At 35.0% G+C, this 71,714-nt stretch overlaps 5 protein-coding genes across 7 annotated transcripts; 4 read left to right on the top strand and 1 right to left on the bottom strand.

Moving 5' to 3' along the window:
* Nucleotides 1–11,301: 11,301 nt before the first annotated feature.
* LOC120078731 (ribulose-1,5 bisphosphate carboxylase/oxygenase large subunit N-methyltransferase, chloroplastic) lies at nt 11,302–17,263 on the top strand. Its single transcript, XM_039033039.1, has 12 exons — nt 11,302–11,757; nt 13,000–13,163; nt 13,258–13,341; nt 13,493–13,550; nt 14,057–14,110; nt 14,436–14,507; nt 14,596–14,676; nt 14,974–15,146; nt 15,393–15,495; nt 15,584–15,715; nt 15,880–16,002; nt 16,820–17,263. Exons 1-12 carry the CDS (start codon nt 11,392–11,394, stop codon nt 16,904–16,906), a joined length of 1,497 nt encoding a protein of 498 aa, XP_038888967.1. The 5' UTR covers nt 11,302–11,391; the 3' UTR covers nt 16,907–17,263.
* Nucleotides 17,264–19,640: 2,377 nt separating this feature from the next.
* Nucleotides 19,641–23,768, top strand: LOC120077094 (indole-3-glycerol phosphate synthase, chloroplastic-like). Its single transcript, XM_039030961.1, has 10 exons — nt 19,641–19,838; nt 20,040–20,300; nt 20,472–20,648; nt 22,145–22,219; nt 22,355–22,399; nt 22,473–22,637; nt 22,760–22,838; nt 23,133–23,215; nt 23,351–23,419; nt 23,504–23,768. Exons 1-10 carry the CDS (start codon nt 19,641–19,643, stop codon nt 23,585–23,587), a joined length of 1,236 nt encoding a protein of 411 aa, XP_038886889.1. The 3' UTR covers nt 23,588–23,768.
* A 13,818-nt stretch (nt 23,769–37,586) lies between these two features.
* LOC120078315 lies at nt 37,587–41,734 on the top strand. 3 transcript variants are annotated; one of them, XR_005481983.1, is made up of 6 exons: nt 37,587–37,993; nt 39,601–39,927; nt 40,068–40,116; nt 40,308–40,605; nt 40,804–40,914; nt 41,513–41,578. XR_005481983.1 is itself a non-coding variant. In XM_039032550.1 (6 exons), exons 1-6 carry the CDS (start codon nt 37,673–37,675, stop codon nt 41,699–41,701), a joined length of 1,194 nt encoding a protein of 397 aa, XP_038888478.1. In that variant the 5' UTR covers nt 37,587–37,672; the 3' UTR covers nt 41,702–41,734. The 3 variants fall into 3 exon arrangements, 2 of the variants coding, with proteins under 2 accessions (XP_038888478.1, XP_038888477.1); XM_039032550.1 differs by having other exon boundaries at nt 39,673–39,927; nt 40,833–40,914; nt 41,513–41,734; XM_039032549.1 differs by having other exon boundaries at nt 40,833–40,914; nt 41,513–41,734.
* A 3,930-nt stretch (nt 41,735–45,664) lies between these two features.
* LOC120077480 (transmembrane emp24 domain-containing protein p24beta2) lies at nt 45,665–49,415 on the top strand. Its single transcript, XM_039031362.1, has 5 exons — nt 45,665–45,835; nt 45,951–46,168; nt 48,146–48,332; nt 48,419–48,526; nt 49,128–49,415. The coding sequence occupies exons 2-5, from the start codon at nt 45,953–45,955 to the stop codon at nt 49,259–49,261; spliced, it is 645 nt and encodes a 214-aa protein (XP_038887290.1). The 5' UTR covers nt 45,665–45,835; nt 45,951–45,952; the 3' UTR covers nt 49,262–49,415.
* A 1,212-nt stretch (nt 49,416–50,627) lies between these two features.
* LOC120077462 (acetyl-CoA acetyltransferase, cytosolic 1) lies at nt 50,628–54,626 on the bottom strand. The gene is made up of 14 exons (XM_039031341.1): nt 54,474–54,626; nt 53,482–53,550; nt 53,232–53,330; nt 52,973–53,146; nt 52,762–52,867; nt 52,537–52,675; nt 52,377–52,454; nt 52,232–52,297; nt 52,075–52,160; nt 51,837–51,936; nt 51,600–51,710; nt 51,466–51,507; nt 51,162–51,248; nt 50,628–51,040 (listed from the first exon to the last, which is right to left on the bottom strand). Exons 2-14 carry the CDS (start codon nt 53,528–53,530, stop codon nt 50,951–50,953), a joined length of 1,227 nt encoding a protein of 408 aa, XP_038887269.1. The 5' UTR covers nt 53,531–53,550; nt 54,474–54,626; the 3' UTR covers nt 50,628–50,950.
* Nucleotides 54,627–71,714: the final 17,088 nt, after the last annotated feature.

The raw sequence follows: 71,714 nt of genomic DNA, 5'->3' as shown, positions 1-71,714 counted from the left end.
GTGTAGATATGTTAACTAAGTTAGTTCCTGAAAGAAAGATTGAGCTTTATAGTAAGCTCGTCGGAATGAGATTCAAGTTATCGTGGATGTGATTGAGTCTTCCCCGTGTTGGGCTGGAGAAGGAGATTGTTGTGGGTGTCTAGCCAACTTGTTGCACAAGCAAGAATTTATTTTAAACTTGTGTTTTGTAAGCCCAATTGGAGCTAATTTTTTGGGTTGGCCCATCTGATGCGTTATTTTATGAGGAAAAATTATGGAATGAAATGCGGTGATGGAAATATGTTGAGCAATAAGTTTTCTCAGCGGAATCCAAGTATAAACCCCCACTAAGTTTCCTGGTAAGTCCAAGGTTGAACTTAGGGACTAGGGAAAACAGTATGCGGTGATAATTTCTAAGAAGACCTTGTGGTAACCAAATAAATCAAATAGTTTTTTATGTTGTCGTTTTCAGTGTAAAAATAAATGTATGCGACGGATTTGAGAAAAGTTCGATTATGCAGTAGATACACTGAGTATGCGGAGGAACGGGTTGAGAAGGCCTTTCGCTAGCATTTCTCGGGAATGCATCAAACTATACGATCATGCTACACTCATGTGATAGCAGATCATTTTCCAATGCAAATGCGGTGCTCCTAGTTCTAGGACGCAAATGTTAAATGCAACAATGTCCATAGAGCTTATTTCTAAGTCTCTATTCTTTTCCTATGCGATGGTGCAAGATGCACACAAAGACAAGGTGACTACACACAATCATATCCTATCTCTAGGATGCATGTGATACGTTAATAGCAAACAGTGTTTATTCCTAAGCTCCTATCTCTTGATTATGAGTTCTAATCTGACTCTCCCGAGCCTAGATTCTAACCTGACTTTTTCAAGCCTAGATCCTATTCTTAGGCTACCCTCCCGAGTATCTCTAATGGACAAATGATGCATACATAATACAAGATAATCGCATAGAATAAAGATCCCTAGTTAAGCTAGCTAAGTGCTTCTCAACCCATTCGACAGATTTAGATACTAATGCGTGATAAACAGAGAGTGAATAGATATAAAGAAGTAAATTCCATTTCTATAGATGAGTTTAAGTACAAAATGACAATGGAAGATAAGGATAGAGAGCCAGATAGCAATCCCTTGCTTCCCAAGGCTTTTACACTGTCAACTCTGTTCTGTTCAAAAGACATTCCTGCTTCCGCAAGAGCAGGCCCTCTCTCTGATCTTGAAGCTTCTGACACTCTCCTAAGTTCACCGGAACGATCTATCGGCACAATCTCGCTTCTCTCACTTCCGCCTTATAATAAAAAAAATCTAAGAACAAAGCTATTCTAACTATGGAGAAAATTATCTAAGTATCCCAACTCGTTGAACCCTTTTTCTGAAGGTTGCCTTCGGTATTTATAGAGCTTCGGGGTGAAAGGCGGCTTCTCTCTTATGATTGCACAGATGGGATGGCTTAAATTCTCTAACTAATGCGCCGAATATTTGTCACCAAAAAGCTGAGTGTACTTGTTATCGTTAGCGGTTTGTCAACTTAATTCGGATTCGACTATCATCAGCTTTCTGTCCCATCGTGATGAATTATGCTTTTCACCCAGATGCGCCCACTAAGTTGCGCCAGCTCTATGCGGCAATCCTTCTTGAGCAGATGTTTGCGAGCACAAATCATCGCAAAGCCTTGCGGTAATGCTGTGCTCGACCATTGATTTCTTGTGATCGCGCTTTCCGCCTTACGTCAACGCATATTCTGCATAAAAATACAAAAGTTAACTGTTCTTATGCGATGAACGCATGTGACCGCAATGTTATGCACTTAATGTTTTTTGCACGCAATCTAACATATTTTATCAATGCAAACCTACATTGTTTAATAACTTAGCACTGTAATAACGTGCATTTTTGCCCGTTATCACCATCCGAAGGCCCTAGGTTTTCTTTTATATGATATAAGGATGAAGTAAGGGAAAAGATAGTGAGAAAAAAAGCCAAAAAATGGAAGAGAAAGACGACAGTTTAGTTTTTTCAACGATAACTTCGATTGTCAGAGTTCGTTTGAACCATTGGATCGTGCTGAAATTTAGTCAGCCTGTTCGGGTCACATAGGATCTCGTTTTGAACCGTTGAATCATTGTTTGGGGCTCTAATTTGTCCATAATCACTGGCGAATATAATCTGAAAAATTGGATGATTTTCATTTTTTATCTCTTAAGTGTTTATCTTTTATCTATGAAAGTATTGGTGGATTGTGAACCTTTGTATGAGTGATTTGGGTTCTTTTTTCCCTCAATTTCTGATTTGGGTTCTTTTTCCCTCAATTTTATCATAATCAGAGAAGTTGACAAGGGTGGACTCCTCAGAAGTCCTGTGAGGATTTTACTCTTCACGTTTTTCACGTATAATTCGTGTGTGCTCTTTGTTTTTAATCTTCTCAAATTTTTATGGTTTATTGTTGTCTATTGTTAGTTGATTGCTTGGTAATTACTTGGTGATTTATTTGTGATGTTTTGGAGAACAATTATATGGTTAATTGTTTTAGAGGAGATCCTAATGGGTTGTTGTTATATTGTTTGGGTCCTATCAAGATAGGTGGCAACAACGATAGTGTCTGGAGAACTAGATCGACATCGGACAACTACTATGCAGGGGTCGATTTAGAGAAAGAATACCCACCAGTGACTATTGCAGTCAACGACAGTGCTGCGGATGACAACCTACAGTAGATGACCAATCAAAGACAGTGTTGGTCAACAATTAACGTGATGGCAGATGTATTTGCGGCTATATGAAACTGAGAGGGAAAGTTGTCCTTCTTCATGGATGAGGGTTCAAAAGAGAGAGAGAAAAATCTGTCTCACTCCCTCTCAATCTCACATCGGCAAGCCTAGTTCTTTTCTTAAGAAAATACATATTATCACCATTTGTAGTGGACGCATCTCGGCAGTCGACACATATGCTCACCGACGACAAATTCCAACCAACGAACCGACGTACCGTTGATCCTATCGACGAACCTCGTGCATTAAATGATGAAAGATCAGGAAGGGTTGGACCTCTCTTGGTTAACTGAGGGCTCTACTTCCCGCCCCTCTCCCTATCGGTTGAGCTGCTTTGCCCCACTCCCTCTCGGTCGAGCAACTTCGCTCCTCGTAAACCTCTTCCTCTTTTCGTTACTTTTACCTTTATCTCTAGCTAATTCCTATTTTACCTTTTCAACTGCTTTCTTGGAATGCTTTCTGACTATGGGATGATAAGAAAACAAAGTCCTCATATAAAGGAATTTGGCCATTCACTGTTGATCCTGGTTGTAGCTTCACTGGTCAGCGTCTCCGATCTTAGACAGACAATTTTCAGTGATTCTGGTAGCATCTTTTTCTGGTTTCAAGGGATTGGACGGTGCTTCCAATGGTGTACGAAGGAAACTGGCACCAACCAGTATGCATCAACGATCTGAAGAAGAAGAAGAGAAAGAAAGAAGCAGAAGATGAAACCAAAAAAAAAGTTTCAATTAATTAAATCTTTGAAAGGAAATTAAGTGTTTCAATTAATTTGATACCTTCTCTATCGGCTGGTTCTGAAGAATGAGATTGAGCATAATTTGTGAAAAGAATATATGTGAGAACAAAATTTTTTAAAAAAAATGTGGAAGTCTGCCTAATCGAAAAACAAGAAAAGGATGATCACCTTCGTCTTCTGTGTTCAGTTGCCTAAAAAAATGAGACTCAAGATGGTTCAATTTATAAGAATGATCATGATTCAATTTCTAGTTAAATTTGAAATCAGATCAAATCAAATAAAATATTTTCAAATTGAGAAATTTCGTTAGATTTGAATTTGATTATTTATCTTCTTAAAGTCAAAAATTGAAGAACAAAACATGTTCCACGGCGGGATAAATTTTAGTCAAGAGGGGATAATTTGATCTGAAAATTTAAATTTGATTATTAAGTTGGGTATATATTCAATTTATTCAAGTTTTTTTTTTTTTAGAATAGGTGATATTATTATACAACAACAAGGGGGATCCCACAACCCGGGATCAAGGCATCAAAGCAACAAAGCACAAGCAAAGACAGCGCAATAAGACAAAAACAAAGCCAACAAGATAAGACCAGAACAAAACCAACACATAAACGCAAACTCGCAAACCACCAAGGAGAAGATCAGAGAAAAGAACCCGGGACAACAGCAAAACAAAGAACAACGTAAAGTTAAAAAAGAAAAAACATTTGTAAGCACACTCGATAAAACCAAGAAGATCAACCCGCCAAGAAGCAGCACGAGCATGAATCGTTAGATCATAAGGTGAACCAGAGTAGACACCAACCTTGGTCGCCCTCCATGCAGCCGCCGATTACACTCCTGCCATATGTAGTATATGGAAACATACCAGAAAACACGGAACAACTTACTATGCACCCCCTTACCCGACCCCACTCGGCACAACCAACTCAACTCTACATCCCAACCCGCCACCCGATACGACGAACCCAACTAACATAACACCCCAGACCCACACCTCTCTCCCAAACCCACACTTAAAAAAATAAATGATCCCGCGACTTCACCCCTTCCCCACACAGAAGACACACCCCCTCTGACAACAACCCTAACTCCTCAACCAATCCTACGTACCCACCTATCCCTCACAACTAATCACGCACAGAAGGAGTGACGCGGAATACCACCCCCACCCATAAAATACCAATCTAAGACACCTAGGACGACGAGGAACGCAAACTCTCCCATGAACTAGCGATAGAAAACCGACCACTAGCATTCTGGCACCCAAACCCAATAATCCCCCCCCCCCCCCACCCTAGGCTTCACTTCCTGAATAAGACCCTTAATCTCAAGTAGCTCCCAGGACACGGGCCACCTCCAACCTCCCTCACCATCCATGAACTCTTGACAATCGTGCCTCAAACTACTCCCTACATCATAAACCACCGTAGACCCGTATGACTCCAAAATCGCGCCCCCCGGCAGCCAAGGATCCACCAACAAAACAGACTGACCATCACCGACCAACAAACGAACCGATGCTTGAAATATTCTCTACTTCGCAAGATAGCCCTCAAGCAACCAAGACCTCCCCAACCTCACTCCGAATAGCCCACAAAGACCGCCCACGCAAAACATATGCCTCCACCCACGCCATCCATAAAGAACCCGATTTAATTAAGAGAAGCTAGAGCAGCTTCATAATAGCAGCCTGGTTCTAAGAGGCCACATGCTTCACACCTAACCCCACTTCTCCCAATGGCAAGCATACTTCATCCCACGCCACCCGTGCACCACCCCGACTCACCGCACTACCCTTCCATAAATAACTATGTAACAGACGATCAATCTCAAGAGTTACACACACAAGCAACATAAAGATGCTACACCAAAAGACCTGAAATGACTGTAAAAAAAACATAACAAGCTGCAACCTCCCAAAAAAGGAGAGGGACCGCACTGCCCAGCTTCTAATACGAATTGTAATTCTCTATATCAACGGTGCACAATTCACAGCCCTCAACCGACCCGCCAATAAAGATAAAACCAGATACCTAACAGGCAGCGAACCAAGAGAGAAACCCATAAACGCGGCTAGTTCCTCCGCCTCCCCAGACTCCACACTCCCATAAACATGGAACTCTTCCCAACATTTGCAACTAACCCAGACAGCCCTGCAAAATCTGCCAGGACTTGCCTCATAAACTCCAAAGAATCTCTCTCAGCTGCATAGAAAATCATCAAAGCGTTTGCAAAAACCAAATGAGTCAGGCCCACACGTTCACACCGATCATGGAACCGAAACCACATAAGAGGTTTATTCAACAACCTAGACAAGACCTCCATCACCATCACAAACAAAAAAGAAGACAACGGATCCCCCTGCCTCAACCTCTTCTACTAGGAAAAAAATCCTTCAAGAGAACCATTAATCATCATAAAGAACTTAGGCGAAGTAACACAAGTCCTCACACAACTAACAAACTGAAGGGGCGTACCTATAGCCAACAACACACCAAACAGAAAATCCCAATTGACCAAATCGTACACCTTCTGAAGGTCTATCTTCAACACACAACGTGGCTTCCCTCTGCTCTTCTTATAGCTCCCCACAAGCTCCTGACACAATAAAATATTATCGAAAATCGACCTACCCAGAACAAACGCAGACTGGTTACTACTGATGAAAGCAGACAAGCACAACCACAATCTCTCAGCTAAGATCCTCGAGATATACTTATACACAACATTGCAACAAGAAATAGGACGAAACTCCTCCATACATTTAGTTCCCCGCCTCTTTAGGATAAGAGTAATGGCAGTAGAATTAACTCCACTAAGCAGGTAACAGGTTTAAAAAAAAATCAGCACAGCATCACAGGAATCGTCTCTAATCACACTCCAAGCAACTCTGTAAAAATCTACCAAAAACTCATCAGGCCCAAGATCCTTCCCAGACTTCATCGAGAATAAAGTCTTTTGAATCTCCTCCCGACTCACTGGCCGACCAAGCGCCTCCACCCCCTCCTCGGACCAGCTGAACTGCACAATACCCCCAATTCGGGCAGTAAGATCCTTATACCCCATAGGCTGAGACCTTAAACAACCCCAAAAGAATTCCACCGCCACCCCTACCATCCTGTCACGCACCATCTGATGAGTCCCCCCAGTATCCATGACCATAAATAAACCACTACAACTGTGATGAGAATGAACACAGCGATGAAAAAAAGTTGTGTTCATATCACCTAACTCCAGCCACCTCGCCCTAGCCTTCTGTCGGAGCGACGGCTCCTCCAATCTCGCCACTAACTAGAACACCTCAGTGGCCCAAGCCGCCTCCGCACACACCAACTCTGAAGTAGGATCCCTTTCTACCTCAACCGGAGCAGCCTCCATAACCTGCCTAGCCGCCCGCACCTCATCAGCTAACATAGAGATACGCCTACCAAACGATGCACGAAAAACCCGTTTCACTGCCTTCAAATTTCGCACAAAGCTAACCATAAGAGACACATCCTCAGACCTTCTCCACACTGACCTGATAGTATCAATAAAACCCTTAGCCTCCACCCAATGAGAAAAATAACGAAACGTAGGAGGCGGCATACTCCTCATCCCTCCTATAGAAACCAAAAGAGGGTTATGATCAGAAATTCCCCACTAACCAACCCTAACCTCTGAATACGAAAAAGCTACCTTCCACGCCTCATTAGACAAGCATCGATCCAACCGGCACAAGATACTATTCCCTTGAAGTTTACTAGTCCAGGTAAACCAGTTACCTATCACACCCAACTCAACTAGATCCGCCTTCAGTAACACCCCATCAAACTCCTCCATCTCCCTCAAGCTAGGGCAACCACCAAAATCCTCCGAACTACTACGAATGGCATTAAAATCCCCCAAAACAACTGCAAGAAGCTACCACGAGACACACACATCACTCAACTAAGACGAAAAGTTCCTCCTCTCGTTCATGTGAAAGAGGCATACACAACACCAATATGTACTCCAGCACTAGATACAATATCCATTAAGGTTCCAGAAATGAACTGCTCCCCACTGACATCAATAGAAAAATCATAGACACTCTTCCGCCACATCACCCAGATCCTCCCAACTTCCTGCACACTATAGCTATACACACAACTCCAAGCATCACCAAACCTACTCATCACCATACCAAAATTATCGCGACGAACCCTCGTCTCAAGAAAATAGTCAAAAGTAACAGATGAGGAAGCCAGAAAGTCTGCCACCACCCTACACTTGACAGGGTCATTCAACCCCCTAACATTCCAGGAACACCAAATCATGAACCTTGCAAGAAATCACACTTACCACCTCCCACTGGGCCTTTGCCCGAACTCCACATCCCATCCATAACATATAACGGATCAGGATCTGCCTACACTAGTGTCAATGCCAACAAGTCTCCCCCCTCATCACACAAACATCAAACTGATTACGATCATCAACATACTTTACAAATCCTGTAATTCCAAGGACCTATAAACTACTCTCCTCCTTAAAGGTGCCGAACCCGGTGACCCACTGCCACCTCTATGCCCTACACCTCCTCTATCACGCCTACAACGACTAACCATAGTAAACTCGTCAACACTCTTCACACCCTTATTCTCATCCACTGGGCTAATTCCCCTTGCACCAATACCCAAATCCTGCCCCTACTCTCAATTTCCCAATTCTCCCCCAAACACCCCTCATTAACTATCACAATACACAACTCCTGACCCTTTTCCACACCCTATTTCTCACACACAGCCCCAGTATGCCCAAAGGAACCACAACAAGTACATCTATGAGGTTTCCACTCATACACTACTAGAATAATAAACTCCTGACCCTACATTCTAACAGTGACTGAAGGGAGCATTAACGAATCACCATTCACCTAAACACATACCCTCGCATATGATAACTATCGCCACTCTCTTGTTGCAACATCAAAAGAGATAGGTTTACCCACAACACTAGCTAATACTGCTAAACCCTTATCCGTCCACAACTCCAGGGGAACACGCTCTTGTTTAATCCAGATAGAAATAGAATAAAAAATAAAGGTTTTAGAAACAATACCTGAGGACCACTATCGTAATAAGATGGGCTTGCCACCCAAATGCCACTGACTATTCTCCAGCACCCAATCCCATGACTCTACCTTCTTAAATTTAAAGATAATCAAATATTTCTCCAACAAGGTAATAGTTGACATCTCTACATGTCCCCAAATTTTTTAAATAAGTTGACAAATCAGAGTTTGGCATCCACAAACTGACCAACCAAAGACTTCTCCCACAAATAAACACCAATAATCTCCTCACAAGGTTCAAAAATAACTTTATCAAATTCATCTCAAATTAAAATTTGGCGATATTCCAAAATTTGTGCTAAATTTAAATTCTTAATCTTTCATCTCCAAATCAAATTAAATTGGGGATAAATTTTATCTCACATTAATATTGGGTCATATTCCAAATTTTATCTCGAATTTAAATCATTTAGTTTTATCCTCAATCAAAATCAAATTGAACGTAAAATCTCAAATTCATCTCAATTAAAAGTTGGTCATATTCTAAATTTTATCTCAAATTCTTATCAAAGCTATCTACTAAATTCATAATTTGACATTTTTCGAGATTCGTTGCAACAATCACAAATTGCCACATCGTTTCCTAAATTAATAACAAAATTACAAATCATCAAATTTGGGACCAATTAAAAGTTACATGTGTCCCAAACTGAAATTGAAGACATAAATTGGCAAATTCCTATGACGACTCTTATTCTCATCATGACCATTGGATTGAATAAAATTAATTCGATCCAATTTGGTATTATAATTCAAGTTAAATTCTAATTGAGCCTAGAAATAGGTTTAATTTGGCCCAAATACCAAATTAGATCCAAATCTAATTAATTGGGCTCAATAGCAAGTTCATCTACTAACCAAAGTCCATCAGAGAACTCTATAAATAGAAGAGTTTTCTTCAAGATCAACAAGCTCAAATGATCCACAAGCCCAAAAGTCAATCATCCCGATCATCAACCCTAAAAGTCGATTATCCAATCTCAGAGGCCGATCATCCAACAAGATCAACAAAGCCAAAGGCCGATCATCCAACAAGATCAACAAGGCCATCCAACAAGTTCAACAAGACCAAAGGTCCATCATCCAACAAGATCAACAATCTTAAAGATTAAAGTTTATTTTTGAAAGCATCAAAAGATTATGTATTAGAGATTGTAATTACTATACTAAAATTAATACAAATACAAAAGTTCAAATTCCACAAAATAAGTTTCTTCGGAAATCTCGTGTGAACAATTTTATTTATTTTTATTTTTTTAGATTTTTTGTATATAAACTAAACTTAAACGTTAGAAAATAAAACTAAAAAAAGAATTTTTTAAAAAAATAATGTTATTTTAATATCTATTGACAAAAATAGGGTTAGTTTGAAACTATTGACAAAAATAAAGTTATAAAATCGTGGACGGGGTCCACGATTTTTTAGTTAGCACATAAATCTTGTACCCGTCCACGATTTAAGGCCAGCCACGAATTAATTTTTTTTTTCACATTTTCTCCCAACTTTTTCTTCTTATATTTTTTTAGCGTTTTTGCATCTTCTAAAAATCCGAAATTCAATTTTCAAAGAGTAAAATAAAAATTGAATCAAATTTCTAGCAACGAATTAATATTAAATCTATTTTTTTCACATTTTTCCCTAATTTCTATCTCTTTTTTTGTATTTTCGGAGATTTTTTTACTATGAAATTCAAATTTTTAAAGGTCCACAGTAAAATAAAAATTGAATCAAACTTCTAGCCACAAATTAATTTTAATTTTTTTTTTCACATTTTTCTCCAACTTCTGTCTTCTTATTTTATTTTTGTAGTGTTTTTTTTTTTTTTTTTTGGAGAATCTTTTATTGTGTTAAGAAATGTATATTATGTACCAAAGATGAAAAGAAACTTGATCTCCATATCATGTCTACTGAAAAATAAGAATCTTTTACTGTGAAATTCAAATTCTTAAAATAAAAATTGAATCAAATTTCTAGCCACGAATTAAGGTTAAATCTATTTTTTTTTCATATTTTCCCCAACTTCTGTCTTCTTTTATTTTTTAGTGTTTTTTTTGTATTTTTGGAGAATTTTTTTACTGTAAAATTCAAATTTTAAAAGCCCATGGTAAAATAAAAATTGAATCAAAATTCTAGGTATGAAGACTAAATCTATTTTTTTCACATATATTTGTTTTATCGTGAATTCAAATAGATTTGTTTCCCTTTGTATCCACTTAAATGAAAAAGCAATAAAAAATAATAAAAATATTGAACTCGTGGACCCTTTCCACAAGTTTGTTAGTTGACATAAAAATCGTGTACGGGCTACACGATTTTGCTACCTTATTTTTGTCAATACTTTTTCCCTCCACCCTAGTTTTGTAATTTCTTTCCTATATACCCTATTTTTGTTATTACTTTCAAAAAGTACACTATTCTTGAACTTACCCCTAAAAAAACCAAAACAATATTTCAAGATCTATTTTCAAATATAAAAAAATGAATCAAAATATTTATAAATATAACGAAAAATTACTATCGATTAGTGATAAATATTGATAAACTATTATCATTTATCACGAATAAACAGTGATATTTTGTTATATTTAAAAACATTCTCAATGGTTTTTTTTCATTTAAAACAATTTCTCATATTTTTAACATATTTATAAAATTAAACCTTCAATTTCAATTAAGCCGCGCGTACCACAACTGTCAAAAACGACCACGATCTTTTTGATCGGCTTATCTGCAGATAAGGTTCCTTCTTTCTCTCTCGTCTTCGAGCTCAGCCATGGCTGAAGCTTCTTCAAGGGTTTTCAATTCTACACTTCTTCCCAACTTCCGTCCACTCCAAAAGACCCATTTAACCAAGCCCTACACTGCAACTTTTCGCAGACATTCAATCAACTGCTCCGTCTCCACCAGTGGCAGTGCCCGAGTCACAGTGACCGGCTCGATTCCATGGGGGTGCGACATCGATTCGCTGGAGAATGCTTCTGCTCTTCAGAAATGGCTGTCGGAGTCTGGCCTCCCTGACCAGAAGATGGCGATTCAGAGAGTTGATGTTGGAGAGAGAGGGCTTGTGGCTTTGAAGAATGTTAGGAAAGGGGAGAAATTACTGTTTGTGCCTCCCTCTCTCGTTATCTCTGCAGACTCGGTAAGTTTTCCTGAGTGGAAGTTCTTAGAAATGTAAGAATTTGAATAAACTGCTAGGTTACCCATTTGAGAATATTTTAGTAGTCTGCAAAATGTTTGGTAAATTTTGTTCAAGTAGTTTTGATTGTGTTACCAATTATGGTGTTGGTTCTGTAACCAATCATGTTATGAAATTGACAATTCAAAAATACAAAAAACGTTAAAAAGAATAGAGAGTCGACACACAAATTTACGTGCTTCATTAATAGTGTGTTAGCTACGACCACGGGGTAGAAGGAGAATAATTTTATTAGAGAGAATGTTACAGAAACGGAATAAATGACGCCTCTAGGGTTATAGAGTTTATATAGTGCACTTCTCTAAATCTAGATCATCATCATAAATAACCAAAAATAATTAAATAATGGTATTAGGTCGTTCGAAGCGCCAGATAACAGATTCGAGGCATTCCAACAAATCACGTGTAAATTTAGCTTTTTTAAAATATATATATATATATATATCAAGAGTAGATGAATTTGAGTGAAAAATGGGCAGATGAAGGCCTCCTCTTTGAAGGAGCAGGAGAGGAGCAGAATTATAAATTTTCACGGGCAAATTTTTTATGTTTTAACTTTATATACGTGCGTATATATAAATTTTGAAAAGTTTAAGGACGCAAATTAAATGAAGAATCATAAAATCTATACTTTTGTGTATAATTTTTTAAATAAAGGAACAAAGAGGCCAATTGCCCCTCCTTTTAGCTCTGCCCTTGGCCTAACCACATTAAAATTTTGGGGTGGTTGGAGGAGTTCAGCAGATGTTGGAGTAAACTAAGTAGATGATTTTTAAGGGGAACTTAGTAGAAGTGAACTAGGCTTGTGGTTTGATTTCTTTGGTAAGGAGGATGCAAGCGTTCCGTTCGCAACTTAACTTCATGGTTATGTTTATTCATTTCCATTTTCATCATCATCTAAGCTTATAAACCAAGAAATAAGAATATAGCCTTGTTCACCCTCTTCCAATAGGAACAACAACCTCTTGGTGGTGAACAAATTTTACCAAATCCTTTTGTAATTATAGCCTTTTGATGATTTTTAACAATTGGAAGCCTCTTCTTCATTAGTTCTTTAGGGAGGGGTCTTGTCAACCCCTTGCCCTTTGCTATTTTTGTTGACTTTTGATGGAATATACCCTGTTGTTTCTTAAAAAAAGATGTCTTCTCAACCACTCTCAGCATGTCACCATGTTGTGTATCTAGGAGTGGAGCTGCCCTGAGGCTGGGGAGGTGTTAAAGCGTAACTCAGTACCAGATTGGCCACTTATTGCAACCTACTTGATTAGTGAAGCAAGTCTAATGAAATCATCAAGATGGAACAACTATATATCAGCCTTACCGCGGCAACCATATTCGCTTTTGTACTGGTCAGTTTCTTAATGGTCCAAGTGACTTTATCTTTAGTGTACTTGCAATGTATAATCGGTCCTTGCCCATATAGCCTCTTTCCTATCATTTCAGGACACGTGAAGAGCTAGACCGATATCTGGAAGCATCAGAGATCAGAGAAAGGGCAATAGAAAGGATCACAAATGTTGTTGGAACGTAAGGCTACATTTTCTCACTGCTTTTCTTATTAAATTTGGTTAAACTGCTATTGAATGCTAGAATTTTCAATCAGTATCCTAAATTCCCCTAGTACATCATCCTGTAGTTCATTAAATAGTCATTTTTTACTCTCTGATTTCTGGTGCAGATACAATGATTTAAGGGTCAGAATATTTTCTAAACATCCTGATTTATTCCCTGAGGAGGTATTAAGTTCTTTATTCTCCAAGAAGTTTGCCCATCATCATTTTATAACTTTACTTTAGTCACACTGGAATATGTTCGACCTTTTTATGTCCAACTGGTATCAATCAACTCTGCTAAAATACCTATACTGTTTTTCTATTCCCCTAGGTTTTGGTATTCAAGAGTAAAACTCATTTTCAACTTCATGTTTTTCTATTAAAATATTTGTTCTCTTGAGAAGAGTTTCGATCAACCGAAAAAAACAACGGATTTTCGATCAACTTTAAGCACATTGTAGTATAATTCTTTTCAATTTAACATTTAGTTCCGGGGGACCTGGCTTAGACATCTAAGAATTGTGTAATTTAATTTCCTACATTTGGGAGAAAATTGCAAATTTATAGTTTTGCTTGCCATGCAATGTACATAAATAGGTTCCAGTACTTGAGCAAACCTCAAGTCACTCAACTCTTGTTTACTTGAAAAATGATTGAAACTAGATTCTTCCTGGATGTTTGATTTTCAGGTATTCAATATTGAAACTTTCAAGTGGTCATTTGGGATTCTTTTCTCCCGCTTGGTAAGCTGAGTTAATCAAATACTATGCTGTATAGTATATGTCATGCTTAATATTTAGATAGCAAGGCATAAAACTGTATTATAGGGATTGGTTTAGAAAAAAAGACTTGGTTGCACTTGCAACCATATATAAGAAGTTCACTGTCAATAATGTTTGCTGAAATGGTATTCATCTATTGGAGCTGTAAAAGCCTTCACATATTTTTTTTTAGAAGTTATCTTCCCTGCCCCTTTTCTTTATATATTTTTTTGTCCATCATAAATCTGGGAACTATTGTTCGTTTGTAATTTGAATGCTGACAATATCATATTTCTTTTAAGCCCAGGTTCGGTTACCCTCAATGGATGGAAAGGTTGCGTTGGTTCCCTGGGCTGATATGCTGAATCATAACTGTGAGGTACGTTAATTGGTATTTTTCTAAAGCTGTGAGTTGTGTGATGCTAGAATTGAAATTTAACTCTTGCAAACTATAAATGCTGGCCCAGGTGGAGACTTTCTTGGATTATGATAAAGCATCCCAAGGTGTTGTCTTTACAACAGATCGAGCATACCAACCAGGTGAGCAGGTAAAAGAACATTTAAAATTTTCATCATGGATGAATCTGATGGAATTATGTAAAACCTAAATGTTATGGAAACTTGGATTCAAATATGAAACTATTTCGAACTTACAAATCATATTGGACCTTGAGTCTGCGACGAAAAATATTGGCAAGTGTCATAAACGGTAGAAAGAAGGATCAGAAACTTTCTTTAACTTCTCACTTCCAAAGGAACTCTTCCCAGACAGACGAAACCTATGTCAACTGCAAAAATTTATGTTATTTATGCTTCGTGTTTACTTCAATCACTGCTCATTGCAGGTGTTCATTTCATATGGCAAGAAATCTAATGGGGAGTTGTTGCTGTCATATGGTTTTGTTCCAAAGGAGGGAAGCAATCCTAGTGATTCTGTTGAGTTGTTACTCTCCCTAAAAAAACCTGATAAATGTTATAAGGAGAAGTTGGAAGCACTGAAAAAGCATGGATTAAGAGCGTGAGTATGAAGAAACTGATGAGTTCTTCACCATTTATTGGGATTTAATCCAATGAACATTTTCTCAACTCCCATTTTCCAAATCAAAAGATATCATCTCGTCTTCCTTCATAAACATTCATCTTTAATTTCTGATGCAAATCTTAATAATTAGTGGTAAACCAATCACATGCTGGTTAGTTCCGCCCACCCCTTGTTCTCTTGATATTTTGTTGATAATAGTTCTGGCTAAATTTATCGTGGCAGTTCCCAGTGTTTTCCTATTCAAATCACTGGCTGGCCTTTAGAATTGAAGGCATTTGCTTATTTAGCTGTTAGTCCACCAAGTATGAGCAAGCAGTTTGATGAGGTTTGGTTGAAAACCTCTTTTATATTTTTGCTCTTAATCTGCATTCTGTAATATCTTTCTCAATGTGTTCTGGTGTATTGGCTACCAGATGGCTGCTGCTGCATCTAATAAATCAACAGCAAAGAAGGAGTTAAGCTACCCTGATATAGAGGAGGAAGCGCTGCAGTTCATATTAGATAGCTGTGAAACAAGCATATCAAAATATAACAAATTCTTGCAGGTTATGAATAAAGAATGTGTTGATTCTATGCTTTTGGTGGAAATGACAACTCTAACTAAACAATGAACCTCTGATTCTTATCATACTTGTTCTGCTCTTAATGGCTGAATCAATATTAATTTTGTAAAGACTTAAAAATGTACTTTTCTCAACTTATCTTGCAGGCAAGTGGATCCATGGATTTGGATGTGACATCTCCGAAACTACTCAACCGTAGAATATTCTTGAAACAACTGGCAGTAGACTTGTGCACTAGCGAACGAAGGATACTTTTTCGAAGCCAATATGTAAGTCTACATGATCCCATATCTGCAGCTTTCTTATCCTTCGTGAAAATGACAAACCTTTCACATTTTCTGGTTGTTGCTGTGTGAAAATATTAGAATATATGATAATCATTTGACTTTTTATTTTTTGTTTTTCAAAATTATTCTTATAAACACTACAGAAACTTATAAATTTCTTTGTTTTATTATCTACTTTCTAACCAAGTATTCAAAAACCATATCAAATTTTAAAAACTAGAAAATGTAGTTGATAACCCTTTTGTAAAATTATGCTCGTTTCATCATTTTTTTTTTTTTTAAGTATTTCACCTTCTCTAAAAATACATTGAATTCTAAGCCAAATCTAAAAAAGAAAATTAAGGTTTTAAAAACTACTTTTTTTTTAGTTTTCAAATTTTGGTTTGGTTTTTTAAAAACATTTAAAAGTAGGTAATTAAGCAAGAAAACTATAGGCATGAGTATAGTTTATATGCTTAATTTTCAAAAACAAAAATAAAAAAACAAAATGGTTATCAAATGGATCAATAGATTTTAAAAACTTGTTTTTGGAATAAGGCTAAGAATTCAAATGTTACCCTAAGAAAAATGGAAGACCATTGTAAAGATAGGATGAGAAAGTAAACACAATTTTTAAAAACCAAATGTTTATCAAACATGGTCTAAGTGGCATGTGGCTGTTATTTGTTACGTAAATCTTAAAGGTTAAAACCTCTTATTTACTCTTTTATCAATATCACAATTTCTACCAGAAGAAAATTGATAGCAATGTTAAGAATGCGACTACTGTTATTCATATTTTGAGTATGGATGTTTTCAGATTCTAAGAAGAAGATTGAGAGACTTAAGAAGTGGTGAATTGAGAGCTTTAAAACTGTTCAGAGGGTTTGGGAAACTTTTCAAATGATTGGTTCATGAGGCGAACTTGCTAGTCCTACTGCTTACCAAACCTCACGTCGGAACTTTGCCTGCCTTGCCGTGGCGGCCACGGTTAGTTTCCTGCTTGAGAATTAAGGAGGCTTGTCTATATAGCATCAATGGTTCTGTTTAGTGTTGTGGTGAACAAAGTGAAATAGGCAAAGGAACTTCCCCACTCCCTCCACCACCTCTTGATCTGTATCTTCACGTTGTAAGTTGTGTATTTTGTTGCCCGAGTTTTGAGCATTCTTGACCGAAAAGAAAATGGATTTCAGTCGCTTTTGATTTTAACACGTTCTTGATTTCATTTTGATATTCTGTTAAATTCTGATGTTATTTTTCTGGAGATGTTTTCTTCAATTGTTCACTATAATTTTTCAGAACTTCTCAGCTGGAGAACAACTCACAGTTGATGGATCTTTTCTCGTGCCTTTTGAATTCCTTATCTTTTAATGAAGATTTTTAGGTTAAATTATAAATAGATTTTAATCCCTATGGTTTGATACAATCTATTTATGAGGAGTTTATCAAATCATATAGGAACTATTTATAAGGTTTTATCAAATTATAAAGATTAAATTCTAATTTTTAAAATATAAGAACTTAATTCAATCATTCTCCTAAGGGACTAAATTTGTAGTTTAATAAAAAAATTTACAATGTTCTTTGTTTCATTTTTTTTTTTTAATAACGATATGTGAGTGGAGGAATCGAACTTCTAACTTTGAAGTTGATAGTAATACAAATATTATGTCAGTTGAACTATGCTCATTTTGGCTATTTCTTGGTCTCTTTAATATATGATTAAAGTAAATTTTGATATGGAGATATGTAGGTGTATCAAAGGTTTATTTTTAAGTCAAAATTAGTATAGCTAACTGACGTAAAGTTTGTACTATCGATCTCGAAATTAAAGGTTTGATCTCCTCTCCTCCCCCATATATTGTAAAAAAGAAACATTTAATTTTAAAGGTGGAACAACTTTTAGGATCAAAGTGTGCATAGCTCAATAATAATTGATATGTACTTGTGAGATGTCAAATTTTCATATCTCTACGTATTAAAAAAAAAAAAAAAAGAAAGGAAAAGCTTTTAAGGAAGATGTGAATTCAAAGCTACTACGTTTTTAAAAATAATAAGTTGGTAACCAAAATTGGCAAGTGTAATTGATTGTGCCAACTAGATTGACACAATTTCAAAGCTCCATTTAATTCTTTCTAATGATAGATTTAATTTTTAAAGACGTGATTTAAACTAATGTGGATTAATAACTGTTAGGTCAGTAATTTGAATTTTCTTATTCCTATTCATATATTAAAAATATATGTGATAAATTTTTTTGTAAACAATAATTTAAACTACTTGAACTACATTACATTTGTACCAAATAATTTATTCCAATTGAGTTTTATTTTTATTTTATTTTATTTCTTTTCTTTTCTTTCTTTCTTTCTTTTTTTTTTTTTGACAGAAATCGATTGAGCTTTGTTTCACCAAATAGCCAAAAGTAAAACCAAGTTGCAAACAAAATTTAAGCGAAGTTTGTGGAAACAAGTTAATATTATGAACGAAAGGGATAAATCACACACACACAAAGAACCCATTCAAACTTTGCCATTGGTTATCAAAATTTCTCTTTTTTTTTTAGTTGAAATATTACTCTTACTATTTTTATAATTTCTTTCAAAACTAAAATTGAGTAGAAATTTGTTAGAACTTTATAGAGAAAGAACAAGCTTGATAATGATTTAGAACAATGTGATAGTGTTCAAGTCTTAATTTTCGTTTTAAGTCAATGTTACATCGCTCTAGCTCCTAATTTTTTGTATTCCAATAATAGTTTTAAAACATTTATGAAAGACCAATGGTAACATTGCAACTTTTAAAAGATATAATTTTTCTTTTTAAAATGACGAAGTTCAAATTTTTAGTTGAGCCATCTTCAAAGTGCTATATATAGTTTATAGTTTGGTTAAATCTAATGGACTATTATGAACTGATTTTTGCCCACAATAAAACCCACATGTTTTAAATGTTGGTATGGCAAATTATCACAATTAGCTTAAAATATCCAATCATTTTTCACATGAAAATAATTGATAAATTAATTTGACTTTAACAAAGAAACCAAAATCACAACACATGCATCAAATTAACCTAAATTAAAGCTTCGTAGTTTAGAAAAAGAATGGTTATATAAAAGTATGAATCATTCAAAATTGTATTAATATAAGATAAAAGAAAAATATATATATAAAGATAAAATTTTAATTTAGAGTAGTTAATTAGAAATAATCACGTATTTTTTAAAAAAGCTAAAAACTAATATGTAGATGCTTTTTAATCACATACGAATAAATACATGTGAATTGAACTATGCTTATTTTAATCACGAGATTGGTGTATAACTAAAGCGAACATAACTCCCTCGATCAGTTTCACTTCACATATGTTACACTAAAAAAACGGGGCTTTTTAACCGAAAAAACAAAAAAAGTGAGACCAATTATAAAAATAGGGAAAAACAGAGTTTTAAGTTGCAACCTTCTTCTGGCTCCAAGTCCCAACAACAAAAACTCCCACAAATTTTGACCTTTTTTCTTTTGAACTTTCAAAATAGTTCTGACCCTCTGTTTCAAATTTTGGTGCAACTCCCCCAATTCGCCAATATCTATAAACCCAACGTAGGGTTTTCAAAGGAGCACAAGTAATTTTGGACGACAATGGAGGGTCTCGCTTCCATCAGAACAATTCCCAAGGTTTCCTTTCAACCCATTTCCTCTTCTACTCGCCGGTCCAAGTTTCTTGCCAGAAGGCTGAATTTCGGCCCTTCAATGGACGCCTCTTTGAAGAATTCAATCTCTTTTGCCTCGTCTTCTTCTTCTTCTCCTCCCATCTCCACTGTCATCCGAGCTCAACAGGTTTTGATTTTCGACTTCTATGTTCTTCCAATTTGGAATTTTTTTTGTTGGGGTTGAGGGACTTTCTTTGTATTTCGTGCATTCGTTGTTTCTTTGTGCTTAATCTGCATTTTGCCCATCTGGGTAGATTTAGTTTTCTCGTATTTTCATTAAGAGGATCGAATTGTTGGAGGAGTTTTGCATATACTGATTGTTTTATAGATTGAATCCGAGGCTGGCTCAGCTGCGTCTTCCCCAGTTACTGAATCAGAAGAAAATGCTTTGAAAGTGAAGGAATGGGAAGTGGGGATGTTCCAAAATGAAGTAGCAGCAAGTCAAGGCATAAGGATTCGTCGCAGGCCGCCCACCGGACCGCCTTTGCATTATGTTGGACCTTTTCAGTTCAGATTACAGAATGAAGGGAACACTCCTAGGAATATTTTGGAGGAGATCATATGGTACAAAGACAAGGAAGTTTCACAGGTAAACATTATGTGAGACTGTTAGATGATATGATATTAAATTTGCCTTCATTTATCTGCTTATACTTTTGGGTCAATCAGTGATTTAAGAGGACCTTTGATTAATATGCATTCTCATACTTTAGGAAGTTGTCTGTTGGTTGATAATGTTTTGGTTTTTGAATTTTTTTAGATGAAAGAAAGAAGGCCTCTTGCGGCATTGAAAAAGGATCTTGAGAGAGCCCCTCCTGCTAGAGATTTCCTTGGAGCTCTCAAGGCTGCCTACCGTAGAACTAATTTGCCTGGTTTGATTGCTGAAGTAAAAAAGGCTTCTCCTAGCAGAGGAGTTCTAAGGGAGGATTTTGATCCAGTGAGTTTGCTTGACTGTTTATTTTCTAGTTAGATTTCATAGATCTCTACATCAGTCAACTATTGCAGACAATTCCCTTTTTCATAGTACCGAATTTTGATTGGATTGTAAAAAACAAGAAGGTTATACAAACCTAGGTTTGTGTACTAAGAGGATTTCTAGGTTTAAGAAGTATGAGTTTGTGAAATCTTTGTTTGGATCCTAAAAGAAATAGATTATTAAAACCTAGGTTTGTGTATATTGTACTGAATAGGTGTTTACAATCTGTAATAGTTAGTATGTAATTTGAAGAGTAGGTTTCATGAGTGTGGGTTTATTAGACATGGGTTCGTGTATTATGTGAAATTAATGACTATTAAAAGATAGAAGAAAAGAACACAAGATTTACGTGGAAAACCCTAGTATAGGGAGAAAAAACCACGATGAAGGATACTTTTTATTATTTTCTGCACACTACATACAAGAGATGACAGAGACATAAATAGGCTTTAGAAAGCCCTAATATAGAAAAGGAAAAAATTAGGGCAAAGTAAAAAGACTAAAATGCCCTTGGGGCTAAACACATTGCAGCCCCTTATTTTCAACAACGACTCTATGGTATGGGATAAATAAATATATTAGCAAGTGTAAGTTAGATTTCTTAACCCAAGTTAGATAAGCCTGATCTATGAGCCAAACACCCCTTAAATATTCTTTCCCCCTTGAGAAACCCAACTCTTCTCAATGAGAGAAAACTAGACAAAAGGCCCACGGGCATTAAAAAAAGGAAACCAGCACATGCTACGGGAGCCTAGCACCTAACTAATAAGACCTCTTAAATATTTGTCAAGCATACGCATAGCATTTGCATTGTTGCTTTGCATTACCCAAACCTTGCTAGCACACCATTTTTAAAAACTAGTTGGGCTACTTTCATGTGCTATGCTGTTGATGGAAGGGGGTTAAAATGACTGAAGATGTGCCAGGCGTTCATTGCCGATGCCCAGTTTTGTCAAAATGTTGTGGTACTTCTTGGACTTGGAGTGTGGAGATGAATGAACTGGATATCAGGTCTTCCCCTACCCTAGGAATGGTAATGATTTGTTTTACCGGGTTCATTAAGTGCATCAAACATATAAAAGGGCTATGGGTTTAATAAAGAATTTAGAGGGAATGTTTTTAATCCATAGTGGTCACCTATCTAGGATTTAACATCTTACATGTTATATTATTAGGTGAGTTGTTCCGTGAAATTAATTGAGGTGCGTGTAAGCTGGCTTGGATGCTCATGTATATATATAAAAAATAATAAATAAGTAAGTGCATCAAACAGGGACCTACTATCTGTGTGTGCGTTCCTAAATCTTCAGCTATAAAACAACACTATGAAATTCAAGCCTTTTAAGTAGTAAAACTCAAAATTCAACTACTTGTTAAGAGTAGGATTTGTATTTCAACCAATTACTTTTGCATCAAAATAATCTTTTTATTTAATGTAAATTTGATAATGATGATAGGTTGAGGTTGCCCAAGCGTACGAGAAAGGTGGAGCAGCATGCCTTAGTGTTCTAACAGACGAGAAGTTTTTTCAGGTGAAGAACATTTTAGGAGCTCTGTCTTTCTTTTTATCTCTCTGGATGGTGTTCAACTTTTTATTCATCTTCTTTTAGTATTTTAAGATGCTTGCATCATTTTCTAAGTTTTACGTCTGTTGTTTTGGGGATTAGGGAAGCTTTGAGAATCTGGAAAAGATAAGGAATGCTGGAGTGAAGGTTGGTCATATTTAATTATAATTTTACATATTGGTATGTGAATTGTACTTCTAAAAGTAGGAAACGTCTGCAGTGCCCTCTCTTGTGCAAGGAGTTTGTGGTTGATGCATGGCAGATCTACTATGCCCGATCAAAAGGTGCTGATGCCATTCTTTTGATTGCTGCTGTTTTGCCTGATCTCGACATTAAATATATGGTTAAAATCTGCAAGATGGTTGGTTTGACCCCCCTTGTTGAGGTCTGTGTACACATTATTATGAAATGCACTATAGTATAGCTTAATGGCAGTTTGTTCTTTACCATTATTGTACAATGTTCGAAGAAGCTATACATGTTCTTGACCTTTTACTTTATTCTTAGGTTCACAATGAAAAGGAAATGGATCGTATGCTTGCAATTGAAGGCATCGAGCTTATTGGCATAAACAATCGAAATCTAGGTAATGGCTGACTACTTTTGTTACTTCATTCATATTGTAAATTTCTCATTTCTCCATTGATATTGCATTCTTTTGTACCAAGCTGCATCTCTACTCTCTCTTCTTAGCTTGATATGTTTTATTAGGACCTCATATTCCGTGCATTTGAACGACCATGGCGTTAAAACGTGAGGAATTGTCTGTTCTTGCTTGCTTTTGAAGCGCTCCTATTTCTCCAAAAACCATTACTCTGGCGAAACGTCCCATTGAAAGTTATTTTACTTATATATGTGTGCGTAAATCAATAACTTGCAGAAACATTTGAGGTGGATATCAGCAACACAAAAAAACTTCTTGAAGGAGAGCGCGGACAAAAGATCCGCGAGAAGAACGTTACAGTAAGTATCAAGTGGACAGTTCTGCTGTTCAACTTCTCAACAAACTAATTCTTTCCCTCTTTTATACCAAATGAAAAAGCACATCAAACCTTTACATTATCTGATATTCACTTGTTTGTTGTGAGGATTGTTCAGATAGTGGGAGAATCTGGGCTGTTCACTCCTGATGATATTGCTTATGTGCAAGAAGCTGGTGTTAAAGCTGTAAGCTCCTCATACTTGAATTCATGGCTTCCATTGTTGCATCAGACATGGAATTTTGAGAATGTGTAATGTTGGTTTCTGCAGGTTCTGGTTGGTGAGTCGATTGTGAAACAGAGCAACCCGACGAAGGGAATAACCGGACTTTTTGGTAAAGATATTTCTGTTTAAAGATTATAGAAACTTGAAACCGTTGTATTTTGAATATATTGGTTATCCCCATTTGGCTCTAATTTTATGTACCTGTAAGGTATTTTGGGTTGTGAGTGATTAGGTAGGGCTTGCATTATCATGCCTTCCAAAATGGAAAAATAAAGCATAAGTTATACATTAGTACAATAAATGTTGTATCTCTCGATTCTTTTGTTTGCATAAATATAGATTGACCCAAAATTTGTGTCCAAAATGAAAATTGCACCACTTTTTAAAACTTAAGGGGGTGTTTGGGACAATGAGTTAGTTATTATAATCCTAGGTTATGATAGTTTTTGGTTGGGGTATAGGTTATTTTAGTTTGAGTTATAATAGTATGTATTTGAGGTGTAAACTATTTTAGTTTGAGAAGGAAATAGTAAACACTGTAGTAAATAATAAAAAAAAATGATTAATGTAAAATAGTAAAAACTGTAATAACCAGTAAATACTGTAGTAAATGGAGATTTTGAAATAGTATTGATTGTAGTTAATTGGAGGTTTTGAAATCGTTTTCCAAACCGCCCCCAAGTATTTTTTTTTTCCTTATGTCATTACTAGTGAAAAGTACCAAAATGACCTTATTGTTAATGCGTGCTCGAATCTTGACTCTCACTCTTGATAATACACATACTTGCATTTGATTCTTACTCTTGACCCTCACTACTTATCGTAACGTGATCGCGACGCATAGTGGCAACGTACTTTGTTAATAAGGAAAGGTGTTAACACCCTACACTATCGATAAAAGTGGTTACCAAATTTCATTTTTTATTATTCAATTAAAAAAAATTAATAAGGTCCACAAAATATTGTTTGCTTTGTTTTTAAATGTCTCGTGCTTATTAATACACATTTTAGATATAAACAATGAACTAATAATTACGAGTGGGATCAGAGTTATTAAGAAAATTAAAAATTTATTTTGGATTTTCAAAATATTACACTTCAAGAATATTGTAATATCAAATTTTGATGTTTCTAATCTTCATTGTCGGTGTTTGGTGACAAATTTCATGTATTTAAAGAATTAATAAATTCCAAAAATAGAATGATGCTTAGTCTCATTTTAAATTAAAAATTGTTATTGATGGTTGAAATTCAAATTATTAATTTTATGAAAATGTTTTCAAATGTTGAATTTTAAATTAGAGAGAATTCTCGTGCATTTATGAAATTTTAACCATAAAACTCATAAAGGAACACTACTTTTTAAAAAAAAAAAAAATAAATAAATCTTTTAAAAGAAAATATAGAAAAATTTCATGTGTTTAAATCTAGCAAATTCACAAAGAAAACACTACTAATTTTCAAAAATTCAATTCTTTTCGTTTTGTAAAATTACAAAGTCAATTTTGGTTAGACATTTTCATATCTTTATGGAATTTTAATTTACTCCAATCGTGTCTCAAGAATTAATATTAATTTGCTTTAATTTTCAATTTAGGAAATATTTGTGATGATTTTTTTTCCTTCAAAATTCTAGACTCATAAGATAAAAGTAAATTTAAGATTTATACAAATAAATATATATAAAATTACAAATTGACAATAACTAGTGGATGATATAGTACTTGATATTCAAATACGATAAGTTAAATTATACTAATAATTAAAATTAAGATTATGACATATCCAAGAAAATACAAGAGTTACAAAAAGAGTAAATCAAATCACCGTGAACATACATTCTTCAGATGAGAAAATATGAAAATAATATTTATCAATTTATTTAATATTTAATTTGAAAGAAGAGAGAAAAATATAACATAGAATTAGCTAACAGACCGATATCAAATCAAAGCAAACAAAATCACATCAAAATAATTAACCACAAAAACCTCATTAAAACTCCAATTTGTATGTAAGTTCCCTTCGTAGTTTACAAAAGAAAAATAAATGTTCATGGTAAATGTAGAGAGACTTCACTCCCCTTTGGAATCTTTAATCTTCGTAGGATTTATACAGCACAGTAGAATTTGTGAGAAAGAGTGAAGAAGAGATCTTAATTACTTTATAGGTGACAAAATGTTTTTATCCTCCCTCGAATTCCATGGAAAGCTCCATTTTATAGGGGAAAAGTTAGCATTTTGTGTTGGTGTTAGAGAAATATGAAAGAAACAAATTAAGTTATGAATGTATTTGTTATAACAATATTTGTTATTTCTGTTATTTTTTATGGGTTGTTGCTTTCCTCTTTCCTCATTGGTTGTATATATATAATGTGATATTTGAGAGAAAGACTATTTTTTTATCATTTCCCTTTTTCACTTTAATATGGTATCAGAGCGAAATCATTAAAATAACAAAATTCCTAATTTTTCCCCCTTCCTCTCCCGCACGAAATCATGATGCCTCTTCCTCATACACATCCTTCTCCTCCAATCGATCCATCTTCTTCGACCAATTTTTCGGCCACTGGACTTCCTCTTTCTCATCAAGATCAATACACTCCTTATGCTCTTCATCACAGTGACACTTCTAATCTCGTTCTTGTTTCAGAACTTCTCACTGACGACAACAACATTTCTTGGAGCAGATCAATGGTTCTCGCCCTTTCCATCCGAAACAAACTTGGTTTTATTGATGGTTCTCTTCCTCGACCTACAAGTGACTTTCTCCCCTTGTGGATTCGCAACAATAACGTTGTTGTTGCGTAGATTTTAAACTCTGTCTCTAAGGGAATTTCTTCAAGCATTCTTTTCACCCAGTCGGCTCGAGCAATATGGCTTGATCTTCAAGATCATTTCCAAAAATGCAACGGACCTTGTATTTTTTTATCTCAAACGAGAATTATCCAACCTCAAGTAAGATCAAGATTTTGTCACTATGTATTTTACAAAAATGAAGAGTTTCTGGGATGAATACATTTTTTATCACCCTGGCTGTACTTGTGGAAAGTGCACTTGCAGCGGCATCAAATCCATAGAAGATTTTATTCAGTTCGAGTACCTCCTCTGTTTTCTGATGGGACTCAATGATAACTTCAACCATACTCGTTCTCAAATCTTCTTATGGACCCTCCTCCACCCATTAACAAGGCCTTTTCCTTTGTTGTTCAACAAGAGCAACATCATTCTATTGCTAATCCTTCTTCTCCTGCTATTACACTGGCTGTGCACAAAAATGATAATCCCTCGCAATAGAGTAATCATCAGTCTTCTTCAAAGCAGAACAGAAATCGTCCTATTTGTACCTATTGCAACATCACCGGTCACACTGCTGATAAATGCTACAAGCTCCATGGGTATCCACCAGGTTATAAGCATAAAGGACGGTCCAATCAGGTTCATAAGCAAAATTCTTCCTCCAGTTATTCTGCTAATCCTGTTGATTTTGCTTCTTCACCATCTATTGTTTCATCTGGAACTATGATCAATAATGACACTCTTCAACAACTCCTCACTATGCTTCAGTCAAAGCTTAATATGGCAAAATCCGATACCGATTCAGTGACACATGTAGCAGGTATTTGTTTTCAAATTGTTTCGATCATGAATGGATCATTGATTCTGGGGCTTCTACACATATATGTTTCCAAAAGCACTTATTTCACAAGATACAACCAACTAATACCACTGTTGTTTTGCCTGATAATACAAGAATTCCAGTCTATTTTTTTAGCACTATCACTCATTTTGGATCTCTTGATCTTCATCATGTTCTCTATGTTCCCGAATTTCAATACAACTTACTTTCTATCAGTGCTTTAACATCTGATGGTAATGTGTCTGTCCACTTCTCCACTGATTCTTGTGATATTCAGGCAAAGTCCACTACGAAGATGATTGGCAAGGGTAGGTTGCGCGATGGTTTGTATATTGTTGAACAACCTCACATCACTACAGTCCCTTCTCAAGCTGTTTCTGTTAATACTGCTTCTTCCAGTGTTTCTTCCATATGGCATGCCAGGCTTGGACATCCATCTCTATCTCGTTTATCTGCTTTGAAACATGTTTTGCATCTTGATTCTATTTCACTGAATAGCACACATCCAGGTGAAATTTATCCTTTAACAAAACAAAAGAAATTGTCTTTTGAATCACATAATAATAGGTCATATGTTGTCTTTGCCTTAATTCATGCTGATATTTGGGGTCCATTTTCTACATCTACTCATGCTGGAAATAAATTTTTCCTTACTCTAGTAGATGATCATAGTCGATTCATTTGGGTCTTCATGTTAAAGTCCAAGTCTGATGTTTTGAAGATTGTACCTCCGTTTTTTGCTTATGTTGAGACTCAGTACAATAAGAGAATTAAAGTGTTTCGTTTTGATAATGCCTCTGAGCTTTCTTTTGTTGAATTTTTCTTATAAAAAGCGGTTTTATATCAATATTCATATGTGGGTAGACCAGAACAAAATTCAGTGGTTGCACGTAAGCATCAACATTTGTTAAATGTTTCCAGAGCATTGTTTTTTCAATTAAGAGTTCCTCTCAAATTTTGGAATGAATGTGTCTTGATTGCAGCATATCTCATTAATAGGACACCTTCACCTATTTTTGGTTGGAAAACACCTTATGAAGTGATGCAGGGTACTTTGGCTGACTATTCTATTATAAGTACCTTTGAATATGTATGTTTTGCATCCACCTTATCCCACAGTCGTTCCAAGTTTGTACCAAAGGTTGTACCTGCTGTTTTTCTTGGTTATCCACCAGGTATGAAGGCTTGCAAACTTTTTAATATCACAAATAACAAATTTTTTGTTTCCCGAGATGTTGTTTTCCATGAACATCTATTTCCTTTTCATAAAGTGACCTTGGAGACTGAGCAACCAAACCTTTTTCAACATGTTGTTCTTCCTATAGCACTCGATGTAGACGTCTCAGCCTATCCCTCTACTGCACCTACCTTATCTACCACTCTTGCTGACCCTCTTCCTTCTAGCAACCTTTCCCCACCTATCCCCTGTTCAATACCTTCTTCCTCTTCCCCTCCAACTACTCCATCCGTTTCTTCACGTGCCACATCTTCTTCTCTTTCTACTGATTTTTTCCCAACTTCTATTACTTCACCTTCTTCTTCTAACCCCTCTTTTTCATCTCAAAAACCTTCTTCATCATCCATCCTAAATACATAACCTTTCATTCCACCTCGGAGAACATCAAGACCACTCAAACCTCCATCTTATCTTAAAGACTATCACTGTAGCCTAACTACTCAGACACCTCTCTCAAGTCCTTCCACCCGCTATCCCATACATTCATCCCTTTCTTGTGATCGTCTCTCCCCTGCTTTCCGCACCTCTTCCATTACCCTTTCCTCTCATTATGAGCCACAATTTTGTCATCAAGTCATACCTTATGATCATTGGAAAATAGCAATGAAACTTGAACTTCAAGCCATGGAAGACAATGATACTTGGGAGGTTGGTCCTTTGCCTCCATCCAAACATAGCATTGGTTGCAAGTGGGTCTATAAAGTTAAACACCATGCAGATGGATCTATTGAGAGATACAAAGCTCGGCTTGTTGCTAAAAGATATACTCAACAAGAGGGCTTGGATTTCCTTGAAACGTATTCTTCTGTGGCAAAATTAGTAACCGTTCGAGTTCTTCTTGTTTTAGTTGTCACCTATCAATGGCCTATGGTACAACTTGATGTGAACAATGCTTTTCTTCATGGAGATTTGTTTGAAGAAGTATATATGGACCGCCCGTTTGGTTATACACCTAAAGTTCCTCACAATGGCAAGCTTGTTTGTCGATTAAAGAAGTCCATTTATGGTCTTAAACGAGCTTCACAACAATGGTTTGCAAAATTTTCTGATGTTTTGATTTCTCTTGATTTTCAACAGTCTAAGGTTGATTATTCTTTGTTTGTTCAAGGTTCTGGTTCCAGTTTTATTGCCTCGTTAGTATATGTTGATGACATTATCATCATTGGTAAAAATGTCAAGCTTATTAATGAACTTAAACAGTTGTTGAATGTTACGTTTAAGCTCAAAGATATTAGTTCGTTGAAGTATTTTTTGGGCCTTGAGCTTGCTCGTTCGTCTCAAGGTATTTCTATTTCACAGAGGCATTATACTCTTCAAATTCTAGAAGAAGCTGGTCGTCTTGGTGCTAAGCCTGTCAATCTTCCCATGGATCTGAATGTTAAACTTTAACACTCTTACCAAGATGTACTTGATGATCCTTCTTCCTATAGAAGATTGATTGGCCGATTTCTCTACTTGACTATTTCTCGACTGGACATTGTGTTTGCAGTCAATAAACTTAGTTAATTTGTGGCCAAACCTTCCAAAGTTCATTTGTCCACAGCCCATCATCTCTTGCGCTACTTAAAGTCAGGTCCTAGATAAGGTGTTTTGATTTCACCTGCCGAATCATTTCAGTTTCGTGTTTTTGCTAATTCTGATTGGGCTTCTTGCCTTAATAAAAGGACATCTACAACCGGTTTTTGCATTTTTTTTTTGGATAGCTCTTTTGTTTCTTGAAAATCTAAGAAGCAAAATGTGGTTTCGAGATCTTCTGTAGAGGCTGAATATCGAGCTCTTTCTTCCACAACGTGTGAACTTATTTGGCTTCAATCTCTTCTTCGTGATCTTCTTATTCCTATTCATCAACCATCTTTGCTCTATTGTGATAATCAAGCTGCTATTCACCTTGCCACAAACCCTATTTTTCATGAGAGAACCAAACATATCGAGCTTGATTGTCATTTCGTTTGGGACAAGGTCGCTGATGGTTCTATTAAGCTGTTGTCGATTAGATCTATGCATTAATTTGTTGATGTTTTTACTAAAGCCCTTCATTTCTCAGTTTTTTCTGCTATAAGATCCAAGTTGGGTTTGTCTCATCATTTTAGTCCAACTTAAGGGGCGGATATTAGTTAAAACAAATATTTGTTATTTCTGTTATTTTCTATTGGTTGTTGCTTTCCTCTTTCCTCATTGGTTATATATATATAATGTATTTTTCTGAACACGGTGATATATGAGAGAAAGACTATTTTTTATCATTTCCCTTTTTCACTTTAATAGAATGAGAGAGTGAGAGTAAGGGAGAATAAGAAAGTGAGAGTGGGGATGAGGAAAGATGAAAAAGATGGAATAGTGGAGATAAAAAAGGAAAGAGAGAAAGAGAATGTGAGAATGTGAGATATGGAGATTGGAGAGAAAATTAAGAAAGTTAAAGAATAAATGAGAAGTTGAGAGACGTTTGTTATTGTTGGGGTTGATGTCCTAAAGTCTCGTGTCCTGTTGTTTGTAAACAGTATATACGAACACCTGTGATTGTTAATATATGATATTTACTTCACATCTTGTTGTTTTTCTCAGTTATTTGTTTTATTTGCTTTACCACAAACCAATAAACATAAAATCCCTATTTATCTGTATGTGACTCAAGCATGTATGTGGTGACATACAAATGGATCATGTCTTGAGTGATAACTAAAATGGTCTGTAGTATATGGATAAAGGAGGGAAATCTTATCCTGGTAATGCTACGGACGCGGCCCGCTTTGTGGAATGATCACAAGTGTTGTGACTTAGTACAGATGGGTCTGATTCGTATCTTTCGTGTTGGAGACATGCGAGTGGGGACATCCTATACAAAGAATTTGTATAAGTCTTACACGGAATAGTTAAAGGTTAATGATTCTAGACCGAAAAATGGTGGTTGTTAGGTTCAGTTCCAAGAGTTGGTTCTGCCTAATGGTTGAGAATGTCTCATCCTAGTGAAGGGGCAATTGATCACCCCACCGATGGCGTTTGTCCTGACTCACTGGGGCATCATGGCAAAATAGAAGTCTATAACTTAAGGTACTTGAAACTGTTTTGCAAAACAAATTGGTTTAAAAGTGGTTTAGCAAAATCTACTAAAGACTTGTTCGTATTTTTCAGCAATTTTTTCAAATGGCTACAGCCACCTTATCATTGTTAAACGCCGAAAAATTAATTGGCAACAATTTTTCAACATGGAAACACATGATCACGACGATCCTAATCATCGAGGATCTCATGTTCGCTCTCACGGAGGCTTGTCCTCCTATTCCAGCTCCAAATGCTGCTCGAAATGTTCGGGAGACATACGAGCGATGGATAATGGAGAATGAGAAGGCCCAAGCCTATATCTTGGCAAGTCTTTCTGACGTCTTGGCCAAGAAGCATGAGCCTATGGTCTCAGCCCGTGAGATCATGGAGTCCCTGCAGGGGATGTTTAGACAATCATCTAAACAACTTATGCATGAAGCTCTTAAATACATATTCAACTCCAAAATGCAAGAAGGCACCTCTGTTCGTGAACATGTGCTAAACATGATGATCCACTTCAATGTGGCGGAGTTGAATGGGTCTATCATCAATGAGGGCAACTAGGTTAGCATAATCCTGCATTATTTGCCGGAGAGCTTCCTACACTTTATTGGCAATGTGATTCTTAACAAAGTGAAATATAACCTTACAACTCTCCTCAACGAGTTGCAGACATACCAATCTTTACTGAAAAGTAAGGAGAGGCAGAAGGGTGAGGCAAATGTTGCTTCATCCTCAAGGTCGTTCTATAGAGGTTCGACCTCAGGAACGAAGTCTCCACCTTCTACTTCTAACTCTGTAAAGGGGAAGAAGAAGAAGGGTGGTAAGGAAAAAGGGAAGGCACCTGCTAACCCACCGCCTATCGCCCCGAAGAGGCGTCCACCAATTCCTAAGGGAATCCATTGTAACCAAGATGAACATTGGAAGAGGAACTGTCCTCGATATCTAAAGGAGAAGAAAGCAGCCAAGGCTAAGGCTAAGGCAGATAAAGGTAAATGTGATTTACTTGTGCTTGAAACTTGTTTAGTGGAGAATGATGATTCAGCCTGGATAATTGATTCAGGCGCCACTAACCATGTTTGTTCTTCTTTTTAGGGGATTAGATCTTGGCGACAGTTGGAGGCTGGTGAGATGATGATGCGAGTAGGCACCGGGCACATCGTGTCAGTTGTGGCAGTGGGAAGACTCCAGTTAGCTTTACAGAATAGGTTTCTAATTTTAAATGATGTATATATTGTTCCTTAACTAAAAAGAACCTTCTTTCTGTAAAGTGCTTATTGCAATATAAATACACTATTTCTTTCAATTTGAGTAAAGTGTTTATTATAAAGATGATGTTTTTATTTGCACAGCAAATCTGGAATCGAATTTATATGTGCTAAGGCCGTTAGCCATTAATTCCCTTTATAATACTGAAATGTTCAGAACTGTCGTAACTCAATCAAAACGTCGACGAATTTCTTCAAAAGAAAATGCTCAACTTTGGCATCTACGTTTAGGGCACATCCATCACAATAGGATTGAGAGATTGGTGAAGAATGGACTTTTAAGTGAGTTAGAGGAAAATTCTATGCCAGTGTGCAATTCTTGCCTTAAGGGTAAGATGACTAAACGACCTCTTACTGGAAAAGGTTCTAGAGCCAAGGAGCCTCTTGAGTTAGTACATTCTGACCTTTGTGGTCCTATGAATGTGCGAGCCCGAGGTGGCTATAAGTATTTTATTAGTTTTACTGATGATTACTCCAGGTATGGGTATGTTTATCTTTTGCAATGGAAGTCTGAATCCTTTGAAAAGTTCAAAGAGTTCAAGGCTGAAGTTGAAAACGCATTAGATAGACGGATTAAAACACTTCGATCAGATCGAGGTGGAGAGTTTTTGGACTCCGCATTCTAAGACTATTTGATAGAACATGGAATCATTTTCCAACTCTCAGCATCGGGTACACCTCAACAGAATGGTGTAGCGGAGAGGAGAAATAGGACCTTGTTAGACATGGTTCGCTCGATAATGAGTTACACTTCCTTACTGAACTCATTTTGGGGTTTCGCAGTGGAGACTGTGGTGTACATACTCAACTGTGTTCCCTCTAAGAGTATTGCAAGAACACCTATGGAGTCGTGGAACAAGCATAAAGCTAGTTTACGTCATTTCCGCATTTGAGGTTGCCCTGCACATGTGCTTGAGGCTAATCCCAAGAAATTGGAACCACGGTCGAGGTTATGCCTCTTTGTAGGCTACCCCAAAGGTACATGAGGGGGTTATTTTTATGATCCAACGGAAAATAGAGTGTTTGTTTCAACAAATACTACTTTTCTAGAGGAGTATCATATAAGGGAGCACAGTCCACAGAGCAAAGTCGTGTTGCATGAGCTTTCCAATGAAACTACTGAAACTTTAACAAGAGTTGTTGAAGAGCCTACTACATCAACAAGAGTTGTTGATGGGAGTTAATCCAGTCGGTCGGTTCCACCTCAAGAGTTGAGGGAACCTCGACGTAGTAGGAGGGTTGCGAACCCACCCATTCGCTATCTGGGTTTCACGAAAATCCTTGNATATGATTTATATCAAGTAGAGGAGAAAATACTATAGTAGATATATGATATCAAACTATAGGATATAAATATAATATGATTATATTTATTAATTAAATTAATTGATTAATTATTTGATAATTAAAGGATTTATCCATGTTCGAACGTGGGAAATGGGGCTGCGATAGTTATGGTAACTGCGGATTAAAACAATGAAAATTGTTTTCATTTTAATCAATCGTGCATTCGTATTAAGCGATCGCGAGAGCCTATACGATAGAAGCTCGTCCGTCTAAACGATCGTTTGCCTCACATTTTCTCTAAACGATCGTATACGTTTTTCCTAAACGGTCGTATATGTTTTTCCTAAACGATCATTCAATTTTTCCTACATGATCGTGTAGCTCTACTATACGATAAGCATTTCCGCTATACAATAGCAGAGTTTCATCTCCTACTTGCTTATCGGCTACAAGACGCCTTCTCCTCCGTCCTCTACCAAACTCATCAGAGCCCACTCTTTGGGTTTTTGACGCCAAGGATACCCGAGTTTCTCTTTGGTGGTGTCGTCCCCGTTGCATTGTTCGTGTACGTTCGGATCGTGCTGTTGTAGTCGACATACTCGCCGGGTGCTAGTAGATCGGTGGGAGGTTTTTCGCTGCTTAAGGTTCAGACATACGAAAAGAGTCTTCATCTGGTATAAACCTTTTTCCTTGTTAATTATTGTATTCTGAGCATGCCGATAATGAGTTTTAGATGAATAATTGTATGTGTTGAATGTATGTCGTTTGTGTTTCGGTCACTGTGAAATCGGAGCGATCTAAACCCGCTCATGGAACTCTCAATATGAGATCCTTCAGTTTTGGCTGAGGAAAACATAGTAGTGGAGATGTTGGGTGAAAATTTATCTTTTTTCAAAAATAAGAGAGAACCAACTATTGGTTGGAGAATCTCACATTAGAGAATTTTGAAAAGGAAGTCTCCCTTTTGTACTCCAACCTTGGGCTATGGGTTTGGGCCCTAAGGGGTACCCATGTTTGGGAGGGAGTGATAAGACCTACCAATGTGGGTCCCACATACGACCCTTCACAAATTGCTTGTAAGTACATACTCGTACTTATAAATTTAATTATATATGTCAATTCTATTTGGGTGGTTATGAAAAAAATCTATGGATGGGTCATTATTAGTTATCACTCATCAAGATGATCTATAAGTTGATTATAAAGAGAATATTTTAAAGTGGATCTTTTTTATTTATAAGCATTTTAACACTAATTAGATTCAACTAATTTACTATACTTGACTACAAATTGATACAAATTCTAAAGTATAGAGACTTATATATTATTTTGTTTCATTTTATTATTCTATTTTTATTTTAAATTCTTAAAATGTCCATGTTAATGAAAGAAAATTCAGAATTTAATTTGACATAATAAATCATTAGGAAAGTAAATTAGTTATTAATGGTACATTTTAAGAAGTTAATGATAATACATGGTAAATTGGTATAGTATAGTAAATAAATTAGTGTTTGATAAATTAATACTAAGTTATTGTATCTTTAAATATAATAATCAAAATAGGTGAAATTTTGCAATAACACATAATATTTTGGTATTTAAGTTCAAAATTTTTATGAGATAATTCATTTAAATTTCCTACCGACTTTTTTTTTTTTCACAAAAAACTACATACGACTTAGAATTATAATATATCATTTAGTTTAGATATTGCAATAATAATAATAATAATAATCACATTGAAAAAAAAATGTTATTTCAATGTTAAAAGGAAAAAAAAGGGGAAAAAAATCAATTGAATTAAAATAAGATAATTAAAGATCCATAGTGTTCCCAATCCCCATACCCATACACGATTTATTGTACATTTTTTAATTTGAGTTCGAACCTCTTTTTTATGTAATTAAATTGGATTTGTTTTGTGAAAAATAAACTTTATTAGACAAAAGTGCCCACGAATTAAAACAAAAACAAAACACAAATAATAGAAATTTGTAAAGTTAGAACCATTCATTTTTTAGCTAAGAAAATTATAGGAACTTGTAAGAAAAATTTGTTTTTTTTTTCAATTGACCATTCTTTTAATTAGTATTTTCTTTTATATATATATATATATATATTTAATGTTTTCACATATATTATATATCTTTTTTACTTGTAAATAAAAAGTAAATGATACAAGTTTAGGGTTAGAGACAAAGTGGGGATGAGGATGAGGAAATTTTTTTATCATGAGGAAAATTTTAGAACCAAACTAGGTAAACTTATAATTNTTTTTTTTTTTTGTCGTCAATCCTATAACGATGCAAATGGAGATTTATGTTTAATTCATACCCAAAGTCGGTTATAAATTAATATTTTCACAAAAATAAAATTTATCAAAATACCATTTTGTTCTCTGAATGTAGGAGGTTGTTTAAATTTAGGGTGTATTTGAATTACATTTCAAGTGTGTAATTTTTTTTTTAAAAAAAGGTTATTTTTGAAAAAATTAAAGTGATTGACAACCATTCAAAATAATTTTTAAGTATATTTTAATCAATTTTTTATCGAAAATGTTTAAATAAAAATGAGTTTTTAGATTTTTTTTTCTTAAGTCAATTCAAATGGATCCTTAGTCCATGTGCTCTCAAATTGTCAAATTTTAGTTTACATATTTTGTTCGCACGAGATTTCAAGAAAAATTTATTTCGTAGAACTTGAACTTTGTATTTGTATTAATTTTGTGGAAGGTAAGTACAATCTCTAATACATAGTATTTTGATACTTTCAAAATAAACTATAATGATTGATCTTCTTGAACAATCGGTCTTTGGGCTTGTTGATCCTCTTGGGTGATCTGTTGATATTAGTGTTCGCACGAGGCTTTCGAAGAAACTTGTTTCGTGGAGTTGACTTACGTCCTCTGATTATCTCTCGGTGGAATGCTTATGCTTGATGTATGAGTGAAATGCTTATGCTTGATGTATAAAAGTGGAACGTGTGGAATGTTTTTGAGCTTCGAATCTTAGAAGAATGCTTGTATCTTTTTCAACCTTCAGCTTCTCTATTTATAGAGTTCATAGGTGGGCTTGGACTTGGTTGATCCATAGGTTTGGCCTTTGGGCCTAATTAATTGGATTTAGGTTTGATTGGGTCAAATTCAACCCATTTATAGGCTTAGTTGGACTTTGACCCAAATAATAATATCAAATTGGGCCAAATTAATCCGGTCATGATAAAACCACGTGAAGTCATCGAAATTTGTCTTCAACCTCAATTCAGGACATATGTCAACTCCTAATTGAGCCTAAATTTAATGATTTGGAATTTCATCATTAATATGTGGCAACTTGATTAGTCCAAAATTTTTCTCCCAAATGCTACTTTATTTTTTTATTTTTTCAAAAAACTTATTATTATCTATAACATTTTCATTATGAATTTTGGAAATGTATTCACATTAATTTTTATGGGATGAAAATTATTGTCATTAGTTATTACCTTGTAACTGATACTAAAATTTTGATATATTTATAAAAAGGTTGACCAATATTTGTTTATATGAAAACCGCCCAAACCAAAATAATATTTTAAGCAATAAAAAAATATTTTAACGAATAAAATATCACAAAATGAGGGAAGATATAAAGCGCATGTACTAGTTACTGATATATTCCCATTTGCCATTTGGGACGTGTGGTCTCGTCGGTTTCTTTGTAGAAACTTCCACTGTAATAGCTCGTCCCCGTTTCTCCGGCGATGTTTTCTGCCGGAGACGCGGCCTCCGGTGACATCGAGTTCCAGTGCGACGATGACGCGTGGTACAATGTGACCGTGAAACTCGAAGGCGATGATCTTAGGATCAGCTATTGCGAGTTCGGTGAGGAACATGACAATGTCTTTAACGCCAACCATTTCCGGAGCTTATCGGAGTTGAGCAACTTCGAAGCTAGGTTTCGGCCTTTGTCCAGACAGTTGCAGGATTCCGAATGCCCTAACGTCGACCCTGGAATGCCCGTTTGCGCTTCCTACTCCTCCCAAGCCGACGATGTTCGCTTCTACGACGCTCTTGTGGAAGGGGTTCGTTCCTTTGCTTTACACTTCTCCTATTGTGTTTGAGTCCGAGTCCATCACTGATTCCTTTTGTTTGAAATTTTAGCCTCTTAGTTCCTTCAACTTTTTTGAGCATGACCTTTACTTAGAAAATTTGTTTTGTGATTTTCCTTCTCATATTGAAGATGGTCTCTATTTTTTTTGGTCTGTTTGCTATTTTAAGGATCTTAGATGGTCTAACACTGTTCCATATGCCATAGGGTATCTGAGTTTTGGAAGGTTTCAATAATGTTTCAGAGCATGCATGCTTTACAGCCATAATGCCATTTACTGCTTGAAAATGAACTTTCTGACTATTTTTTAATATGGATCAAATATTTCTTTTCCTTGATTTTCTATATGAATGAAACTTCAATATTTTATTCTAACTCTTTTGTTCATTTTAATTCTTAAATCTATAAAACTTCATTTCTTTTTATTAAGTTCTATAGATCAAAATGTATACAAGTTGTTTCAAAATTTAAAGATTAAAATGAAGAATGGTTATAAGTTCAATTAACTAGACCATATTTATATGCAATCAATGAAATCTATCTATGAGTGCAATCATACTAGCACTATTACTATCAAGGACAATGACTCTCCTTATATCTCCGTGTTGATATGATATTATCCACTTTGGGTATAAACCTCATGATTTTATTTTTGGATATAGTGTTTAAAAAAAAAAATACCCATGATGTTCTCCTTATGTAGCCCATGTGGGACTTTAGTCGTATTCCCAATAATTCTCCGCTCGAACAAAGTACCATCGAGCCTCCTCTCAAATAGTCATCTATTTGTTAACCTCGTATCTACGCAAGCGAATCAGATAGAGCTCGATCATAGATCTTCATAGATCTTTCAAGACTCACCACCCGAGGATCATATCGACATGGCTAAGTTAGGGGTATGACTCGGATTCCAATAATCCTTCACATATCTCCATAGTAGCATGATATTGTCCACTATGGCATAAACCCCTGTGATTTTGTTTTTTGGTTCACCCAAAAGGATTCATGCCATTGAAGATAGTTTCCCTCGCTTATCTACCCATGATCTTCATCTTATCTAACCGATGTAGGACTTTGGCTGCATTCCCTACAAATAAATACAAATACATTGAATCCTATCAAAACTCTACGGTTAAATGTTTTTGGGCAATAGTAATACTAAGTTGGTGATCACATTAGAATTCCTTGTGTTGTACCTCTTTTTACTTCTGTTTGTTAGAAATAAAAAGATCTATCTTTTGAATTGAATATATGAAGCGTATACTCTAATCTAAGCAGTGTTTTTTTGACATGAATTGAGGTTTCATTTTATTGCACATTTTAGGCTTGCTTGTGGACATAAGATGGAATAGCGTATGAAATGTACTATGGACTTGTATTTTATTTAAGTCATAAATAATATGGGCATGTTTGAATTAATTTTTTTTTAATGCATGTTTTAATTATCAATCCCAGAACATATAGTTGATGAAAAATAATATATTGGATTTTTAAAGAATGCTTAATTCAAAATTTCATAAAGTATGAATTCAATTAGAAGACTTGGCATTTTCATTTTCTCCATGACTCGTGCTTTGGTAGGTGGATTATCTTGAACACTCTTATGCAAATGGAGAAGAGGAATGCTTATGCAACTTTATCCTTTTATGGCAGCATGGTCCAAACTCTGGGAATTTGACAATTGCCAGTATTGCTAACATGTGTCAAATTCAATTTGATGAAATTAATGACACAGTGTTAGCAACCTTCTTCGCAAAAGTTAGGGAGAAAATCCATACCAGAATGAATAGAGGTGATACCTGTTCTGAAGATCGCCTTCTCACCCATAATGGCGGTGGTGTTCATCAGAAGGACGAATGCAGCCTAAAATTAAAGCGCCGGCTATCCTTTTTTGAACGCATGGACCCGGTGAGTACTATTTCGGGAGCTCAAGATTTTACTAAGCATTAAGTTATTACGTTCCAACTTCCATTTCCATTGGAGGGCTCCATTTCATGCACCATTTCATTATGTTTTTATCAGTATTTGATGGCTCTCTCCATTTGTAGGACACACGACGTGCCAAGCGTTCTTCTGTGACATTGGAGCCATGGGAAGGTAAAATTTGCTATTTAGGGAATGAATCTAATCTCTCAGTTATCTCATCAAGTGTGGATAATGAGATGATTATGGGGGAAATATTTTTTCTCCAATTGAAACTGCGGTATCTTAATCAATAATCATGAACCACTTAACGCTTTTTTAATCACTATTTTGTTTCTTAATTGAACTTCTTTTTTCCCCCATAGACCAACAGGCTCTCAGTTCCAGAAAAAGTGAGGTGATCGAGGCAGATACTGATATTGGTGGAATGAAGTATCAGTACATGATTTTACTCGAGAATCTAGATAAGGGATTGTCTCCAGTTAAAGTTGCCAAATTCTTACATGCACAAACATTGATATTACCTCGAGTGTACATTTTCCCAAGCTTAACATTTGAGTCGTATGCAAGGGGAGCTGTTGTATTGAATTGCAGAAAGAACCTAGAGAGGTTGTGTGATTTTTTGGATAATCCAGACCATGTCATTTTATCCTCCCAAGGAAGGTAAATTTTTTCACTACATGAACTTTTGTACTGATATATTATAAATCATCAAACCATTCTACTAAATGTGCAGTTCGCGCTCTCTCTCTGGCTTTGATACTGACTGTCTTGGATTTAATCATTCAGCTCAACTTGATTACAGTTCTACGCTTAATTTCTATAAATCCTTGACTGTTGAGATTTGTTTCCATTTTATAGTTTGGGAGTTTGCCACGTATTTTCTGCAGGCCCTTGGTAGTAACTGGCAGAATAGCAAGGCACGAAACTTTTGGGACATTGACAGCAGGGGCCATGGTGCTAGACTCTGAAGTGAGTTCTTATTTACTCTTTGGACGTTTTTGTAGTAACAGGAGTGGCTCTGTTGATCTCTCATAGTTGCATTTGAAGTTGAATTTTGAAAAGTGAAAGAGATGTCCAGTTTTTAACTAATTAAGCAACGTGTATCATGCTCTGCTCTGAAGTCTGAATCCTTAGTATAATGATGCCTTCAAGTTTCTCTTAGATAGTTCCACATGATCAGTTCATGTTTGGGAGGGACTTTAAAATTGTTATAATCATATTTGTCATATTTAAAATCACTCAAAATCAACACAACGTTTAATTTTACATTTTTAAATGCAATTTTCAAACTATTAAAATTAATTTTGAATGATTAAAAGCATTTTTTGAACGATTTTGAAACTGATAAAAGTGATTTTAATCTTTTTAGAATCACTCCCAGATGTATCAAATATAATTGTTCAAGTAGAAATTTCAAAAAAAAAAAAAAAAAAAAAAAGGAGAAAGAAAATGATGGAAGACAATCTAGAATCGATAATGAACACAATTTAGCTTAGGAAGTAATCTAGGAATTTCGCTTGGTGTCCTACTTCTGATGGTTGTTGCTGTTCATCTTGATTGGTTACAGAATAAATTTGGTAATGAAAAAGATGGGATGGTTTGTTGTGAGCTGAAAGTTGTGAAAGTAGGAACAGATGAGTATTTGACTGCAAAGCACATGAAGGAATTGTTCATGGAGTTTCTTAGCCATCAAAGGAGATTACATCAAAGATTGGCCATGGAGGAGAGCAAGATATACTGCAATGGTGCTTTGTAATACAAGTTGTAAATCAATCATAGGTTGGTTGGATAAGGTTCTTGTTTTTGTTGGGGGGGTGGGTGGGGGAAGGTACTTTGAGCTGAAAGTTTTACATTGTGGATAATGGTCTAGGCTGTAGAAACCATCAACTTCCACTTTTTGTATAGACCCCTTATTGGATTTATGTGGGATTTTGCCTGTACTAAAGAAAATGGACATTTAGATGTACTCGTAGTCATAGTCATTTTGTTCCCTCAAACCCCGAGGACTATTTGGCTCATGAATTGGAATGACCTTTCTTATAGATTTTGATTTTTTAACTTCTTTCTCTTGAAAATATGTTAAATGGAGCGGAGAATTGAATCTCTGATCTTGAGGTTGATAGTTCAAATTTTATGATAGTTGAGCTATGTTCACTATTCGTACGAGGTTTTCGGAGAATGTGTACCATGGAGTTGAACTTGTGTTCTTGTTGATTTACATGGTTGTGGTTTAATCTCTAGTATTTGATCATTTGTTTCAATCCCATTGAATGCGTACGCTTGATTTGATAAAGCGAAGCGCATAATGTTTTTTATGTTGAAGTCTGGAAAAATGTTTCTATCGTTAGGAGATTTGTATCTTTGAGGAGTGATTTAACTTCAAGGGTCAAGAAATTTTCTAAATATTGGGAAAATTCTCTCTAGGCTCTAAGTGCAAAATTTCTGAACCCTTCAAATGAAGGAGAATTGTTCTATTTATAGAATTCTTTGGTGAAGTTGCGAGTTTGGGCTTGGTTAGTTCACAGACCTAGTCTGTGAGTCTAATTAATTGGATTTAGGTTTTATTTGGTATTTGGGCCAAATTAAGCCTATTTTTAGACTCAATTGAACTTTAGTCCAAATAATATCAAAATGGACCAACTTATTTTATTTGATATAAGGGCCACAATGATAAAACGTAACATCATCGGGATTTGCCCACTTATATCTTTAATTTCAATTTGGGACATTAAAGTTGGCAATGAGGGGGCAGGGAGGGGTTCCCCGTCCTCGTCTCCAATGTAGGAATTTACCTCATCCTTGCCCCCATCGAGGAAACGGATGAGGATCCATTTCCTATTTTCCCCTTTGTTTCTCCAGAGGGGGATTAGGGGTGTTCATGGTTGGGTTGGGTTGGGTTGAAAAACTTTTTAGACTCAATCCAATTGTTCGAGTTTTAAATTTCTTCAACCCAAATAATCTTTATTAAAAAATGAACCCAATCCAACCATGAATAGGGTTGGCAACGAGGCCGGGGCGGGGGAGGTTCCCCCGTCCCTGGTCCCGTGGGGGAAATTCCCTCATCCCCACCATTTGAAGGTGGGGACGAGGGCGAGGATTCCCTGTCGGGGAAACAGGTCCTCGTGGGGCCCCATTTTTCCCGTGGGGATTTCCCATTTTTTCTTTTAATTTTTTAAGTTTGGGCTTAACTTTGGGCTTAAATTTAGAATTTATATATTCAATATTGGGCTCACAACACACTATAAGTCTATAGTATACATTATAATAAGTTATTTTATAATATATTATAAATATATATTTATAAAATATTAAAAATATAACTATATAAAATCGGGGTCGGGGCCCAGAAAAAATTTCCCGATTTGACCCATCCCGGTCAAACTGGGGATTCCCCACCCCGCGGGGAATTTTGTCAACCCTAACTATGAAATATTTGGGTTAATCGGGTCATTTACTTAAAATTTTGTTCTAAAAAGAAGCAAAAGGTAAATATGTAAAAATCTAATTTAATTATTTTCATATATTGAATTAAGATTAACAACTTAATTTCAATTTATATAGTGAAAATTTTCTTTCTAAAGTACAAAGAAACTATTTTAAGAGTTATTGAAGAATAGATTATTAAAAAAATATTGTAATTAAATAAAATTAAAATCAATATATATAAATAATTGGGTTATAAATCATAAAAAAAATATTTTTTAAAATTAATAATAAATTCGAGTTGGTTTGGGTTATATTAGGTGAACCCATGAACCAACTCAACCCATAAAATTTTCATTTATTTGAACCCAACCCAACCAAACTGCACGGGTTGGGTTGTTAATCGGTTTTTTCGGGTCATTGGGTTTTTTGAACACCCCTAATGGGGACCATTTTTTAAAAAAAATCCTAAAATTCACTTTGGTTTGGGCTTAGGTACTTTAGTTGGACTTAGATTATGCTAAATATAAAAAGTTAAAATACCTAATATATGTATAGAAAAATATATTAAAAATCTAATCGAGGTGGGGTGGGGATACCCTCTCCATCCCTGATCAAATTGAGGATTTCCTGCCCCGAATGGGGGGGGACCCATGGGGAATTTGCCAACCTTATGGGACATGTATAAATTTTTAATTAGTCTCAAATTTAATTATTTGTAATTTTGTCATTAATTTAAGAAATAACGTTACGTTTTGTGATTGATTCAAAATTTCTCATTCAACATTCACGTTAGCTTTATTTCTTTATTTTAAAGTCAATCATATTGTATAAAGCAAAGACTTTTGTGGGAAGAAGATCAAAATCTAGTTCATGAAAATTGACAAAATCAAACCGAATTGAAATTTCAGTTTCTATAGTCTATGCAGTTCTATTCAATTTAAATTTTAATAAAAATGGAAAAAAAAATTACAATTTGGGTTTTAAGTGGGAGATTTAGATAGCTTGAATTATGAAAATTGAAAACTATACTTGGAGTGTAGGTTTAGGAAATCTGGATCTAAAATCGCGACAAAAAGCTGGACTACCAAGTTAGAAAGTCTAAGATTGAAGGGCAAATTTATAATAGATTGGGTATGGGAAATATTTTCTTATATTTAATCATTATTAGACTTTAGATTAGTTTAAATTTTCATATTTTTCAAATATAACTAAACTCAAAAATAAAATTTTGCTTCTTATATTTTTGCTATTTTAAATGGTGATACGTGAAAGAATATTCATTTAAACAAGATTTATTGGGTAAATTCTTTAAAATGACTGTGAAAAATGAAACACAAATTTAATTGCTATATAACTATGATCAAATTAGATATCATACATTCTCTAAAAAAAAATTAGATATCATACATGCATTTCTTTTGCATTGAATAAATTTAACTTATAATTTGTGTACTTCTTTAATATGATTAAAAAATTTAATATAATTTATTTTACTTATTTTAGTTTAGTAATTTGTAATTCAACTTTCCCTTCTAATATATATTTTAAATTTTGAAATGAAAATTTATCTAAAATTATAATTTTATTTAATTTATTTTTTCAATAGTTTGATATTATAATTTTACTAGGTTTTAAAATAAAATTTCATAGCACTTTGTTATTTTAACTAATTTGAAAATGTTTTTTTCACTGTAATATGCTAACTTACAATTAAAATAAATCAATATTTTAATTTCAAATTATTTTAATATAATTGATAAATATTATCGTCAAAGACCAAAATGATTAGTTATTGAAAATCTATGTTCAAAATGTAAATCTAGAAATCTAGGATTAAATTGAAACAAACCTTAAAATTATTATAAAATTGTAATCAAATTATTTTTTTAATATAACATAGATAAAAAAAAAAAAAAAAAAATATTCAAACCATTGATCACTTGATCTTACTACATTTCGATATCAATTGAATTGATAAATTAAAATTAAATTCAAAAGATTAAAATTTTATTTTGAAACTCAGCGACCAAATAGAAATTTGGTCCAAAATATATTTTTTTAAAGATTAAAAAAAATGTATTTTTTCCTAAATGAAACAATTGAAGCTGAAGTTCACAAGTTTGAGTTAAAAGAGAGAGAAGAAAACAAACCATTGCGTTACACTTTCTGCTTTCTTATTGGTCAAAGTCTCGTCATCCATCCAATAAAATTTCGCCACGTCATAATCCGACATCGTATTGAATCGAAGGTGTGGCCAGTAAAAAGTTTAACATTTTCTTTTTTCTTTCGAGTTAATAACATTTTAATTTCTCACATTGTTCGAACTCCCAACTGCGCCACCGCCCGTTTTGACCCTTCTGATTCCAGATCAAAATAACCCTTTAACTTATTCTAATTCTCAGATTCTCTCTTCCCCCAATTGGCGGCAACTGTTTGTTCATCCCTTCATTCCCTAAATTTTGAGGTAATTTGCATACCCTTTTGTTTCTTCTTTCGTTTTGTTCATCACAGATCCTGAGAATTTGACTCTTTTTTGTACGATTCTTGTTATTTTCCATATGGGTCTGTGATTTTTGAAGAAATGGAGCGATGGGCTATGAGATTTGTGGTGATGATGGCGTTTGTTGGGGTATTGCTGTTGAATTTGAGAGAATCAGAAGGGATTAGGTTTGTGATAGACCGGGAAGAATGTTTCTCTCACAATGTTCAATACGAGGGAGATACTGTTCATGTTTCTTTTGTTGTAATCAAGGCAGATTCACCTTGGCACTATGGCGATGATGGCGTTGATCTTGTGGTATCATTCTTGTTCACTTCCCTTTGTTTTGCTTTCTTCTTCATTAATAGAATTTCAAACTGGGCAAACAAGATTCATGGGTTTGTTCATTCATTTATTTTATTATTATTTTTTTTGTGTTTCATAATTCTTTGTTAAGTGCCTTCTTGGTTCTTCTTGGTGGAAGAGACGGTTGGTTTTTGAGTTGTTTTTAGTTTTGGTTTGACTGAAAGAGAGAGACCTCCTAATGGTAGAAGCTATGACTTTGTTTTGGGGTGTTAAGAGGACTAATACTAAAACTAGAATGGGTAGGGATTGGTCATTGTACAAGAGGTGGTTAGTTTTTAGGTTGTTCCTTAGAACTCAAGGACAGTACAACTTATAGAACGATCGTGTTCAAGTAAGGCTGTATGTTTTAGGTTGTTTCTTGTGATAAAAGTTACGGCTTAGTTCTTGGGGTGCTAGAAGACTTATACAATAGAATGGACGGAGACTTATACAATAGAATGGACGGAGACTTATACAATAGTATAAGAGGTGGTTAGCTTTAAGTTACTTTTGTGGAGATGCTTCGCATTGGAGAGAAAGAGAGACAGACAGACAGACAGACTACCTCCTTATTATATCTACTTCTTAGTTCTTGGGGTGCTTGTAAAGATTAATGCTAAAACAAGAATGGGCGGAGATTTATCTTGGTAGGGAAGGTTTGTAATTTTTAAGTTAATTTTGTGGCGACGCTTTGATTTTGAGAGCAGAGAGTCCAATTTTAACAAGATCTATATCTTAGTTCTTAAGAGGATCATTATAAAACTATAATGAGTAGGGACTTATCTTAGTACATGAGGTGGTTAGTTTTTTAAGTTAATTTTTGGAGATGCTTTGATTCGTAATTTGTGGGAAAGGAGGGAGAGAGAAATCCAAATGATAAGAATTATTATGCCTTTAATGTCTTTTCTGAGTAAATAATACTGAAGGGTAAGTAAAGGCTTATCTTTTTGTTTAGTTCTGTATCACTGAGAATGGATGCAAAAGCTTCTACTTCATATTAATGGATCAACTTCACCTCTGAAGGTGCCGAATCTTATTTCTTATTCTGCTCCAAATTGGGCATGATCAAAAACTTACAAAAATATGGATTCTACGTCACCCATCAGATAGTATTTCTAATACATTTTTAGAGACTTTTTTTTTTTTTTTTCTAGAGATAAACATAAATAACTAAAAAATCTTTTGAGAGGCTATAAAATCTCTGAGATTGGGTTGTGTTATACTTGAACATATGCCTGATTTCATCCTCAGAATCTGTAATCATAGTCATTTGTGTAAACATGGTCAAGAAGCCTTTGGACATATGCATTGAAGTTGAGTTGGTTATTTTCTAAATGATTTAGCAGTATGGCTGTGTACAGGGACTCTAGAGACTGTATTCGCCGCACTTATACCTTCAAATTCCGTCTTCGATAACGACAAAAAGATATTTTTATTTTATTGATATAAATTGATCTAAGATGGATAGAAAAAAGATCAATTAAGTGACTAAATGAACTAATTGGTTCTATACGATATATTTATAAATAAAAATTTGTATTTTACCTCATCAATGGGGTGATTTTGTTGCAATTTTATGAGTAAATAAAAAAGGGGATTAAGTTTTTTTACTTATTTATATTTATGGAGTGAATAAACCTGATATATTTTTTTCTACTTCTTCCTTATTTTCTTGTTTAGTCTACATCTTTTATGTCTATTTATGTTGATTATCTCTATAGTGCCAATCCAATCCAAGTCCGTAGTTTTTGGAATTCTTTTCTCTTATTTTAATATAATTTATTATTATTAGAATATTTTCTCATATTATATTTTGTTGGCTTTATCTAGTTAAATATAACTATTTCTCTTATGGAGTTCGTATTATGTGATTTGATCTGAGACCTTTGTGTTATATTGCTTTCTCTGGTAGAATTTGCTGCTAATTCAATATTATTGTTTGAAATCTAGATAAAGGGACCTTCTGGTGAACATCTTCATGATTTCCGTGACAAGACAAGCGAAAAGCATGAATTTATTGCTCACAACAAAGGCCTCCATCGATTCTGCTTCACGAACAAGTCTCCGTATCATGAAACCATTGACTTTGATGTTCATGTTGGCCACTTTTCTTATCACGAGCAGCATGCAAAAGATGGTAATAAGCCATTTCCCTGTTTTATTATGTACTGACCTTCTTTCATAAGTTAAAATCAATCTCAAAACTGGCGAATATGCCTGCAGAGCATTTCAACCCTTTGCTGGATCAAATATCTAAGTTGGAGGAAGCTCTTTACAATATTCAGTTTGAACAGCATTGGTTAGAGGCTCAGACTGATCGTCAGGCTATAGGTAATATCGAAGAACCTGTCTCGGACTTTAATAATTTCCACGACACCAGCGTAGGAATTTAACTTCTTTTTTGAAGTTATTCCTTGCAGTGTTTTAAAAAGCCCTCTCAGGCGCAAGTCTGGCGTCTCGCCTTGGAAAAGCGAGGCTCACAAAATAAGGCGCGCGCCTTTTGTGAAGCCCCAAGGATCAAAGCCTTGCACCTTGGGGCTTTTCAATTATTTATAAAAAATAGTATTAATTAAGAATTTTCCTTCTTTATTAACTAAAGGGATCAAGTTTACCAAACCTAATTGCAAAATTTCTTGTATTTTGGGTCCCTTTTTTCCATATTTCCACTCCAATTATACTCTCTTTTTAATGTAATATTTTTATATATAGTATGCCTCACAAAAAAAAAAGGTCCGTGCTTTTTTGTGCGCCTTGCGCCTAGGCTCCAGAGGGCCATTGCGCCTTAAGGCGCCTTGGACATTTAAAAACACTGATTCCTTGATGATATTGAGATCAAGTAACTTACAAATCTAAAGACATTAATTAAGTAGCTTTCCTCTTCAACGATGAGAAGCCGTCGTGATATATTTTGTGGTGTATGGTTTGATTGCAGTGAATGATGGAATGAGCAAAAGGGCAATCCACAAGGCAATGTTTGAATCAGCAGCATTGGTAGGGGCCAGTGTCCTCCAAGTCTACTTGCTGCAGCGCTTGTTTGAAAGGAAGCTTGGGACATCCAGAGTTTAATTCAACAAATACAAGTACAAGGAACCTTCACTTTCCCTTCTTTTTTTTACTTCACCATCTTTTCCTATTTATGGTTTTATCATTCTGTATCTTTTTCCCTCACATGATGATAATATACTAGTTGGTTTTAATATAATTTTTTCTTCTCTTTCTCTTTCTCTTGCTCTTGTTTTGTTTATTAAGCAATTACTTTTCAATGTGCTTGACTTTCTCTTGTTTAATTCAACAAATAGAAGTACACGCATTTGTCTTAATCGACTGAGCTATGATTAGAACGATTTTTTCCTTCTCCTTGTGAGATAAAAGAAATGTAGGTTTGAGTGGGATTGGGGAGATGATGAGAGTTCATTTTTCTTATATAAATTCTTAATTTCTTGGTCTCAAAGTAAATAAGAAAATTAATTGCTAATTTTCAAGGGATAAAATTTCTCTAAAAGTTGAAACTATTCTTCGTCCTCTTTATAAAAATTATTTATATCTTGATTCATTGTAAAGGCAAAAGTAATAATAGTGATAAAGATTGTGAGTCCAACGTAATTTTCAAACACAATTCTATTGAGCACCACCTGTACAGTTCATTACGTTAAACAACAATGAATGTAATCAAATAGGACTCACTTTTCATATTAACATTGATGAATATATGACCTTATTTCGTCGAGAGGAAGGTGCCAAATTTGTAACTTTTTTTTTGGTGTTTTTCTTGGGGAAAAATAACATTTTGGCATTCTCTTATTCACTTTACTTCTATGCGGATGTGGTCTAAATTGTCATATACTCATACTCAATAGATTTAAATGGCCATTTCGGACACTAAGTTATTTATCATAGTTATAATAATATGTGGCTTGTAATAATTTGTATTTGAGTTACATACTATTTTAATTTGGCTTATAATAGTTTGTAATTGAAGTCAAAACTACTTCAGTGTAACGGTACAAAAATGAGTTTAACTTAACATAGGTTATTACTAATTAGAAACTTCAACCATTATAATGAGAGACTCGAACATTGACGAGGTCATAATAACCAACCCCACCAAAGTAAAAAATATAAAATTTTTGGTGAAAATTGAGATCTAAAATAATACGGTGGCATTGATATGGACTGCTACACCATCCTCTACTCATCATCACTTTCAGAATCCTACTTTTAAGGCAAGGTAATTTTCAATATAGTTTTTAAAATGTTTATAAAATTAAAGAAGTTTTTTTTTTTTTTAAGACAAATGGCATAATAGCATCATCATCTTTTGAAACTAGAGTAACCGAATAAAATTATTGCTTTTAAATACTTTTATTCTAATAGCATCATCACCTTTTGAAACAACCTATATTTATCCTAAAACAAAAAAAAAACCATGTAATAATAAGATAACAAAGGAAGAATGTTTCACTTTCTTCTGGTAGCTAAATACAATACATTTTTCAAACTTATTAATTATGAATGAAACCAAATGAAAGAGAAACTTTATGGATAAAATTCATATTATCCTGATCATAGAAAACAACAAACACATCTTGATTGCCTCTGCTTCACTTTAAGCTTTGTCACAAAAGGCTCTACTTTTCCACATTCCTAAGGCTAAGGCTATCATCATTAGAAGGGTGAAAAGGAAGGATAACAAGTTACTACCAACCCGTGTGATCCGACACATTATCTTATCGACACTTTGAACTCGAACGGGCTTCACACGAGCTCCAAGACAAGAGCAGATGCACCACCTCCACCATTGCAAACACCTCCAACTCCATATTTCCCACCTTTCTGCTTTAGTATCTATAATGAGATAAATGTTTGTTGTTAATGGGGTTGTGAGAGAGACCCACTTTCATAGACAAGCAAAGAAGATGTTAATAGAGAAATGTTCGGGAACATTGGAGAGATTTAGATGAATTACCCCCAAAAGTGTGACCAAGATACGAGCACCGCTGCAACCTAAAGGATGTCCCAAGGACACAGCTCCACCGTGCACATTCACTTTATCCTGTACATGAAATGAGAGAAATTTGGAACAATGACAAGAAAACAACTACAAGGAAGAAAGTAAATGGATAGAAAGAAACTAAATGCAAGTCATATTCCAATTATTCAATTCATGTGAAGCCATAGAAGGCCATAGAAATATTTGTCAATATCAAAAGACAAACTACACCAACAAGAACGGGTGTGGCAGTAACACAAACATGGGAGAGAATACTCACAGGAGAGATTCCAAGTAATTTCTGATTGGCAAGAGCCACAACCTACAGAAATTATGATCAAATAGAATATATAAGAATTCGATGATCGAAGTTATGGAAACTCATTATTTCATGCTTGTCACTAAAAATCTTACAGCGAATGCTTCATTTATTTCGTAGAAGTCAATTTGTGAAGCTTCTAGGCCAGCATGGGAAATGGCCTTTGGAACTGCAAGGGCTGGTGCAGTTGTGAAAAATTCTGGCTCCTACAAATCAATTGCCCAAATCATTAGTACAAAGTGCTTTGAAGATCAAAGATGTGAAGACTGATGCTTCAGCTGAACTCAGAAAGCAATTACTACATTACAACTAATAAAAGAATCTGGAATTACTTGGGCGGCATCAGCATATCCTTTAATTTTTGCAATCACTTCCAGCCCAAGTTCCAGTGCCTTCTTCCCACTCACTAAAACTATGGCAGCAGCACCATCACTGTAATTTTGAAAATTTCAACTTTCAATATAAGTTCAATTGATCCTCTGGCACAACTTATCCATATAAAGGGAGGTAATAAAATTTGTTAAATTTCTACGAACTTCCCAACACATGACCAAGAAAAGTTTTCTTTACCTTATGCTGGAAGCATTGCCTGCAGTTACGGTACCACCATTCTCCTTAAAACTTGGTCGAAGCTTCCTCAACTTGGCAGGGTCAAACTGGCATTACATATAAGATTTAGGAGAGAATGAGAAAGAAGAAACTACATAAATGGATGATAGATGAGTACCTTTCCAAGACCCTCATCCGAATTGACAATAGTCGATGGTTTTCCCCTTCCACCAGAAACTTCAACCTGCAAGTTTAGATAGATGTAAGATTCGTAATTTTCAAACAGAGAAAAAGCCATGCAGTGATATGGAGGGATATCCTACCGGAACAATTTCCCATTCGAAGGCATTGCTGTCCTTGGCAGCAGTACCTCGCTCAAAGCTCTGGACAGCGAAGTCATCCTGCATGAAATCCAGATGTTAAAATGTTTACATAATAAAACAAAAAAAAAATCACAAACTCAAAATGCATTACAATCAATACCTGGGCCTCCCTTGTAATTTGATATTTGTCTGCACATAACTCTGCACAAGTTCCCATGCCAGAGTTCGTATAGACATCCCATAAACCATCTTTCAGCATTCCATCAACAAGAGAATCATGCCCTAGACGAGACCCCTTCCTGCAAAGTAGTATGAAAATAAGTTATATTATGCTTAGAGCTTAGGTGACAGTGAAATTTGTCGAAATTTAGAATAGAAAATCAACCTTGCTTCTGCCAGGTACTTTGGTGCATTGGACATACTTTCCATCCCACCAGAAACTACAACATCGTTAATGCCTAGCTGGATACTCTGTGCTGCCAGCATTGTCGCTGAAATAATCAAAATAATAAACAATGTAAGAACACTATAATATCGTTTAACAACAGCAGGCTGTAGGGTGAAAGAAATCTTAGAATAAAGACAAAAATGTGAACCTTTCATCCCTGACGCACAAACTTTGTTGACAGTAGTACAGATCACTGAATTAGGTATTCCTGCACCTAATGCAGCTTGTCTAGCGGGAGCCTGCCCCAAATTTGCACTCAGAACATTGCCAAAGATGACTTCTTGTACAAGTGCGGGATCAACTTTCGCCCTTTTAAGTGCAGCTACAAGTCGAGAAAAGGGAAAAACCACCTTATCATTGGTCAACTCCATTTACATAACAAGATAAAAATGGGTTCCCAAAATTACCTTCAATTGCTATAGATCCCAACTTGGTGGCCGATAAAGATGATAAGCTACCAAGAAATCCACCCATTGGTGTGCGTGCAACACCAACTATGCAAACATCTATACAACCAAATATTGAACGGAAAAAAAAAAAAAAAAAAGGAAAAAACAAACCCATCACAGAAATGCAATAGCTTTTAATTTTCAGCGATGACATAACCTATAAGACTAGGCTCTGATTAATTATTTCATTGGAAATTAAGTGAAGTACCTCTTGGATTTATCGAGTCTGTTGATGCCGCTGCCGCTGCCGGAGCCATGGTATGCCAAAGAAAAAAACCTGGAAATTTTTATAAATGAATCACTGATAAATAAATAATAATAATAATAATAAATAATAACCAAATGCTCTTGTAACCTTTTATTCCCCCCTTTTCTTCCTCTCATTAAAACAAAGCCATGGGATCACCAAAAACCGTTTATTTTGAATACGTAAGAAAGGAGCACAATTATGTGGAAGCATCCATATAAGATGTTAACTGAATAATATCCTAAATTCCAATCAATCAGTAACATTTAAAAACAGACCACTAGTAAAAACATCTAAATGATTAAATAACTTGTTCACCATTGGAAATTCGTAGATTTTCTCCAAGTTGAATACATAAATTCCATAAAGAACATATTTGCTAAAGTTGGAAGTCAATTACAAACTTTTGTGATTCTGAAATAGTTACAATTACTTCGAAACAATTTTGATGATATGAATGCTTTTAAATATTAAATCAATTTTAAGCGATTAAATGCATATTTCAAAGTGATTTTAACATGACAAAGGTGATTTTACCATTTTAAAATCACTCCCACTAAATCCAAAAACCCAAAATCGCTTTAGACCAGGCGGTCTCCTTCAATGCTGATCGGAACGCACATAAAAAACGACATTGATCACTAACCACCAACGCCATTTCATCCATTCCAAAAAATTACTCAAAATCACAATCACATACGCATCCAGAAGATCAAAACATCCATAATCATCCAACTTCCAAATCATCCAAACAATACAGAAAGAAGAAATGAAGCAAGATCTAAAACAGCAGACACAAAAAGAAAAACCCTCACAACATCCAACTCCTCCCAATAAACCATTACAGATCTAGAAATAATTAGACGTCCAAATTTTCAACAAGAATCAAACACACTAACAACAGATTTCAAAAGTATAGAGAAAGAGAGAGCTGAAGCTTTGTTTTCAGTTACCTCCTCACTCTCTCTGAGCTCGCGAAAAACTCCTTGTGATCGATGAATCGGAAGAGAGATTAGAGAGAAGAATGAATTTTGGTAATGAAAATGTTGAATCAATTTTGTTGTTGGAATTGGTGTTGTTTATATATATATTCAGTGAGAGAGAGAGAGGGAAAAACTTGATAACTGCCAAGCAAGCGCTACACGAGGAAGAAGAGGTTTGGCGTATTGTCCTTTTTGCCCCTAGATATTTTTCTATTTTACATTTTTGTCCACCCTACTATCTCCGGATTTGGTAACTTCACCGCCTGTGCCCGTGCTCGTCACCGGAACCTATGGGGTTTTGTTTTATTTTAATTATAACCCAAGTTTAAAATATGGATTTTACGAAAATGTCGATGAATATTTTTGAAAAAATTATAAAGTAAAATATTTTAAAAAATATTTAAGTTTATATCATATTTATGTTAATGATATTTTATTATTTATTTTGATGGGCTTCATTGGTTTTTTTAACGATATAATGAAAATGTTGATTTGTTCCTTGTATCGATGTCGAATCAATGAAAATGTGGAAATTTTGATATATTGATGAAAATTTAATGTCTTGATTATAACATGGCGTTTGTCGTTTATTGATGTGTTATCATTCTTTTTTACAATACTACGAGAGTTGACCGTTTAATTTTAAAGATGATAATTCATGTTTTATGACCGTTGAAATATGCTAAAGTATTTTATATTTATTTAAAGTGGGTTAGGGGCTGGTTTTGGGGCTAAAAGTGGTTAAAGAATCTTTGTGTTTGATAAAATAAAATAAAAAATTGCGAAAAGAATGTGTTTAAATTAACTTTACAAATGTTTAATTTTGAAAAAAAAAAAAAAGTTGATGTATTTGACTAACAACTCAAAATAGACTTTGAAGTACATTCGAAGCTCATTCTAATTCGTTTTTATCACAAGGGTTTAAATAAAAAAATATTTTTTTGAAAAATATTTTTTCTCCCGTCAATCCAAATAGGCCCCTAAATCCATAAGATCACTTTTTCAAAATTCATTTAAACTTTTTTTTTATTATTAGTTCCTTCTAACTTCTAGATTCTCATAGAATGAGTTGGGACTTTTTAATAAAATCTCAATTTTATCCATCAAATTACAACTAATTTTTTTTTTTAAAAAATGCAATAGACAACAATTATTTTAAAAGTTACAATCCCGAGCTAAACATAACTATAAGATGAAATTATCAAAGTGAACATAACTCACTGACAATTGACACATGCTCTTTGACTTTTAAGTTTGAATTGTATCCTTGTAAGAAGATATTATATATGAACTTGTCTAAATCTTATCATTTTTTACTCTTTTTATTTAAATTTAATTTATATTACATCATAACTTTAGCGATAGAATTTTAAAAGTTGATTAAGTTTAGTTCATAAACTTTTCGATTTGTGTCTAATAAACTCCTGAATTTTTGAAAATATCGTGCAAATTCTAAACTTTCACAAAAAGAAAAAGAATCGTTACAACATGTCATTTAATTAATATATTTAGACCTTTTTTTTTGATATTTTGGTCAAAAATATATATCTTCATAAATTATATTAAAATGGACTAAAACAATTAAAATATGAGTTATCTAATATAAACACATGGTAGATTCAAAATCTTATTTTTCCTATTTATAAGAATTATTTTAAGGATATTACTTTACAAAATTAGAGGAGGGATTTGAATTGACAAACACATTAATATCAAACCACTTCACTATGCTCATAACTCATGATTTGGACGTCGTTACTATTTAATGTTCATAAGATTTCAATTTAGACCACATTTACCAATCTGTAATGGAGAGTAGTGTAATCTTAATGAGAGTCTATTGATGGATCGATCGTAATGAGTTTTAATCGCAAATGTAATTGAATTATTTTTGATCACATTCACCTAAATATGTTGCAAAAATGTAATCTGTTTTCTTACCCTTACCGTTATTGTTTAGGGTCAATAGATAGCAGTATGGGTAACTATAATTGTGACATTTTCATAATTCTTTCATTGATTTTCATATTTCTCCTATTGTATTAGTAATGATATCAGTTTCGGTAACAATAACGATATTCCTACGTAATTTTCAACCATAATTGGATTGAATACCTTCCGCTACTTAATCAAGTTACGGATTTCGATTACAGACTTGGAAATGGGTCCCATATCTCATTATGATTACGGAACATCGGTAAACAACATCAAACGTAATGAAATGACTCACTTTTCGTATTACATTTGATTTATTACGTTTTCAGTGAGGTAAATATAAATTTACAACCCATCTTCAGTAGTCTAAGACCTGGAAAAAAACTCACATTTTCTTTTTGTTATTATTTGACTCAACCTTAAGTTTTAATGTCTAACATATATTTAGTCGAACATCAACTAATTCTTATATAAATGAAAAATCATCTTGTGAAAAAATTTAAAAATATAACAATCAAATTAAAACACTTTGGAGACCAAAACTATTTCTTGTGATATAAAGTCTTGACACAATTTCAAAGGTGATTGTCATCAATCATATTGATTGATTGTTTATTAGAAAATCGTTGAATTTTCAACTAATTCGTTTTATTCTTTAGCTCACTCACTCTGAAAAATAATAGTTTTGTCCTCAATCAAGAAGTCAGTCGTTTGAACTACCATATTCTATAACTTCGAAAAGAAAAAAAAAAAATACTACTATGCCTCTCTTTACAGAAAGAATATCTAATTTTACTTGTTTTAAATGTTATTTTATACATATAGACAAAGTGAATCATTCGAGAGATGTACTTGTGTGATGAACCTTAGGTTAAATTGTAAATTTGATCCCTATGATTTGAAGGAAGTTCGAGTTTAGTCCCTATGATTTACAATTAGAATTTTTTAGTCCCATGTTTGAGAATGTTATCAAATTATAAAGCTAGGAACTAAATTTGTAATTAAAATATAATCTTAAAATGTGTGTAAAAGATAAAGTTTAATTATGTTTAAAACATTGACTAAAATGATATGATTATTTGGATTTATAGAGTTGATGTTTTTTTAGTACAACATTATGGAGTGGAAGATTGAATCTCCGACCTCTTGCATCATAGTATATATCAATACTATTGAGCTACACTTTGACAATTTATAAGATTGGTTTAATTGATATATCCGTGAGTGAGTTGTTATTTTATTTATATGAATATATCCCATCAAAGAGTAAGTCAATTTTGATTTTTCTTTCAACTATATCCTAAATTCTGTAAAATTTATTACTAATAAAATCACAAGTTGTCTCTCTAGAAAAATCACAAGTGATTTTCAAGATCGTTAATTAATGTTTCTCAAAGTTGGTGAGGTAAAATTTGGCATTATTAAATTGAACTAATTCAAAGCAAACAACTAATTTTTGTTTTTTTTTTTAATGGTATATTTGAGGTGGATTTGCTTTGATGTTCATATTATTGTTCTCCTTCATTTGAATAAGCCTTTAGTTTAAATATGGACGATGTGATTAGTTTGGGAACATAACTCAAATTAAATATTGATAATGTTGAGGATTATTTAAGGTAAGGTCCAAGTACACGAGCAGACTCAAGTTCAAGGAAATTTTGAAAATTGCAAGGTGCTCCACGTGTCTCAAAAAGAAAAGATAAACTTTCGAATTTTGGGTTGGACTAATGTCAAGCTTGTGGAGTTTCACTAAAAAAGAAATGAACAGTCGAGCTTGCCAATGACATTCTAAAACCTCAAAGGTCACACCTATTCTAACACTGTCGATATTGCACATAACCTAAGTTAGAGTAAAAAATCGAAGTAAATATTTTGTGTACTAACTAGTGTGTACTCGACTCGATACTATACGAGTATGAATACTCTTACAGGCTAATGAATACTCTTACAGGCTAACTCTAGCAATGTGTTTGGACCAGCAAAGAGGATCGGAGAAGCACCAAATGGCATGCACGAGTTTCATGCACAAACAGATAACTTCCATTAGAGTTGTTAAACCTACTCTCATATCTAAAATGGTACGGACACAATTAGAAAGGGGAAAAAAAGCCAATTAAAAGAAAAATCAAATGGCAGGAATAAATATAATTTCCAAAGAAAATAATAATAAATATATGTTAAAATGAGTATAGCTCAATCGACATAAAAAATATGTACTATTGATCTCGTGGTTATTTTAAAAGATATAACAATATCAAATTAAGTTTAAGTCAACCGAATATCGATTTTTACCAAACACTAACCTAAACGAATCAATCTATGATGATTTTTATTTTTATTTTCACATTTTTAATAAATAAATGCATTTATAATTCAATAATACACGATACTCATACGTGAAAAGCAATAGGCACCACTAAGTACCAACAACTATAATCAATTGGTCAATTCCCGAGATCTCACGGCCCCATTATCTTATACTTTACAAGTTGATTAAGTCAATGGAATATAAATCATGAAGTTCTTGGATTTTGAAAATACCCATGATGTTACCAAAACTATATATTATAATATTTTCTTTTTTTTTAAAAAAAAAAAGTATTTTAATAAAACGGCGTGGATGGAAAGGTTTCACACACATGACACAATTATAAAATTGGTGCATTACATTAATGTATACTTTTTAAATTATAAAATAATAAATTAAATAAAAGATAAAAGAAATATATGCTCTAAACGTTTCACGTGACGTATTAAAATAGACATCATGAGTAAATATTTTATATGCTTAATAAATTTTATCACCCCGTATTTTTATATTTCTAATGTTGAATCAATTTTTTACTACTAATTAAAACAAATGTTATCGGCACATAATTTTGATTCCACCTACAAATTTTTAGGCGTTAAAAATCATTTTTATCCAAAAACTTTTAACACAATAATAATGACATTAAACTTTAGTTAATAATGATTTAGTCCATGTATTTTCAATTTTGTAACAATTTAATTCTTAAATTTTAATAATAATAATTTAGTACGTAGATTTTGAAAATTGTAACAACTAGTCCTTATTATAATAAAGACTAATTCCTTACAAATTATAAAGTATAGACACCAAATTGTTACTTCTTATAGTTGAAGGACTAAATCATAACAAATTTGAAAGTAGAGGGATTAAATTGTTACCAACAAAAATTCAGGTACTAAATCGTTACTCTAATGGAAGTTGAGGGACTAATCAGAAGAACATTTTTGGAAGGTCAAGACCCTTCGAATTGTTGCTCTTATTCCTACCAATACTAACTTGGTTTAATAAAGGAATCCATTATGATAAGTTTTGGGTGCATTGTTCATGAGCTATTTGGAAAGTTCAACTCATCTTATGTGGAAGTGTTCGGTAACAAAAATAATAAGGTCCCGTTTTTCATCTATTGATGAGGATATTTTTTGTGATAACAGGTTGAGGTGGAGTAATAAGGATCATTAGACTTGAATTATTGACATAATTATATTCAGGAGATAGAGAAAGATTGTGCTCATTGTATAGTAGATTTGGGAATGAGGAATAAGTTGTTGTTCTATAGGATGCCAATTGATTCCACACCATTAGTGTTTCAATCGAAAAGTTTATCCATGAGAAGATGGTGCATCGTGTCACAATCACACTTTTCGAAGCTTCCCTTAGCGATTGTACGACACTTGTTCCCGCTCATGAACAAGTTAGTCAATTTGAATATAGAACGCCGATGGCACACCGGGTGCCTCTCGCAACCTCCACCCCCATTTTAGAGAAAACAGTTTTAGAAAATGGGTTTAGAGAATAGGTTTTCGCAAATAGTTTGATTGTGAGAATAGAGAAGAGAAAGATTGTAGTAGGCTAGAAAGTAATAAGCAACAACAACAACTTTATAACATACTACTCCGAGTATGGGGAAGTGATGGTTAGTCTTATCCCCATATAGTGCATTCTGAACAAAAACACATCCGCTACTCTTGCATATGGAAATGGGTGAGCGATCATTCACTAACAAAAGTACATATAAACCTAACTACCTAGCAAAAGGAAATACATAGGATAAAAGCATAGTAAAAAGAGGTGGAGGCGATCATGCGGCCATAGGTAACATGCCCTGGACAAGCATGACCGGGACATTCTCCTCCACTCAATTGGTTGACGTCCCCATCAACCGACTCTGCTCGAACTCAGCATATTGTTGAGCAGCTGCCTTTGAGGCCTTCCATGAGCTCCCAGTGAACTTTTCTGTCTTTGAGGCTTCTCCACTTCTCCAGGAACTCTTCCTAGCTTGGTTCTGGTCTTTCTGCTTTATCGTTTCTTCCCGCAAGTCTCTCGTTGGCTTCTTCTCCTGCCATTCTCTTCGTTGATGCCTGCGGACAGGTCACCACCCTATATCTCTCCTCGGCATGGTTGGGATGATAGGGTTGTTGGGATTGGTATCCTAATTCTCCTGGAGTTTCGTTGTTTTGTAAAGATACACATTGTTTAATGAATAAAATAAGTATTATTTAATTCTGACATTCACTCATATCCAATAAATAAAGTTCCTTGGTTATCTTATGTGAACTTAAGCATGTATATGTGATATACAAGTGGACCATGTCTTAAGTGATAACCTAAATAGGTCTGTAGTATAAGGATTAAGGTGGGATACCTGATCCTGGTGACATTTCGGATACGGTCCGCTTTGTAGAGGTTTGCAAGTATTGTAAACTACTATAGATGGTAGATCCTAATCATTCATGTAGAGACATGCGAGCGGGGGTGGTCCTATACAAAGGAGTTTGTATAAGACCTGGACCACGAGATGACTAGACTCTGTATATAATGCCGTTGAAACTAGAGACTTGCATCTCACCTAAACGACCATAGGTGACACGACCTCAATCTTGAGTGTTTTGGGAACTCCTACCTCTGAGGGTAGTCCTTTGATTAGTATCAATGAGAGTAGCTAGATTTTCCACTCAACATGCCTACCTTTTTAGGGACTTGTCTGATCTGGTAGTTGGGAACTCAATCTATAAAGATGAAATTCACTTCTTTCCCTGAAGCAGGGATAAGTAGAGAGATTGCTCACTTAAGGGTTGATTCCGAGGTTTGAGCAAAGTGACCACAGCTTCTCTTTGGAAGAGAAGACTCAGTCATAGTAGGACTATGACTTATGTTAATTAGAGGGATCAGTGATACTTAAGGAGACAGATGTAACTACAAAGCATAACGGTTATTGGCCCAGTTGTACTTACGAGCGATCTGTGAAGGATGGTACTACTGATTGGTTAAGATTGACACATAATATATCTGTAGTGAGAAGAGTTTAGCTGTCGGTCTTTAGTGGAGTGCCTAACAGTTAACGGATGGTGGATCCCGTGACTAAAGAATTTAGTCAGTTATTCACGTACCGTTGGAGCTTTGAGCTACAAGTCTATGAGGTCCCCTTGGTAGCTCAATGGATTCAGTTGAGGATCAGTTCTTGGTGTTGATTTGAAATGTTCAAATTGACAAAAGGTATTTTGATTATATATGATATAATCGGTATGATGTATGAGATACATCTAGTGGGGATTGATGTAAATGAGATTTACATTAAGTGCCATGGAATAGGAAAAGAACTATGGTTTAAATATGTTTCAATGAGATGAAATATTAAAACTATAAGTTATAAATATAGTATGATAAGTTGGTTATCATTTATATTTATAATAATATTAATTATTGGATAATTAATTCTTTTTCTTTAATAACCAATTGGGTGGGTGGTTATTGGATTTTCATGGTAACTGTAAGATAAAAGAAAAATGATTTTCCTAATTTTAATAGCAGTTGAAAATTTTTTCATAAAAGTTTTTTGAGATTTCTCTCTCGGAAAAAAGAATTTCATGGAGTTGTCAAGTAAATATAGATTTACTAAACGATCATGCAATGGCGAGCTAAACGATCATATAGATTTTGCTAGACGATCGCTTACCCAAAGTAGACGATCGTGTAGTGTTTGTAGGTGACAGACACCGAGCTAAACGATGAGCTAAATGATTGTTCAGATTTTGCTAGACGGTTTTATAGCTTTAGCTAAACGATTGGGCATTGACCTATACGATAGGTCTCCGCCATCTACTTGCCCAGTCGTATACACGATCATTGTTTCCTCCTTCGTCTGCCTCATTCCAAGTCCGTACAAAGCCTACCCTCTGGATTCTCACACCAACAATACCAAGGTAGCTTTTTTGGTAGTGTCATACTCAACTCGACACTGTCGAGGTTTTGTGGAGGTCGTTCGTGTTGTTGAGGAGTTCGTGACTAAAGCGATCGTTGAGGACGAGTGCGAAATGTTCGTGCAGTGTTGCAGTCGTGTAGATCGAGCATTTGAGGTTGCTATTGTGTGAGCATTCGTGAGCAAGGAGCGTGGAGACGAGACGAAAAATGTTCGTAGAGTTCTTCCTTGTTCTTTTGTATTGTTCATGCTGTAATTTTTATAATAATTGCATAACTGCATGTTTTGTAGATGACTGGAATTTGTAATGTTCATTCATGATTGTAATTTGGAATGTTCTTATTTTCGCTGCTCATGGAAATCTCGAATTCGATTTTCTTCAAGGGTTTCAGTCTACTTACATGGATGACAGGATGAATCTCCATCCACGATGGTAACTGCACCCGATAAGAGGTTTTCCCAACCCTTTCGATGCCTTCCACCAGTCCTCTAAAGCTGCTCACGAGGCGATGGTCTCTTTGCCCTCAACTTCGAAACTATCCCAGGCACAAATTTACTCGAACCCAGTCTCCTGGTAGGAACTCTCGGTGTCTGGGCTTCCTTCCTCTCATTCTCCTCCTTTTTGGAGTCAGGGACTTATGTAAACTGTCTGGCTCAACAACACGACATTGTTCCAAGACACGCAGAATATCTTAGGGGTTCTTCTCTTTCTCGGTTTCGACTAACTCATAGGTAAGGTCCTTCTCTAACTGGAAGGCCGAGATCATCCTTATCCCCTTCTATCATCTGATCTCAGCATGCATAACGGTGGGCATAGACCGGTGATCACTAAACACTTGGTGAGAGGTATCCGGTATTACCTTGTGCTCAAGCAAGAACTCCATTCCCAACACCACATCAAAGTCATCCCTCTTGACAATCACAAAATCAGCAGGGCCACTCCAGTCCCCCAGTTTTATGACTGTCCTCTTTGCCATTTCTGTAATCGGCGAGGCCTCAGAGTTCACTGCTTTCATTTCACCTGCGCCTCTTTCCCAATGGAGATTCAACCGTCTGGTTTCTATTTCGGATATAAAATTATGAGTGGCCCCCGAATCGACCATGGTACTTTTGGCCGATCTTTGGTTGATCCAAGCATCAACATACATTAGCCTACCTCCGTGGGATCCCTTTTCTTCTCCTACATCTTTTTGGAGGACGGCTAAATATCTCAGGGCCCCAACCCGTGGGGTTCTAGCTAAATATCTCAGGGCCCCAACCCGTGGGGTTCTATCTTCTTCTGCTTACACATTCTCGTCTTCTACCTGAACAACTTTGCCTTTCTAGTCTGAAGCTAATGAGGCTTGGAAAGCATTAAAGACTACTTGTTCCGAACATTCACTCGCCTTGTGCAGTCCCTTGTATATATAATAGGATAAGGGCTGATAAAAATTCTTCTGATTCTGCCCCCGTCACGTATTTCCAGTCATCTGCTGAAGGGGTCTACTATCTCCACTGTTGTCTTTATCTTCCCCACTGTTTCTCAATGGGCTCGAACCGTTGCTCTTTCTCTCCTTATTAGGGGATCTCGAGTGTTGCCTTATCTCTTGAGATTCATCAATCAAGTCAAATAACCGTTCGGTCGCTGCGTAAGCGGCTAGAAGATCCTGCATTCTCTGCTTATACAGTTTTGTTTTTGCCCATGGCTTTAGGCCTTCAATAAAACAAAAAACTTTATATTTTTCGGACATATCTCTTATGTCCAACATCAATCCGGCAAATTGTTTCACGTAGTCCCTAATAGTATCAGTATGTTTCAATTCATGTAGCTTGCGTCTTGCCAAAATCTCAACATTTTTTGGGAAGAACTGAGAACGCAACTCTTGTTTCAGTCTCTCCTATGTGTCAATGGTACACCATCCTTCTTGGACATCCATGAAACGGGACCTCCACCATAACTTGGCATCCTCTGTTAGGTGCATCGTCACTAGGGTGATCTTCGACTCTTTAGTCGCTGTGTTCGTAGCCCTGAAGTACTGTTCCATGTCAAAGATAAAATTTTCTAGCGCCTTTGCATCGCGAGCCCCACAAAAGGGCTTAGGCTTGGGTACTTTTACCTTGTTGAATGGGGTTGCACCCCCGACAGAGGCTTGATTTCCCACCGCTCTCATGGTGAGGTTAATTCTTGCACTAACGTCTGCAATCTCTGCCTGGATGACATCGATGATGGCTTAAAAGTCCTTGGAAATTTTAGTCACCATCTAAATGATAGCTCTCTGTGAGTTGTCTAGTTCTTTGACACGCTCTTCTATCGGGGCAACTGAGCTCGATGAACCATCCCCATGCTCAAGAGGCTCACCCATCGTAGTTTTTGCCTCTAGGGTCTCAACCCTTGTCAACAATTCTCTGACGAGCATCCCGTCAAAGCGGCCAGCCATCGTATCAATTTCATCGGCCTTGTCAACGACTTTGTGTAACCAAGTCTGTAGGAACCGAACCTGATCAGGAACTTCTATTAAATAGAGTATTTACTCTTCAATCTCAACCAATCGGTCAACATGGGACTTGCACAACTGTTTCGTGGCAGCATGATCACAACTTCTCAACTTTACGAGCCGACTTGGCTCTGATATCAATTGTCACAATCGCACTTTCTGAAGCTTCCCTTTAACGATTGTGCGACACTTGTTCTCGCTCACGAACAAGTCAGCCAATTCGAATACGAAACGTCAACGGCACACTGAGTACCTCTCGCAACCTCCACCCCCATTTTAGAGAACACGGGTTTGGATAAAAGGTTTTTGCAAACAGTTTGATTGTAAGAATAGAGAAGAGAAAGATTATAGTAGGCTAGAAAGCTATAAGCAACAACAACAACTTTATAACATACTACTTCGGGTATGGGGAAGTGATGGTTAGTCTTATCCTCATATAGTGCATTCTGAACAAAAACGCATCCGCTACCCTTGCATATGGAAATGGGCGAGTGGTCATTCACTAAGACAAGTACATATAAACCTAACTACCTAGCAAAAGAAAATACATAGGATGAAAGCATAGTAAAAAGAGGTGGAGACGGTCATGCGGCCATGGGCAACACGCCTTGGACAAGCATGACCATGAAAAATTACATGGACTCAATTGGTAAAGAAGTTATGGAGATCCCTTCATCCTTACAACTGCTTACCTCTATTAATTGGTTCCCTCCTACGATGAAACTCTTAGAAGCTAAATTCTGATGATGTGTGGAGTCTTGGCAGAGAATAGTCAATTTGGGTTGGGTGCTTTGGGATCATTTGGGTCATATGATATATGGTAGAAGTTAAGCTCCCTCCCTTCTCTCTGTTAATTAAATTGCAAACTTTTCAATCTAGTCCCTTTATCTACTCGAAAATGTGCGTCATTATCACACTCCAAGGATCAAATAAATTTGTAACTCCGACCTAGCAAACTACACTAATTACGTAGCATAGAAGGCAAGACCAAGATCGTCCACAGAGAGTCTGTTATAATTAACCTAATCTTTGAATCCAATCGGTAATCAATTGGGGGGGAGAGGGGTTGTATTGTAAAATTGTTGCAAGAATGTAAAAATGAGAAATGCAAAATGTAGAATTAAAAATGAAAATGACTCAAATTTTAAAAGAATCTAGCCAAGGTATAGGTGTCCTTTTATCATTCTTGGTTGTTTATTGGCCTTAAACAAGTAAATTTGCTGAATTAATAACTTGGTCCATGCAACCTAAAAGCCTAGAGATGCATACCCTAATTTCATGATTAACAATTCAATCAATTCTAAATGCACAATTAATTGGGTTCGATGGTGTCCAAATTAATCAAGCACTTGTATTACGAAAGAAAAATTAGTTAAGATGAATTAATAGTTCCAAAAGTCTAGGTTATTAATTCATTGGTTCTTGAATTTAACTATCATGGAATATTATGAAAAGTATTAATCTAATTAACCTAAATCATACACAAGCGTGCTTAGTTCTTGCTTTTTGAAATTAAACTCATAGACATGTTCAAAATCTAGCATTCAAAGAGTTAAAGAGAGTTGGCCAAAAACCCTAAAATTAAATGCATAGAAATTTATTCATCATTCAAGAACAAAATTACAACAAGCAAATCATCAAGAAATCAGAAATTACATTAAAAATTACAACATCGTGCCCAAGAAATATTAAAATTCAAACCTAACCTAGACTAAAATTACTTACCTTCAACCTTGCATCTCTTCAAGATTCATCAAGGAATGGCAAGGATGGATTTGTAAGAAAAGAGAGAAAGAAAAGTGTAGAAGTCTGAAAAGTTGAGAGAAAATCGAGTTAAAAATGAATCTCCCGTGCAAAAGGTCTGAAAAATCCTTTTATAATCGAGGTAGAGCGTAACATAGAGTAATAATATTGAAGGTTACGTTGGGATAAAAATTAGACTGAGCAGATGCGAGCGTGCGAAATTTTTGGTTTTTCATAAATTTTCGTAGCGTAATTACACTGCCTTGTTTTGCTAGCTTCTACCTTCAAGCGTAAGGCTAGTGTAAATATCCTACTGATCAGTGGCAATTTCGTAATTTTTCTAACTTTTTGATATTTGGTGCAACAAAGCTCCAAATTAACTATTTTTTTATCCGTTCTTTGCTCAAATTGTCTTTTCTACCCTTTGAACTATTATTATTTACAAAATACAAAATAATGCATAAAAATACATGAACAAGAAAAGATTAAACCGAAAATCATAGCACTTTTATGGTGTTATCATCGCTCTAGCGTGAATTCAATTTACACTATGATTTTAGGTTCATCCTTATAATTTTATTAAGTTTTCACTAATTCTTTCTATCTTGTTGAATCTTTACTACCAATTTGAGTATAACTCTATTGGTAAACATAGATCTTCAGACAAAATATTTGTACTCACTTCACATTTGTTGTACTTAAAAACTAAATAAATAAATAAACTATTACCATATTGATTATATTACCTATTTTATATTTACCTAACAAATAGGTCATTTGTGTATTTCATTTGGTTAATTGTGTTTTTATTTAGTACGACGAATGTGAGGTATCGAGATTTTAGCCTCAAACTTTAAAATGAGTACATGTCCATTACTATTGAGTTAAAGATTAGATTGTCATTCGATTAATTGTGTTAGTGGATTATTTTGTAGTTACTTTGAGAAAAAAAGAGAATATAGAAACTAAAACTAAATTATACTATTCAATTCCAAACTCTAAACTATAAGTACTAAATTTTAAATTGTTGGGGGACAATAGTATATATAGAATTGAATACAGTTGCATTATTGGAAACAATACACACAATGAATAATATTCAAACTCAATTGAAAATCAGATGGTATAACAAGGCTTAGATATGAAAATAATCAAAGATATGAAAAAACCTCAAAATCTTTGGAGACTTCACAACGTAGTCGAGGCACACATCTGATACACATTGTCCTGAAGACAATTATTCACTCTGCACGGGCTGCAAACAGACTATACTGATCGTCTCGACATGATATAACGACTAACTCCAGTAGAACTTCAACCTCGAACTACTCGGATCTGGAAAAACTCTTGAATACTTGCTATTAACTCAACTCAAGAACAAAAGAAAGAAAGAAAGAAGAGAACTCTTCACTTTGGAATGGGATGCTTCAAGAAGAACCAAGATGTTATTTATAGGCTAGCAACTTAGTAACTCTCCAAAATACAAAATAAAATTAAATAAATATAAAAATAGAATTTACTCCCAATTGATTTACTTTCAGGAGATAAATCAACCAATACCTAAGTATTATTCTGTAAAATGGATTCTAACTTACTAGTGATAGGTTCCTTCTAATAAGATGTATCAGGAGATGATACAACTTCTTGAAAAGTCTAAAACTCATCTTCTATCATATAAGTTATGAAATCAGGTCCAAAAGAAGTAGTTTTCTTAGATCTTTTCCTTCTTCTAGGTTCAAACTCAGTTTTCTGATCGTCGTGACCTTTCGAAGAGCTAGCCTCATTAATTCTTTTGGCACCAATAATTTTGTGTCTTTCTTCCTTTAAAGGAAATATATCCTCAAAGAATTCAGCTTCAATAGATTCCATTATGGTATTATTATTAATATAATATTTTTCTTATTTAATTACCATGAATCTATAAGCAGCACCAATGCATTACATAACCTATAAAGACACAATCAATTGTCTTAGGTCCAAGTTTGGTCCTTTTTGGTAAAGGGACTTGTATCCTTGCCAAACATCCTCACACTTTCAGCATTTTATATAAGGGTACTTTCCATTCCACACTTCGTAAGGTGACTTATTAGTCTTCTTATGTGGAATTCTATTTAATATGAAATTTGTTGTTAGAAAAACTTCCCCCCACAAATTATAAGGTAAACCTGAAGTATTTAACATGCAATTAATCTTATCATTTAAAGTTCGGCTCTTTCTTTTAGCTACACCATTTTGTTTTGGTGTATAAGGTTCTGTAGTTTGATGAATTTTATTATTAACTTCACAGAATTCATAAAGTGATGATGATTCATATTCACCATCTCTATCTGATCTAAGCACATTTACTTTCTTCTCAAGTTGATTTCCAACTTCTATCTTATATATTTTAAAAACATCAAAGGTTACATCTTTACTATGTAATAAATATATATAGCAATATTTATTACTATCATCAATGAATATGATAAAGTATCTCTTACCACCTCGTACGAGAGTACTTTTCATGTCACATACATCACTGTGGATTAAATCAAGTAACTCATTACTTCTTTCCACAAATGAAAATAACTTTCTAGTAAACTTTGATTCAACACAAACTTCATATTTGTGTCTATTATCAATGTTAAAATTCGACAATAGACCTAAGCTTACCATTCTATTCAAAGAATGATAATTGACATGTGCCGATCTAGAATGTCATACATCACATGACTCAATAATATAAGCAGACGAGTTGATATTATTATTATTCTTTGGCATTTGTGCCAGTACATTCAATTTGAACATACCATCACTCAGATAGCCTTTTTCCACATATATACCCCCTTTGTCAGAATAAATTTATCTGACTCAAATACAACCTTGAACTCATTTTTATTAAGTAAAGTTTCTAACACTAGATTCTTCAAATCACTGGCACATGCCACACATCATTGGCGGTAAGTATCTTTCCAGAAGTCCATTTCAGTAGGTGATGCGTGTTTAATGCGATGAAATAATGGTGTAGAATGCGATGGTGGAATATGCATTGTGCATGCAAGTTTTCTCAGCAAGATCCAAGTATAAATCCTACTGAGTTGCCTGGTAAGCCTAGGGTCGAACACAGGGACTAAGGAAACAGTATCCGATGGTAATTTTCGATTACTTTGCGGTAACAAATAAAACAATGCGTTGGTTGGTGTGTTGTTTGAAGTATAAAGTTTATGCGGCGGAGTTGAGAAAAGAGTTAATAATACGAAAGATGCGATGAGTATGCGGAGGAACGGGTTGAGAAGGGATTTAGCTACCACTTCCTAAGAATGTGTTCATGTTATGCGATCATGCTACATACATACAACAAGAAGTCATCTCTCAATGCAAATGCTATGGCTTCTAATTTTAGAACGCATGCGATGTATGCAATGATGTCTATAGAACCTACGTTTAAGCCTCTATTCTTGTCTATGCGATGATGAATGAAACACACATACACAAGGCGACCGCATACTACCATAACCTATCTCTAGGGTACATGTGATGCATGTTGGCAAACATAACTTATCTCTAAGTCTCTATCTCTTGCTTATGCAGATCTAATCTTACTTTCTCAAGTCTAGATTCTAACCTAGCTCTCTCAAGTCTTAGGTTCTTTCTTTAGACTCTCTCTCGAGTAGCTCTAAAGAGGTGATGGATGCAACATAAGACAAGATGATCGCATGCAATGAAAATCCTAGGTCATGTTAGCTAAGTACTTCTCAACCCATTCGAAAGTTTAGTTACTCATGCGTATTGTAAAGAGAGTGAACAAATGTAGAAATACAAGTTCCATTCTATATATGAAATCAAAATACAAAATGACAATGTGAAATAAAGATAAAGAGCCTGGTAGCAATTTCTTGCTTCCTAAGGCTTTTACACTGTTCTTCTCTACTCTACTCAAAAGATATTCTTGCTCTCGCAAAAGGGCCCTCTCTCTGCTTTCCACACTCCTTGGCACTCTCTCGAACTAACCAGGATGATCTTTCGGCGTCTTTTCCCTTCTCTCGCTTCCGCCTTCTAAGTATATAAAAAAACAAAGAACATAGGCTATCTATCTTCTATATGGTGAATTTTTCGAACTAAGCGGAACTTAACTGAGCAAACTTCGCAGAACTCCTTCAATGAAGGTGGCCTTCGGTATTTATAGAGCTTCAGGGTGAAGAGCTTTTTCTCTCAATTGATTGCACTGATGGGATATCATTAATTCTCTGTCTGATGCGCCGAATAATTGTCACCGAAAAATTGAGTGTACTTGCTACAGTGTGTCGTTAACGGCTTGTCAACTTAATTTGGAATCGACCATCATCAGCTTTCTATCCCATCGTAATTTATTAAGCTTTCACTTAATGCGCCAACTCTATGCGGCCACCTTCTTGAGCAGCTTTTTGTGAACGCATATGATCGCATAGCCTTGCGGTCGCAATCTCTTGATGCGCTCGTATGTTAATTTCCTTGGACTGCAATTCCGCTTTGTGCCAGTGCATTTTCTGCACAAAATATATAAGTTAGTTGTTTTTAATGCGATGGACGCATGCGATCGCAATGTTATAAACTTAATGCTTTTGGACGCAATTTTATATATTTTTACCGTCGTAATCCTTCATTGTTTTATAACTTTGCGCTGTAATAACGTGCATTTCTATCCTTTATCAGTAGGATCTTCCTTTTTCCTTCCACAGAGGCGGTTGAAGCATTTCCTATGTACAGGTTATCGTTGTCATTTAGCTTCTCATATGTAATAAAAAACGACTTATCCTTACAAATGTGCCTAGTAGTACCAGTATTAATCCATCAACCTTTGGTGTCTGAAGTCT

This window comes from Benincasa hispida, chromosome 5, assembly GCF_009727055.1.
Source record: "Benincasa hispida cultivar B227 chromosome 5, ASM972705v1, whole genome shotgun sequence".
In the NCBI taxonomy this organism is placed as follows: domain Eukaryota; kingdom Viridiplantae; phylum Streptophyta; class Magnoliopsida; order Cucurbitales; family Cucurbitaceae; genus Benincasa; species Benincasa hispida.
Note: the sequence above shows the minus strand (reverse complement) of the source record. Positions and strands in the feature narration are given on the sequence as shown.

Bases quoted from the DNA above. Each gene is read 5' to 3' on its own strand.
- LOC120077094 (XM_039030961.1), top strand. From the start codon at position 19,641: ATGGAGGGTCTCGCTTCCATCAGAACAATTCCCAAGGTTTCCTTTCAA. The intron at 19,839-20,039 runs GTTTTGATTTTC...ATTGTTTTATAG, and splicing joins CTGTCATCCGAGCTCAACAG to ATTGAATCCGAGGCTGGCTC. The intron at 22,638-22,759 runs GTCTGTGTACAC...CTTTATTCTTAG, and splicing joins GTTTGACCCCCCTTGTTGAG to GTTCACAATGAAAAGGAAAT.
- LOC120078731 (XM_039033039.1), top strand. From the start codon at position 11,392: ATGGCTGAAGCTTCTTCAAGGGTTTTCAATTCTACACTTCTTCCCAAC. The intron at 15,716-15,879 runs GTTATGAATAAA...CTTATCTTGCAG, and splicing joins AATATAACAAATTCTTGCAG to GCAAGTGGATCCATGGATTT. The intron at 16,003-16,819 runs GTAAGTCTACAT...GGATGTTTTCAG, and splicing joins TACTTTTTCGAAGCCAATAT to ATTCTAAGAAGAAGATTGAG.
- LOC120077462 (XM_039031341.1), bottom strand. From the start codon at position 53,530: ATGGCTCCGGCAGCGGCAGCGGCATCAACAGACTCGATAAATCCAAGA. The intron at 52,676-52,761 runs GTTGATTTTCTA...ACTACTTTGCAG, and splicing joins AAGTACCTGGCAGAAGCAAG to GAAGGGGTCTCGTCTAGGGC. The intron at 51,508-51,599 runs GTAAGATTTTTA...TAATTTCTGTAG, and splicing joins AAATAAATGAAGCATTCGCT to GTTGTGGCTCTTGCCAATCA.
- LOC120078315 (XM_039032549.1), top strand. From the start codon at position 37,673: ATGTTTTCTGCCGGAGACGCGGCCTCCGGTGACATCGAGTTCCAGTGC. The intron at 40,117-40,307 runs GTAAAATTTGCT...TTTCCCCCATAG, and splicing joins GACATTGGAGCCATGGGAAG to ACCAACAGGCTCTCAGTTCC. The intron at 40,915-41,512 runs GTGAGTTCTTAT...GATTGGTTACAG, and splicing joins CCATGGTGCTAGACTCTGAA to AATAAATTTGGTAATGAAAA.
- LOC120077480 (XM_039031362.1), top strand. From the start codon at position 45,953: ATGGAGCGATGGGCTATGAGATTTGTGGTGATGATGGCGTTTGTTGGG. The intron at 46,169-48,145 runs GTATCATTCTTG...TTTGAAATCTAG, and splicing joins ATGATGGCGTTGATCTTGTG to ATAAAGGGACCTTCTGGTGA. The intron at 48,333-48,418 runs GTAATAAGCCAT...ATATGCCTGCAG, and splicing joins CGAGCAGCATGCAAAAGATG to AGCATTTCAACCCTTTGCTG.